At 43.4% G+C, this 71,722-nt stretch overlaps 3 protein-coding genes across 3 annotated transcripts; all 3 read left to right on the forward strand.

Moving 5' to 3' along the window:
* Positions 1-312: 312 nt before the first annotated feature.
* gtf2h4 (general transcription factor IIH, polypeptide 4) lies at positions 313-10,988 on the forward strand. The gene is made up of 14 exons (XM_085396177.1): positions 313-791; positions 988-1,176; positions 1,268-1,372; positions 2,250-2,381; positions 2,901-3,083; positions 4,743-4,851; positions 6,870-6,938; positions 7,086-7,169; positions 7,681-7,837; positions 8,076-8,206; positions 8,968-9,015; positions 9,114-9,192; positions 9,926-9,987; positions 10,404-10,988. The coding sequence occupies exons 2-14, from the start codon at positions 1,061-1,063 to the stop codon at positions 10,512-10,514; spliced, it is 1,386 nt and encodes a 461-aa protein (XP_085252303.1). The 5' UTR covers positions 313-791; positions 988-1,060; the 3' UTR covers positions 10,515-10,988.
* Positions 10,989-13,373: 2,385 nt separating this feature from the next.
* sh3bp5lb (SH3-binding domain protein 5-like, b) lies at positions 13,374-36,501 on the forward strand. The gene is made up of 6 exons (XM_085397027.1): positions 13,374-13,741; positions 13,959-14,021; positions 24,935-25,063; positions 31,281-31,442; positions 32,021-32,194; positions 34,525-36,501. The coding sequence occupies exons 1-6, from the start codon at positions 13,526-13,528 to the stop codon at positions 35,137-35,139; spliced, it is 1,359 nt and encodes a 452-aa protein (XP_085253153.1). The 5' UTR covers positions 13,374-13,525; the 3' UTR covers positions 35,140-36,501.
* A 7,012-nt stretch (positions 36,502-43,513) lies between these two features.
* LOC146644483 (uncharacterized) lies at positions 43,514-51,099 on the forward strand. Its single transcript, XM_085395432.1, has 11 exons — positions 43,514-44,879; positions 44,963-45,125; positions 45,239-45,431; positions 46,754-46,855; positions 47,838-47,909; positions 48,078-48,179; positions 49,215-49,286; positions 49,455-49,556; positions 49,769-49,874; positions 50,678-50,836; positions 50,915-51,099. Exons 1-11 carry the CDS (start codon positions 44,777-44,779, stop codon positions 51,097-51,099), a joined length of 1,359 nt encoding a protein of 452 aa, XP_085251558.1. The 5' UTR covers positions 43,514-44,776.
* The last annotated feature ends 20,623 nt before the right edge of the window (positions 51,100-71,722 follow it).

The raw sequence follows: 71,722 nt of genomic DNA on the forward strand, positions 1-71,722 counted from the left end.
AACCTATTCTCTCATGCTAGAGTACTAGCATACGCTAGTGCACTCACTTACTGGATATTTGAACACTTTGGTATAAGTTACTCACTAGTAACTTATATAAAAAAAGTTACTACTACTACTACTACTAATAATAATACATTTTATTTATAAAATGTCTTTCAAGATACTTAACAATAGAATAAAACACGTAATAGAACAAAGACAAAATAAAGAACAATAAAAACAAAAGCACAAGATAAAATAACAAACAGACAAACTAAGTCCACAAACAAACTAGTCCACAAGGATGGGCGTAATTAACAGTTCATATTCCAGATCCTTGTCTAACTGTACTTTAATATACAGAGAGTGGTTTTATTATACAGCCTGCCTTCATTTGTATAACTGGGTTGTGAAAAAGAAGAAGAAGAAAAAACCCAGCATAACACAACACTGTTGAACAGAACAGCAAACTGTAAAATGTCCAACATTTTGACTCAAGTCTTCCGTAAAATACAGGTTTTACCACAATACAAATCCACTTTGTAATTTTACAGCATCTTTTTAAAAAATTTCCCCGGATGTCAGCGTTTCCAAACTAAATGCAGCAGGCGGCGACATAGCACCCTTCTAATAGTACGATCTCAATTAAAAGCAACAGAAGAAGAAAACGACCAATGAGAACTTTCCTGTTCAGGTCACATGACCTGGAAACATGGCCGCTTCAGAAAGCTGAGAAAGCTATCGAGCAATAACAATTACTTTGAACAGCACAAGTACTTATCTATAGGAAGACGGCGGTTTACTTTACGGTAAAATAGCTTTTTATATTTGTATTCACGTGGTAGCTTTGTGTGGCTCAGCTGTCCTGGTTATAGTCCAGTTATACACGCAGAATACACATGTGCAGAAATAAAGCTGGATCCACAGAATACGGAGTCTTCCGTCAGATACTGTCAGTGTCTGACAAAACGGCTGAAGCAATTTTACATTTTTGTGTTTCTAAAGGAAATCTGGGAGCCTCGTGGGTATGAAGTAGCTTTACCGCGTTTGCTGAAGTTCCTCTTTGCTGCTGGAGACCATGAAGCTGCGTGTCCAGCTGCAATGCAAGAACCTGCATGAATACCTGAAGGAGCTGAGTCCGGAGATTTTGGACAGACTCTACAACCACCCAGCGACATGCCTGGCTGTGTACAGGTGCGTGCCTGTGACTGGTTCTTTTTTGTTATATAGAAAGTGTTGAGTGAATCTTCTTCCCTGTTTTTTTATGTGTTTTGATATTTTACAGGGAACTCCCCTCTCTAGCAAAGAATTATGTGATGCGCATGCTGTTCCTGGATCAGCCTCTCCCCCAGGCAGCTGTGGCATTGTGGGTAAAGAAAGACAGTCAGAAGTAAGTTGCCTCTGTTGTTCTGTTTGTCCGCTGTGTTGTCAGTCAAGTACAAAACTACTCTGCTGATTCTCATGAAAATAGAAGAGTTAGAGCATGGGCAAAATAACAACCTGCTAAACTTTGGTGCACATCACTGGTGGCTGATGCACGACAAACTCCAAAGTTTTGTTTTTTTCATTAAAATCACAGTAAATTTCTAAATAGCTCTGTAACACACTGGTCCTGTCAGCTGATGACCCCAGCCTGGTAGGTCTGAGCAGGAGAGCCCCTGTTTTTATGCCTCAAATATCAGCCTTGTGTCAGTGCCCTTGTTTTCTGCTTTTAAACTTTTTTCCTCATTGTTTAAAACTCATTTGAAACATTTGTCAGAGACTAAAATGAGAGCAGGAATTGTTGCCAAAGAGTCAGCAGCCTGTTTGGTTTGTGAAGCAATTAACAGCTTAGCAGAAGATATTAAAAACAAGATAATGGTAACTGCCATGAATTTATTAGAAGTTTGTTACACTTTTATGTTCCTCGTGTGTGGCTTAGAGGTGTTTCCTAAATGGTTGAATGTAGATTTAAATTTATTCTCTTCATTGTGCTCTTTGTCCCCTTTGTATGTTTGGTTCTGGAGCGGCAGGTGACCAGCATAACACATGGTGCAGATCATTTAACTGCATGACTCGCTGTTCAACCCTGTGTCTGCCTCATGAAGTGATTGATAACTGTCAGGTGTGCTCTGTCCTTGGATGGCGGAGCATCCCTGTGTCTCTGAAACAGGAAATAAGTTTTCTTCAGTGTTTGCAGTTTGTCTTTGACATCTTCAGGGGACTGCACATTTCAACGTGATAACCACTTCTGTTCATTGTTTTTTGTCTTTGCCTTCCTCCTGCAGGGACCACGATGAATGTGTCTCAGTGTTGGCTGGTCTCCGCCTCTGGCACAGTCAGCAGCTGCAGGGTGGTCTGCAGGGATACATTTTAAATCCGGTGTTTAAAGACAACCTGAGGACAGCTTTGCTCGGGGGGTACGTCTGCCACTGTGAAAATACCGATTAGTCATGGGGCTGCAGCATCTCTCTCTCTTTTAGGAACTGTTCTTTGAAAAGTGAAAACATGGTTACTATTGGCGACTGTCAAGCCTTTGAGTCGCCGAGCAGCTGAATAGGGGAATAATGTTGACGCGCCCGTTGTTCAAAACGTAAGTCAAAGTTCCAGATTAAAAACTTCTTTAGTTGTTATCAAATCCTTAAAATCCAGAAAAACACTGATCAAAAACATTCTAAGCTTGAGCGGTCAGCAAAAGTCGACTTCCCCCATCGCCCACTCATTCACAAAAATTCCCTCGGGACGTGAACAGATGATATAGCAATCACTATTACTGTTACCGACACCACGTGACCCAAAGCTACGCCTATCCACAACAGTTACTGGGCCCAAAACTAAGTCAGTGAAGTCACCTGTTACCTGCTCGGTTTCACTTTCTTTCATTCCTGCAGGACCAGTATTAACCAAGAGAGCCAAATCATTGTTGTTTCAACACACAGGGGGCGAGCTTGGGCTGATGAGGGCAGCACGCTGGGCCCTGACCGCCATGCACGAGACATTGAGAGTCTTGACCGCTATGCTATGGAGCGCTGGGAGATCATCCTGCAGTTTATGGTGGGTTCTCCCAGCGCTGTCAGCCAGGACCTGGCACAGCTTTTGGTTCAAGCAGGCCTCATGAAAAGGTATGCAGTAGTCTTTATGTCACATTCACATTTTACATGTAATGTATATGAAAGTAAGAAGATTCAAGATTGTTTATTTGCCACATGCATAGTCGTACAAGTACAAAACACAGTGAAATGTGACTGTGCAAACATTATAAACAATAAGTACATTTAAATTAAAAATCAGGAACTTTTTAATGAAAAATCTGCAAATGTACTTTGTGCCATATGAGCACTGCGGAGCAATGCAAGCAGAGTGGCCAGAGTAATGTAACAGTAAAAACTCTAAAACACTTTTAAATCTGCATTTACAGCTCATGTGATATAAATGAAATTCAGCATTATAATGTGCTCCAGTCAAAAACATCTGCATTCTTGCCAGTGATGGTTGTTACTGTGAGATGTTGTTGGTTTTCTCTATAAAGAAGTGCTCATGTTTTTATTTGTAGCCCTGGGGCGTTTGCTTTGGCTGCAGTCAATGAAACAGTCAGTGTTGAAAAACGAATGAAACGTGGCTTGAATCCTCTGGCTGTTGTCTGATGGTGATTGGACTATTTAATGCGGGGAAAAGAATTGGTACTCATATCCTTTAGAACAGGGGTGTCAAACTCAAATACACAGTGGGCCAAAATTCAAAACTGGAACAAAGTCGCGGGCTAACGCTAATATTTATTGAAAAAAAAAGTCTTCCTCCAGATATAAGAATGAATCTTTTCTTATGGACTCAAACACGTTTTGCTGAAAAACTGAATATGGAACAAGCAAAGCTTTATACTAAACAATATATATATATTAACTGTATAATACCAGTAGGCCAGCTCTGATAGTCATTTGGTGTGGCTTTGCGGGCCAAATGTAATTAGGCTGCGGGCCAGAGTTTGACACCTATGCTTTAGAAACTCCAAGGGATGGGGGAACGTAATAAAAAAGAGACATGAAGGCAAAATTGATAAATTAGGTTTTTATTAATTTTTGTTTCATACTAATTAAACTGAAAGAGACAACAAGCCACTGTCACCTTCAAAAGAAAGGAAACACTCAAAGTTGGTCACTAAACAGAAGGCCAGTCACACACTCGTCTTCACAGACCAGTCGTAAGCAGTCACCACACACAGCTCACTAGCTGAAAACCAGAAAGGCTCTCTGGCAGCTCTCCTTTCTCTGGCCTCAAGTACTCTAGCTCAATTGCTGGGTAGAGTCAGGCGGCACCTAAAGCTAGACACACCCATGCAGTGTAAATTCAATTAGTCTGTATTCAGTGACTTTGCCTGTACATGACGTATGAGTTTTCCAGCTGCCGAGCCTGATGGATTCTACGATTAGTAACCACTGACGCTGTAGATTGTTACTGTAACCGTACAAGACAAGGAAGCCCAGGTCAGACTTTTCCAGAAAACATCAAAGAAAGGCTTCAGACTGGGGGGGGATGATGTGTGCAGCCTGTGTGAGCTCAGGTCAAATGTAAATAACGTGTTGGGTGCGCCTGAGTAAGAGGAAATCCAAAGTGGACAGCTGTAACATTGTATGAAAGAAGTAACAGTAAAGAGTAGACTATGCTAAAATAAATTTTCTTTCATCTCCATGGCGTTAACAGAAACTCGCCATGGGGGAGGGTTTGTTGGCGAGTAATGTCGGCGCTGTATCTCATGTTGTCCTGATTTATTCTCCGACTGTCAGTGAAGCAGGAGAGGCGCCCTACATCACCTCAGCTGGCTTCCAGTTCCTCCTTCTGGACACAGCCTCTCAGCTATGGTACTTCACCTTGCAGTACCTCAAAACTGCTCAGGTATGCCTCTCTACTACTTCAACCTGATCAGGTTTAAACTGATTTGACGAGCAGGTCGTTGAGCCTCTAGAGTCTGTAGCCTGTCATTACTCTGACTAGCACGTGTTCAGGCAGACGGGGCTCTAGTCCTCGATGCGAGCTGCTGCAGACGCTGGCTGGACTGAAAACCCTACTTTGGGTCACAGAAATCTTTTCTAAGGATATCTGCTCTATATAGTGCACATACTGGCCTGAAGGGCTGAGCTCTGTGTGGGAATGGAAATCTATTTGTGAGACAAAGTGAAACTTGGCAGTTGTGAATAACAATGAAAACTGGGCAGCATCTTTACATCAGCGTGTAAATTCATTTTGTTCCCACTCTCAATCAGCCATCATTTCCCTGTGAAGTAAGAAAAACATCTTTAGCTGAACCAATCAGGCTCTTCGTGTCACCAGACCCATTTAATCATAATTAATCATTAATCATCCTGTCGCACTCCACGTTGATTAAAGTGAATAATGAATCCTGATGGCAGCACGGTGGCACGGTGGTTAGCACTGTTGCCGCACAGCAAGAAGGTCCTGAGTTCAATTCCAACATCAGGCCGGGGTCTTTCTGTGTGGAGTTTGCATGTTCTCCCCGTGTTTGCGTGGGTTCCCTCCGGGTACTCCGGCTTCCTCCCACCGTCCAAAGACATGCACTTAGTGGGGATAGGTTAATTGGATAATCCAAATTGTCACTAGGTGTGAATGTGCGAGTGAATGTGAGTGTGAATGGTTGTCTGTCCCTGTGTGTTAGCCCTGCGACAGACTGGCGACCTGTCCAGGGTGTACCCCGCCTCTCGCCCTATGACAGCTGGGATAGGCTCCAGCGCCCCCCGCGACCCTGAAAAGGATAAGCGGAAGCGGATGGATGAATCCTGATGTAACATAATTAAAAGTGTAATTATGGATAGAAATACATTTGTAAAGCTTGTTGAAAGACTGTCCTTGAGGTGTTTATTCACCAATGATTTTAGTTGTCAGTTGCCTAGCAACTAAAGCTCGACCTGAGGACATACTCGACCCGTGTCGATGAACAGTTAAGCAAACACTCAGAGAGCTGCAGAGTGTGCAGAGCTGTACTTGTTTCCTGTTATGTCCAACAAGAAACACCACTCTGCTGGTAAGTTTGCCGTAAAAGACAATAATTTATGGTTACATTAGACTAATATTAATGACTACAAATTGTCATTAATTAATTTTTTTTTTATTTAACCTTTATTTAAACAGGAAGATCCCACTGAGATTAAAAACCTTTTTTTAAGGGTGACCTGGACCAGACAGGCGTACAGAAATACAAATTATGTAAATTATAGAAAAACGCTATGAGCCACCTCTTAATTGTGGATCAATGTTGAATGCATCATTAATATAGATTTAAAAAGAGGACATCAAATCTGTGCCCATAGTTCAAGATCCCCCTCTTCTTTCAGCTGCTCCCTTTAGTGCTCTCCACAGTGGTTCATCCTCGTCTGTCACACCAGCCCTCTGCATGTCCTACATGCACGAACCTCCTCTCAGGCTTCCCCTTTTCTTGCCTGGCAGCTCCATCTTCATCATCCTTTGTCCACCATATCCACCCTCCATCCTCTCCTACTATGAGCTGTTCCTTATTTCTCATCCTGTCCATCCTGCTTACTCCCAAAGAAAACATCTTCTGCTTTCCATTTTTTGTCAGTGCTGCATCACACGTGTCTCGGTGTCCTCTGTGTTGAATTAAAATGTTAGAGCTGAAGCCCCAGCCTGAAACGGACCAAAAGTGTTGATCTCACAAAAAGAAACTGTCCATTCAGGATCGAGGAGGTTGTAGAAATGACTCCGTATCAGCGAATCTTTATCTCACTGCTGTTGTAAGACCTCAGCCCTGCTGTGTAAAGTGCCATGTGGTGCATGCAATGATCCAAGATGGAGTTTATTTGTTTTCCTTTGCTTGTTATTAAATGCTTAAATGTGTAATTGAACCGATCTACTCATATCTCATACTTTGTGTCTTGTAGTCCAGAGGGATGGACCTGGTGGAGATCTTGTCATTCTTATTCCAGCTCAGTTTCTCTAGTCTGGGCAGAGTGAGTGCACAGCAGTTAGCATCTGTTTGACTTATTTATTCATTTTTAATTGATTATTTTTACTGGGGTGTGTGCAAAAAGCAATATAACTTTGCTGTAATACGGTGGTCTCAGGTCTTCCTTTAACGTGCTGCCTGTGTGCCCTAGGATTACTCGGTGGAGGGTATGAGCGAGTCATTACTGACTTTTCTGCAGCACCTGCGAGAGTTTGGACTGGTGTTCCAAAGAAAGGTGAGCTACTTGAGAATCTTACTTTGTGTGCAAAAAAACAACCCAACTAGCTGTTTGAATGGGTCTAGCTTTAATGGTTGTGGCTTGATTTTACTTAACCAGTTGTTGTTCTCCTTCGGATTGGTTTTCTTTCTTGTGTAAATAAGAAAGTGTAGAATCATTCCTACTGTTTGACAAATTTGGGCAGTTAGAGGGAAAAGGTTAAGTACAGCTTACAATAAACACTTCAAACTGAAACCTGTGTGTCCTGGACTAGAGTACAACACTGACAGAGCCATTGCACGTGAGACCTGGTTTGCTAGCTGCTACTGCAGTGCAAGTTAGTGCAGTTACGTAGCAGGGTTGGACTGGTTTGATTACGCTGTCACCACAAAGAGCTGTGGAAGGCAAAATGACCTAAATGCTTAAAAATGGTTGAAATCTGTATAGAGTTAGTTACCAGAACACTATCAGTAGTTAGAAGTCTGGTTTTGGTTGTTGTTTTTTAATGCTTCCATCTTCTGCTATTTAGAGGAAGTCCAGGAGATATTATCCCACCAGGCTGGCAATCACTCTGGCTGCAGGAGTCGCCAGCAGCTCCTCCTCCTCTAACCTGGCTTCCAGTCCTGGTACTGGAGATGCAGGTTTCATTGTGGTGGAAACCAATTATCGTATCTATGCCTACACAAGTATGTGTGAACACCTCAAGACTTTTCACATCTAGTCACTATGTAACCATTGATTAAGAGGGTGTCAGGATGGCTGAAGCTCCATTGTAAACCGCATAGAATTTGACCCTGACTTCCTTTAACTGTTTTACAGTAGCATCTCTAATTGTTCGTGTAATTTTCCCCTTTGTTTCATTTGAAAGGATGCACAGCTATCATACAGAACCTGTCCAGACTTGTGTTTGTGTGACTCTCACAGATTCAGAACTTCAGATTGCTCTGGTGGCTCTCTTCAGTGAAATGCTCTACCGCTTCCCCAATGTAGTTGTGGCTCAGCTGACAAGGGAGTCTGTGCAACAGGCTATCGCCAACGGGATCACTGCACAGCAGGTACTGCTGCACTGGGCTCACTTACACACTAAAAATTCAGTTCTCATCTTTCCCATCCTCCAATCCCCTGTACTGATGGAGCCGCAGCAAAAACACAAACTGTGAACATTAGACAGATTGGAACAAACACAGAAAGTAATTATGATAGAACATTAGACTTGCACTCCCGTATGCATTGCCACCACAGAGCTGTAACCTTCGTCACATGGCCTGATGTTACAGTAGAAAGTGAACACTCAGTAAATGTATGAAAGAATTAGCTCACATAAACCTTTGATTTCCTCTTTGGAAACTTTTAGTAATACTTTTCAGCAACAACTTCAGGATCAAATGTTTTCCCTACTTGATTTTGTGTTAACGCACACCTGAATCCAGAGCAGCGAATTGTCGAACAGTATATTCATTTTTGTTAAATGAGTAATGGCACATAGTTTTGTGATTCATCTAATTGAAGCCCTATTAAGGAACATTTTATTTTTAGAACGTCCTGATGTGTAAAACCTTAAGAGGGTGCACTTGTTTTGACATTGATGCGTCGGGCACGAAGCGGCGCACACCCCGGACAGGCCACAGAGAAAACTTACATTTACAATCACGGGCAATTTATTTAAATCCAAAATGCCACAGCAAACCGGGCCGGTGCAAGTATACCCACCCGCTGTGGATAAGTCCAGACTGGGACAGAGTCTAGTCCCTCTGAAGGCGACTGGCTCCAGAGCTCCAGAGCTGAGTTTTTACATTTTGTGTTCTCTTCTGTTCAGATTATCCATTTTCTGAGGACCAGAGCTCACCCTGTCATGCTCACTCGGGTACAGCATTGATTCTTTTTGCAGTTCAGTCTAGTAAAATGAATAATGAACAGGTTAATCGCTCTGCAAAGTATCCTCATCCTCTGTTGTGCTTTTAGACCCCGGTGCTGCCTCCAACTATAACAGACCAGATCAGACTGTGGGAGCTGGAGAGAGATCGCCTGCAGTTCACAGAGGGTGAGCATGTTTATCAAGTGTGTGTGTTCAAAACAACACTTAACACTACTTGTTTATTTCTTGTCTTCATAAATTTGTTGTAATGTACATATCCACTGTGCTAATTACAGGCGTGCATCAGTAATCGTGCCATGCTAACAAGTAGTCTGCTGCTCTCACATATTGTTTTCAGTTTCACATTAAAACCTGTGGTAAAGGTGAAAAATACCCGCCCTCCCTGTTAGATGTGAAACATCTCCCTGCAAACTGTCGCTCACTCAATGTTTCCTCCTTTTTGGACTGCTCTTTGTAAATGAGATTGCTTGTGTAGGACAATCCCAACAGTCAGGCTATTTTAATCCACTGTTCTTTCTTCTTCTTCTTCTTTCTGATGATGCCCAGTTCACACTTCAGCAGGTCATCTTGATGATGCCTAGTTGCCTAAATGCATTGTGTCGCTGCCATGTGATTCAGTGATTAGTCATATGCCTTAACAAGTAACAGGTGTATCTAATGAAGTGGCAATAAACAGCAGACTGTGTACATGTACTTTTATCAGTGAGTGGTTCCTTGGCGCTCTATGTAATGTCTGTGAACCATCATTTGATTCTTCCTGGTGACGCTGGACTGACTGCTGACAGAGACCTTTCAAAATAGCTGAGCTGTAACTCTCATTGCATGAACTCTACACTATGATAGAGAGGAAGAGAACTGATTGTGTGTGTCTGTCTGTCTGTCTGTCTGTCTCCTTCAGGTGTGCTCTATAACCAGTTCCTCTCCCAGGCTGACTTTGAGGTTCTGCGAGACAGAGCTCAGGTTGGTTTGTTTTTATATTAATACCAGAATCATAACAGATTAATATACTGTGTAATGTTTTTAAGGATCCTTAGTCAGTTAGGATATGCTGCTTTGATTTTGAGGTCTCCAGCATTGCTTGTACCTGCTGCTCCAAGACGCTCATAATGTCTTCATAATGGAACGTCCTGGTGTACAACAAAACGTAACAAGTTGTAATAGTACACATTTTATTAAACATAACTCCTGTATTGGTGTTACAGCACAAGAGCCAGTGACGTTGTGCCATATTTTCACTGTATGTATTCATATAATTCCATGCGATCGACGTGTTGTAGTTACAGCAGATGGACATCTTTTTAATGACTTTTCTGTTCATCAAATGCCAAGACTGTCTTTGTAGCCTGCTGGTGTCTAACAAAGGTGTTCTGGTGCAGGGCCTGGGCTGTCTGGTGTGGCAGGATGTGGCCCACAGAGTGATGGTGGTGACACCACAGGGACACAGCGAGGTCAAGAGGTTCTGGAAACGTCAGCGATCTCACACGTAAACGGAGGAGGAGAAATGTGGCTTTTCTTGCTTTCCACTACCATCACCGTTGTTAGTACGATAGGAAAGTGAAGATGACTTTGTATTTTTTTACAACATGCTAGCATCTGAGTATTAAACTGAACAGTTTCTGCTCATGCTTTCCTTTTTGAGTAGCTGTGTGTATCCTATACTCAGAATCAGGTTTTGATTACTGAGTTCTCGAAGACACCCTTTGGACTCTAAGTACTACAAAGTACTGTGGAACAGCCACTGTAAATAATCGTATAACTGGTGGAGTTACAGTGAAAAAGCTGACAGCAATAATGGAACCAAACTCAGAAGATTAATTTGTAAGAAGCCAACTTTATTAATTGATCTGTTTGGTGTTGTGACCTGAAAACTAAGTGCATGGCTCAAAGACACCCTGTACACACTGGATAAGGATTGTGGCTTTTTATATTTTTGAGTTCAGAATAAAAGTTGTTGAATTATATTTTCACAATAATGTTTTGAATTAACTTCACATAATACCTGCTTGAAACAACAGACACTTATCTTTATGTTGGTATTGCCACTAGAGCAGCTTTTTTTCGTGGCTGTGGAAGTTTAACTGGGACAGTATGGTGTCTTGTAAGTAATTGCTGTTTGAAGTACTCATCCATATTCAGTAAAATATAGTAGATGACCTTAGTGGTAGCTCCCAGTTTGAAGTAGCAGATAGGATTAACTAGAATTTTGCTAGACCAGGCCATGGACCAGTTGGAAGGTTGATGGATCCCTCCAGCCTGCTTCCCTGAGGAGGATCGCAACTCCTGAGTTTCCTTCAGTGTGTTCACCATAGTGCCAGTTAGTGAGTGTGATTGAATGAAAATGTTAGAGGAGCCTAGGCATAGATAAAAACACTGTGTAGATATGTGTGTGTATGAGTAAATGAAATTGATGAGAAGTTAAAATGCACTCCTCATGAGCAAGAATATCATGGTAACGTTTGTCTTTTAATAGTTTCTTTTGCAGTGTGGGAATGACTGTACAGCATACATCTTCAGTGACTCAAAAACAAGAATGAGGTGCACAAGTTTGAATTTTCTCTCATCCACACAGTCAAAAGTATACACACAGGCACCTCTGGATATTGGACAACCCTTCTTGGCAGAATTGGTTGAGTTCTTTAAATCAGTTGGTTTTCTCTCTGCTTTTAAACTTAGCCCACAAATTTTCTATGGGGTCAAAGTCTGGGGTTTTGGGAAGGCTTTGTTCTTGATTGGTAGCCTCAGTCCATGTTGATGCAAAACTGACTTCACTATAGAAAGTGATGCTGGTGTTCAGCAGTTTCCAGTTCATGGCAGGATTGAGCCTTAGTGGTTCCTGAGTTGCTCTTGAGCATCCAAACTATTTTCTTCTCATCTGAAGATGACAATTTAGGTCTTCTTCCTGATTTTGGCAAAGTGGTGACATACCAGAATAAGCTGTACTTGTGTACAGCAAATTTCAAATCAAAAGCAAATTTCCATGTTCTGAGGTAAAGGTGATATTTGACAAAGAGGGCTGTGATTGCCCCAATCTGATCTAAAGGTTTAAGTTTGTTCAGGGAGAATCTGATGATTACGTGGCATATATAAGGGCCCATGAACTGTTTTCTTTCATGTATAATCTGATATTACATTAGATTGGTATTTTTTTCTTTATTTTTCGCCCTTTCCAGACACGCTTTGTCTTATTGGACCCCTGTATGTTTGAGCTACAATGGAAACCTAAAAAGATCTATAAAAGGATGTACAGTTAAATGACATCTGATTTAACTCCACATGAACACGTGAGTAATAAACATGTGTTATAAATATAATGCAGCCCACCATCTGCAGTATTCACTGCAGGTTCTGAACCCGCAAAAGATTGTTAGCCAAGTTACATTTAACCCAGTATTATATCTATGTATATTAAATATCATGATACAAATGTAATTTTTAAAAAATTACTGCGATTGTGAAAAGAATTAAACCAGCAGAAGGAAGAGTGGGCTGTAGTGGGGTGCCATAGTCGGTGCCATGTGACTGGCTGGCCTAGCGTTAGTCAGGCGCTGGTTTGTACTAGTAATGTGTCGGTCGCGAACGAAATGGCTCTTAGAGCCGACTCCTTATCGCGAGCCGTGGGTTTTTTTTTTGTTTGTTTTTTTCCCTTTCTCTCACCCTCTCTCTCGCACTTTTTTCCCCGCTTCACTCTGCACGCGAGCCTTGTGTGGAGTGAATAAATAAAAGTATATTTATGGTGACCCCTAGAGACAACGCACGTACAAACTTCAAAACACGTCCGAACTCTGAAGCACGTAAAAACCCCGAAGCACGTACAAACTCCAAAACACGTACAAAAGACAACAGAAGTGCTCCAGGATGCTAGGCACAGTGTTGAGCTTTTGTTACCTAGTGGCTACGCAAGCCAGCAAGTACCAGCGACCGGATTTGGTGTGTGGTAGTAACAGGTAAATGAACATTTTTTTTAAAATTATTTGAATATATATATATATATATATATATATATATATATATGAGTGCATGTGTATAAATACACAAACAATACACTTATGCTTTCAATTGTGTAATTTAAGTGATCTAGGTAGCTCTGTTTTGGAAGTTCAGTTAATGCTAGAAATGTGTTTTGGAGTTTGTACGTGCTTTGTCTCTTGGGGCCACCGCATATATTTATATATAAACATATATAAATAAAACCACTTTTTTTTACATTAGTAATTAATTTTGTGCATAATTTTATATTGTTGTTAATAATAAATTCATTGAAGCAACAAAACAACCTAAAGAGCCGGTTGGGAGCTGAAAGAGCCGGCTCTTTTTAGTGAGTCGAGCCGAGAGAGCCGGTACTCTAAAAAGAGCTGGAAATCCCATCACTAGTTTGTACACATACTCGTACTCAAAGTATGAGTACACGCGAGGCGACCTTCCACTGCCCTAAACACTGACACATTATTGTACCGGGAGGTTAAAGAAATATCACAGCAGCCGAACGACTGGGCCGCCCATGGAGCCTGGGACCTCGCGTGAAACTCTGAAGCGTGCAGGAAGCCCCAACCCGGCCGGTCTGCGGGAGGAGACGCCGGGAGAAGAGGCGAAAGGCGGAGACGGCAGAACCACGATGAGAAAGCAAGTGGGAGCAGACTGTGGGAATGATGGAGAGTCTAACAGCCAGATTAAAAACGGAGAGGAATACGAGGAGGAATTGGACCCAAGAATTCAGGTATGTTGCTAAAGGACCGTTTCCCTCCCCGCATTAGCAAATGCGTCATATTTCCCGAGCCAAACAAAACTACGATAAACGCCGACCGTACATGGCAACGATCTGCTCCTGACACAGACCGACGCCTGGGTCAAGCCCATCCCCTGTCTAACAATATTTCTAGCTGTCTGGTTGTATTCTGCTTTTAAAACACGTCGTCTTTCCCGTGTGTTTCCAGGAGGAGCTGGAGCACCTCAACCAAGCTAGCGAAGAGATCAACAAGCTGGAGCTGCAGCTGGATGTGAGGAGGTCACAGTAAACCTGCGGACACCCCAGCCCCCACGTAGTTTTGCGTTTTGTTCGTACATTAGGGTAACAAAACCCGAGACCCCATTGCAAAGTAAAAGCGATCTTAAGGTGAATGTAATTTCAACATTACCCAACACTAAAGATATAATATGTCATGAAATAAATGATAAATATGAAGAATACATTTTACTTGAAATCAGCAGTATCCATGCTCAAAGAGTCACTCAGTCTGTGGAAACAGGTTTCCATATATTAACACTGTGAAGCACAAGGAAAACATTTCATTAGGCTTTTACTCACTAATGTTCCCCCGTCTGTTTCTCTCTGTTTTTCTTCATTCTGTACTTACCCAGTCATCTGTTAACTCTTCCCTGAAATCTCTGCAACGTTCATCTGATGCTTCCTAGGTACATTCTCCATCTAGCAATCTTCTCTTTCAGATTGCACCTTCTCCATAGGATGTAGTCCAGGGGTCCTCAATCCCAGTCCACGAGGGCCGGTGTCCCTGCAGGTTTTAGATCTCACCCTGGGTCAACACACCTGAATCACATGATTAGTTCATTACCAGGCTTCTGCAGAACTCCAAGACATGTTGAGAAGGTAATTTATCCATTTAAATCAGCTGTGATGGATCAAGGACACATCTAAAACCTGCAGGGACACTGGCCCTCGTGGACTGGGATTGGGGACCCCTGATGTAGTCCAACGTATAGTATCCTCCTCCTTATAGATCATCCCGTGTTCCCCCCCTCTTCTTGAATCATGTGTTCACCGCAGCCATTATTTCCATCCTTTTGGCAAAATCCACTGCCATCTGTCCTTCTGCATCACTCTCCAATCCAACACCTTCTCATCAGTTGTGTTACCTTCATCTACCAGTCCACTCAAGTCAGCTTCAATCACAAATCTCTCAGTCTTGAAGACACACTCCACCCATTCATCCATCTCACTTCCAAATTCCTTTCTCTTCTAACTGAAATCCAACCTGTTGGGCATACGCACTGAAAACATTCAACATCACCCCTTTGATGTCCCGCTTCACACTCATGATGCTGTCTGACACTCTCTTCATATCCACAGCACTGTTTTCATGCACTTCTTCCAGACTGACCCTATCCATATCCACCATAAGAGAGCTGTTTAATCTCTTGTCCTTGCTTCCATCCCATCTGGTCTCCTGCACACACACAATATGTGGTGAATGGACTGGTTATAGTGCTTTTCTAACCTACTCAAGCACTCAAAGTGCTTTATGCAACATGTCATATTCACACCCATTTATACAGGCACTGAAGATCGCTTTTAGAGGACTTTGGTCTCAGTTTCTGTTACTGTAATGCCTCGTATATAGTGAGGGCTGGCTTTACTGTGTTTCTTGAAGTGGGGAACATTTTGGTTCCCTTGGCCAGGACACCCACTCCAGGATGTTGGATCTTCAGGAGTACTGAGATCCAAAAGTGGCCAGTGGTATGCTGCTCCCATAGTAATGGCAGCAGCCTGCTGCTGTTCTCAGAACGTTGCCTGCTGCTTTTGACTGGCCGGTAAGCCAGTGCTGGCCCGAGGTTTGGTTTTTGACCGTGTCCACAGCTAAACCCATCACCAACCACCCACCTCAGCATGTGTTAACCAGGTCTGAACTACGGTGTTACAGACCGCTGGTCCCCCAACCTTTGTTATGTAGTCATTATTATATATTATATGTAGTAATTATTTCTACATCTGTGTAGGCCAAATAAAAAAACATTAAAATTAAATATCCAGTTTTATGTATTCAAATTTGTGTAAGGAAATAGAGGGCATGTACTGTACACACTTCATCATGAAGAGTGCACTATGCCTCGCTCTAAAATAAAAAGTCAGAACAGCGTAACAATTATAATACTGCTTGAAATGGCTAATGATAAATGGAAAATATAAAAACCCAAAACAGCTCTGTTTTTGCTTTCACTGGGGCATATTCTGACTGTCCTCACACAAACACACACCTGCTGCTGCCTCTGTTGTGACTGTCTTCTGTTTTCCTCCACTGCTCTTTGAGCATTGTCTGTCTGTCAGTCAAGGCCGAGCAGCTGCTGTGTACTGGTTGGACCTGAAAGTTGACGTTTCATTTTTTTAAAAACTTTATTTAACACAGGGATCACTAAGGTCAAAGTGAGCGAGAGCTACTGCAACAGAGAGAGCGATGTGTTATTCACAGAGCGTGAAGGTGACTAAAGAAGGTTGGCTTACTGGTTTGCAGGACGAAGCAAGGAAAGAGGGCAGGGTGGTTCTCAGTGATGCAATGAGTGGAATAGGATGTCCGACCTGTCTGCTCTTTTTCCAGAGTGGTGGTACGTGGTAGCGAATAGGAGGCCAGGCAGGTGAGATCCATAGTACTCCAGGAGGCCAAAAGGTAAGGGCAGCAGCAACTGACAGGTAAGTTGCAGGCAAGCAGAGAGTGAGTGAGGATGACCAGCATCAGAGGAAGTTGGTTCCTAATAGAGCTTAGCCAATGATGATCCAAGTGTGCAAAACTGGAAACACAGAGAGCGCAATGTGCTGGACTGCACCGGCTTGATATGTGAGACACGAAAAGTGGGTTGACTGCATAGCATTGGGAGTGGCCTGAGTCTGACAGCTGATCACTGAGTCCATCTCGTATGGACCTATGTAACGAGCAGCCAGTTTTCTGGTTACCTGAGTGAGAATCAGAACACTTTATTAATGCCTGCGGAAATGATGTGGTCACAGTTGCTCCAAAACAGTAAGAAAAGTAACTGAATTAAACAATAACATGTATTAAAAAGTGAAAAAAACAAACAAAATAAATGTAATGTATACAAATAGCACAATTAGAAATAACCTAGTATATTATACAAATTAAATGTATATGGCTTCCGCTGCACTCAGCCGGAAGCCAGTGCAAGAACTTTAACAATGGACTGATACGAGAGAATTTATGACTGTGGGTTAAAAGCCTTGGTGCAGCATTTTGGACCACTTGAAGGTGATTTAAAGAAAACTTTGACAGACAGGAGAAGAAAACATTACAATAATCTAATCAGGAGGCGATGGAGGCACGAACAAGCATCTCCATTTCACCTCTGGAGACAATAGTCCTGAGTTTAACAATATTTCTTAAATGAAAAAAACAGGAGCGGGTCACAGACTTGATATAAGCATCAAAAAACAGAAAATGATCAAAAATTAATTTGATCATTTTAAAATTAATTTTACCGTGGATGAGAAAGGACCCAGATGTTGTCTAATATGGGGCCTAATACTCTCTGGAGCAAGAATTGATTTCCTCCGTCTTTAAAGGTTATGTCTCACTGATGCTGATGTGCTCCTGTGACTACCCAGCACGCCATCACCGTCTTAGAGTCCAACTCCATCCCCAGGATATTACTGGCCTTGTCCATCCCTTTATTGAGATTTTTGGCTGACGCTCGTCGAGTGCTACGTTTGCTTCAGGCTTAGGTGGCACATGTTGCAACAGACTGCCTGATGTCCTTCTCCAACATGCCCCTCCAGAAACGGCGTCTGAGGAGACTTATGGTTCTGCTCACCCCGAGGTGGAATTCAAAGCTTGAAGAAAAACAGCTTAGATGTACAGGCAGGCGAGGTGGGCGGTCTGAGCCAAGTAAATCACAGCAGAACAAACAGCTGTGGGGACATAGCGGTGGCCAGGGGACCTGAGCCAAGATCAATGGTCAATTTGCAGGCCTTTTCGGATTGTCTCCTCCAAATCCAACATGTACGCCCAAAACTACAGGTGGGCAGGCTCTTTTGGCTGCGCAGGACAGGAAGTGAGAAAGTGTCCCGAGTGACCATACTAAAGATACTTGCACACTGGTTAGCCTCTCAAGCCTACAATGCCTGATCTGAATGTGTTCAGGCTGGGGCTCTGAAGGAGAGGGCAAGGAATTAGGAGCTGAGCGAAGGAGAATATACACTCAACAAAAATATAAACGCAACACCTTTGTTACTGCTCCCATTCCCCATGGGATGGACGTAGAGACCTAAAATTCATTCCAGATACACAATATAACCATCCCTCCCAAACAGTGGTCACAAATCAGTCCAAATGTGTGGTAGTGGGCACATCTGCTATATTGAGATAATCCATCCCACCTCACAGGTGTGCCACATCAGGATGCTGATCTGACATCATGAGTAGTGCACAGGTGTACCTCAGACTGCCCACAACAAAAGGCCACCCTGGAATGTGCAGTTTTGTCTCACAGCAAAATGCCACAGATGCCACAAGCAATGAGGGAGCGTGCAATTGGCATGCTGACAGCAGGAATGTCAACCAGATCTGTCGCCCGTGCACTGAATGTTCATTTCTCAACCATAAGCCGTCTCCACAGGCGTTTCAGAGAATATGGCAGCACATCCAACCGGCCTCACAACCGCAGACCTCGTGTAACCACACCAGCCCAGGACCTCCACATCCAGCAGGTTCACCTCCAAGATCGTCTGAGACCAGCCACCCAGACAGCTGCTGGAACAATTGGTTTGCACAACCAAACAATTTCTGCACAAACTGTCAGAAACCGTCTCAGGGACGCTCAACTGCATGCCCGTCGTCCTCATCGGGGTCTTGACCTGACTCCAGCTCGTCGCCGTAACAGACTTGTGTGGGCAAATGCTCACATTCGATGGCGTCTGGCACGTTGGAGAGGTGTGCGCTTCACGGATGAATCATGGTTCACATTGTTCAGGGCAGATGGCAGCTGAGAATGTCCCAGTTCTTGCATGGCCAGCATACTCACCGGACATGTCACCCATTGAGCATGTTCGGGATGTGCTTGACCGGCGTATACGACAGCGTGTACCAGTTCCCACGAATATCCAACAACCTCGCACAGCCATTGAAGTGGAGTGGACCAACATTCCACAGGCCACAATTGACAATCTGATAGACTCCATGCGACGATGTGTTGCACTGCATGAGGCAAATGGTGGTCACACCAGATACTGACCGGTTCTGGGTCCCCAGACCCCCAATAGTGCAAAAAACTGCACATTCCAGGGTGGCCTTTTGTTGTGGGCAGTCTGAGGTACACCTGTGCACTACTCATGATGTCAGATCAGCATCCTGATGTGGCACACCTGTGAGGTGGGATGGATTATCTCAATATAGCAGATGTGCCCACTACCACACATTTGGACTGATTTGTGACCACTGTTTGGGAGGGATGGTTATATTGTGTATCTGGAATGAATTTTAGGTCTCTACGTCCATCCCATGGGGAATGGGAGCAGTAACAAAGGTGTTGCGTTTATATTTTTGTTGAGTGTATTACCATGGGCTCAAAGCTGGCCTTGGCGGATGCTCTGGGGGTCGTGTAATTTTTTTGGCTTCCCTCTGATATGTTTTTTTATCCCCTGTAAACACTTTGTAACAGATTTCTGTCTTAAAAAGTGCTATATAAATACATTTTACTTACTCTCTTTTAAAAGATTGTAAATTCTGAGAGAGAAGGACACCACGGTTTGTCACCGGACATTAACTGATCAATCATCCGGTCATTCAAAGCTTGAAATAAAACAGCTGAGACATTTATTTGGGCCAACCTGGTTTGGCTGCCACAGTCCGGAACTCGACCACAAATTGTGCTGCGTTACCTTGGCGGAGATTTAATAATTTCCTTGTGGAAGTTTGCTCAGACATGGAGTCAGTGAAAGTCCTCTTCAACTCATTCTAAAAAACATCATTTGGGTCAGAACGTAAAAAAGACTTCAGTCCACGCCAGCGCTGTTCCCCCCAGTAAGCTAACCACAGGAGGGAAGGAGGGCGACGAGCGACCGAAAGCTAACAAGCATCGTAGCAGCAAGCCCCTACACTGTGCCAGCTCACCGGTGAATGGTTCCAAAACACGGCTGTGACCCCACGACTGTCAGCATTACATCCCTCTTTGCCCTCTTTTTCTCTTCTGGACACCTCTTTCTTTCTTTCTTTCTTTCTTTCTGGATATGAAAAGAAGTTACAAGTAGCCTAGGTCAGCCAAACTAGAACTAGAAAAACGTCATTTCATAATTCAGTGTGTGTGCTAGGGGTGGGTTTTGATTATCGATTTTCCGATTCTAGCTTGAATAATGTGATATCAATTCATTAAAACCCTGAATTGATTTTTAAATATAAATTCATTTTGCCAGAAATACCAGAATCTCGGGTTAAACTAGCAAACAGTTAAAACAGTAAATGAGAGCAGTACACAGATTCTGCACAAAGACGTAAACACAAAGCGCGGACAGGCTAACGCATCAGAATCAGTGAGCTGTCGGCTTTCTCACGACGGCACGTACATGGACACGCCATCGGGGCTGAAAGCCGACAGCTCACAGATTCTGAAGCTGCAGTTTTGTCTCTCCAAACAAAGTTGACTGAACCAGCAGCAAAAGAAGATCCAAACTACGCTTCACGTCTCGTTTCACATAAACATCGTCATGAATTCCCTCTGACTTTTGCTGTTTTGCTTCCAGCATGATAAAATCACACTTCATGCACAGCTCTCTCTCTCCCTGTGTACTTCAAGAGCAGTTTCCCATCTCAAATCTCTGTTTTCTGCATTATTCGCGTGCTTATTATGCACAAGTCTACTGTTATGCACAGCGCTGTCGGCTGCTGTTTTTTTTCTTTTTAAATTTAACTTCCGACAAGAAAGCCTCATTTCTGCTGTTCTGTTTTTAAAATGATGCAAAATTGCATCTGTGCAGCTGTGTCTCTAATAAAACCTCTGTAACTTTGCTCTGCGTCACTTCAGCAGCATCAGGTAATGTTCAAATGTTGATTCATGGTTTTCTTCTGTTTTTGTTCTACTGCAGAGTATTATTAAGGTTATCTGCTATAAGAAGACAGGACACGAAAATCACCTTCATGTTTTTCTGTGTTTTATCCTCAGTTACTTTGACACAAAGGCCTCTGCTGTGATGCTCACACCTTTGATAAAGTCTCACAAGTGTCAGCTTTCTTTTTATAGATATAAAAATATGGATATGAACTGATAAGTGATCAGAATTATAATATTTCTGACTGTCTGAGGCAAAGTTTCCCTGATTCAAATGGAGTCGATCGAATTGTGGATCGAATCGAATCGATTCTAGAAGTCAGTTACGATACCCAGCCCTAGTGTGTGCGTTTGCGTGACGGTGTGTGTTAGGGTTGTAAAGACTTTTCTCTCAGGCTTTCTTTTTTTTTTGCAGACTCTGTCACAGCAAGTCGGGTTGGACGCCATCAGTGAGAGTGCACTGCTGTTTTTGCATTCTACTTAGCCTACGTCCACACGTACACGGGTATTTTTGAAAACGGAGATTTTCCGTTTCCGTTTTAAAAATAATCCCGTCCACATGTAAAGGCAGAAATGAAGGAAAACGCTGCTAGGAACATGCCAAAGCAGCAGGTGGCGATATATTCCTAACAGTGTAGAAATGTTGGCCAATCAGAAGTCTAGAAGCCTCGGTGGGAAAAAGTAAACAAAGCTGGGGCATAGAAGCAGAACCGAGTAGTGATGGTAAATTTGATTCTTTTTACTGAATCGAGTGTTAATGAGTCACTCACCAAAGTGAATCGGGTGTTTTGAGTCATTTGATTCACTGAGTCAGTTGACCAGAGAGTGCGAAAATTTTACATTTTCACTCAAACTTAATTTGTTTCCCTTTTCATGTAAATCCCACTGCTAAGATGAATGATAAAAAAAACAAAAAAACAACAACTATTTTATAGAGAACAAAGAGCAAAAACATTTCTAAAATTAAGCAATTTCTTATCAAAATTGCTTAATAAACATTTATTTTGTTTATTTGTATTTTATTAGTATTTTCCTTAAGTGTGTCAAATATATATTTTCTCATCTAAATGTCCACTGCGCTGTGAGCCAGGGGGCGGTAATGCGCCTTAACATTGGTTGCCAACCAAGAAGAAGAAGAAGCTGTGAGCCAGGAGGGAGGGGGTGAGTGAGTGATTCGTTCGCTCGCTCTATGATTCAGCACAGGAGGGAGGGGGTTAGTGAGTCCTGAGTGATTCGTTCGCTCGCTCTTTGACTCAGCACAGGAGGGAGGGGGTTAGTGAGTCCTGAGTGATTTGCTTATGCTTACGATTCAGCACAGGAGGGAGGGGGTTAGTGAGTCCTGAGTGATTCGTTCGCTCGCTCTTTGATTCAGCACAGGAGGGAGGGGGTTAGTGAGTCCTGAGTGATTCGTTCGCTCTTTGATTCAGCACAGGAGGGAGGGGGTTAGTGAGTCCTGAGTGATTCGTTCGCTCTTTGATTCAGCACAGGAGGGAGGGGGTTAGTGAGTCCTGAGTGATTCGTTCGCTCTTTGATTCAGCACAGGAGGGAGGGGGTGAGTGAGTCCTGAGTGATTCGTTCGCTCGCTCTTTGATTCAGCACAGGAGGGAGGGGGTGAGTGAGTCCTGAGTGATTCGTTCGCTCGCTCTTTGATTCAGCACAGGAGGGAGGGGGTGAGTGAGTCCTGAGTGATTCGTTCGCTCGCTCTTTGATTCAGCACAGGAGGGAGGGGGTTAGTGAGTCCTGAGTGATTCGCTTATGCTTACGATTCAGCACAGGAGGGAGGGGGTTAGTGAGTCCTGAGTGATTCGTTCGCTCTTTGATTCAGCACAGGAGGGAGGGGGTGAGCGAGTCCTGAGTGATTCGCTTATGCTTACGATTCAGCACAGGAAGGGAGGGGGTGAGTAGCTCAAATGTGCTGTTAGCATGTTAGCAGCGCGATGCTACTGTGAACCGAGGAGCTATTTTCTTGATGTGAGCTTCTACTCAGGGGTTTTTCTTCCAGTTCAGAGCAGAAATGCTTTTGTTACGAAACTGGCTGTTGTTTTTCCCCCCCACAATTTTAATTATAAGCTAGATATATTTCTACTAATGGAATTAGTTTGCTAACAGCAACAGGGATGAGTCAGTGAGTCAGTTGGGCTTGTGAATCGTGATTCACGAGTCAGTAAAGTGATTCTCGAGTATTGAACGATTCGTTCACGAATCGAACATCACTAGAACCGAGTCGTATGTGTGGAGGGACAGTAACTGTGTGTGTATGTAAGCATTTACACTGCAGAGAGTACAAGTAACAGTATTGTAGAAATTCATTTCACCGAAACAATAACGCGGTGCACAGTGTGACGTCAAAAAAGGCGCACACCTTTGACGCTGCGTTTTCTGCGTTTTTTTTCCGTTTTTCTCGTCCACACGTAAATGCAAAAACGGAGTTTTCAAAAATATCCACCCTGGCTGGAGTTTTTAAAAATCTCAGTTTTCAGTGACCGAAAACGCCATTTACGTGTGGACGAAAGGTGCAAACGCATAGAAAAATCTGCGTTTTCAAAAATACCCGGGTACGTGTGGACGTAGCCTCAGTTCATTTTAAATTCTTGGCATCTTTAAAAGCATTATTTGCACACCGTGTTTCATCCAAATGAGACTTGTCTTATTTGCTGTGAAGAAAGCATCAAACTGGGTTATCTCAGTTCACATGGGTAGTATTGCATTAGCAGGTTTATGAACAGTGTTCACAACCCAAGATTTTATGTTCAATAAGTTTCTAAACTTTTCATGATTGCTGTGCAGCCAGTCTGTGGTCTAAGCAGCCAAGTGACTTTGTGCTCTGTCTTTATCTGCAAACACTTTGTGCCTCTTGGTATCCTGTAGTTGATCTTTCTATGACGAGCGCACATTCACTGCAGATTTTTCAAAGTGCTCAAATTGCTCTCAGAGTGTCGAAGAAATTAATATCAATCTGTAGATCCATGCAGGCCTTTTGCAATGATTCAGTGTAAAAACAGATCATTGAATGTGCAGTGTGACAGCTTACATAAACTCGTTTCCTAAGTTGTTCACAGATCAGTAGTAATGAGACTGACCCTCTAACAGCACTGCCTTAAGATCTGAGAACAGTGCTGACCAGCCTGAAGCAGGTGGTTGACCGTCTCGAGAACAGTGGTCAGCTGGCTGAACAGCTTCCTGTCAAAGCCCCTATATAAATCAGCTGACTACTGAGGCATCGCAGTACACCACAACAACAGGAATAGCATATCACTGGCCACTTATGGATCTTCTATTTGTCTCATATTTTGCATATTTGTCACATTTACTTAGATGGTTGTTGCAAGGGTGAAGAAAAGATTAAAGATCGGGGGACAGAAGTCTTGCATGGTTGAGTGGCTGAAACTCCACATACCCTTTGCACACCATAGCAATTGTAACATTCATTTGAAACTGTTTTTCCTTGCCAAGTAATTTTGTACGTTTTTTGTCCCGTAGGCATAATTTTAATCTCCAGCTGCGTTCCATTTATGAAGCTGTGATCACTGCTTGATTAAACACTAATTAGAAACATTTAGAGAAGTGCTAAAATGAAGCCTGCTATGATTACTGCTGGATCTTGTTTTTTCATAAGAAACTAGAAATTCTCTTATTTTAAGGTAGGAAAAGCTCTACTACAGAACCTTTCAGACCACATATTTCTTTTTTGCTTCCACAGTGTCTTAATCTGAATTCTGTGAGTGCAGATGCTGAAATATTTCAGTAACCTATCCAAAGAAAATCTATGAGCATAGCAGAAGTACATTTAAAATGCTCATGGTTCAAAAGCAAGTGCATCTCTGACCATTATCTGTGAGGTGTTATGTGTACGCTAGCAGCTATGTTATGTTTCTAAACTGAGGTGAAGGTTTTAGTAAAGTGGTGTTTGTTTAAGCGATATGTTGAATGTCAATCACAGAACTTAGAATGTAGGTCACGGATATAACAATAAACCCCTTTTTCCCTTCTCTGGTGCCTGCTTAACCTACTCAAAGTGTTTGTACACTTGACTCCTGTCTTCCTGTCACAGCTCCAGATGCCACAGTGAGTCGTGTCAAGACTCACGGTGTGTAATGTAATGTGCAATCTTATGCATGTGCTCCCTCAGGACGCCAGGTCGAGCTACAGGAGGATCCTGACTGATTCTGCCAGGAAGCTCAATGCCCAGGGCTCCCAGCTCGGTGCGTGCATTGACAAAGCAAGGCCTTATTATGAAGCTCGCAGACTTGCCAAAGAGGTATGTGTTTCTACTGCTCACAAGTCAACAGAGTGAGATATATGCAATCAGTTAGCAGTTTATTAGAGCTGCTAAGCACAAAGTATGGTAAATGGACTGCTTCTTATATAGCGCTGTTCTACTCTATCTGAGCACTCAAAGCGCTTTATACAACTAATTCATTCACCCAATCACACAAGCACTTTTTCTAAACTGTTTAGTGCTTACTGTCTAACATTCATGCACATTCACACTCCGATGAATGCATCAGAGAGCAGCACGGGGTTAGTATCTCTCCCAAGGATATTTGGCATGCAGACTGGTGGAGCCTGGGATTGAACCGCCAACCTTCCGGTTAGTAGCTTACCTGCTCTACCACCTGAGCTGGGCAAGATATTCAAAAGGTGGGTACAGGTTACCCAATCTGGGACAGGGTTGCTGAGGCTTGGAGTTCAAGAGGTGGTTGGGCTGGTTAGGCTTTAGGCCATGGGGCTGGGCTCAGTCAAGAAGAGCTACAACGACCTACCCACAGGATGGTGAAGGACACTGCCAGTCCAGGTCCCAGTTGAAAAACAGGCTGTAGGAACAGGTTGGGAAAAATGCAGCTGTGCCCTGGAGGCAGCTAGAGTTCGATGCAGTGCTTTATTTCTTCAAAGAGATAATTGTGCATCAGTGTATGAAACATTTTCGACTGCTAGAGAAGCTCACCTCCTTTTACTGGGGTCATATCTTTAGCTATTGTATGTTGGCAATTAGCAGCTGACGTTCTTAGGTGAGGTACCCAGCAGCATGTCAGTGTGGTGAAGGGCCATGGAGGTCCCAAGTTGTGTCAGTTTCAGTCCCAGTCATGGCTGAAGGCATAGCTATCTGAGACAAGGCAATGTGTGAGAAGGACCTTCCTTCCATCCACAGCTATATGCAGTGTAATGTGCTTTCTACAGCTTAACACAAGAACAAATGACTGTGGCAGAATATATCACATGAAGTCACATGAAGTCCTGTAAATGGTGATTCTTGATTAGTATGTATGTGACAGGGAATGGGAAGGTTGAGCCTTCTAAATCTTAATAGAGAGTATAACAGTTTATTTCAATGTGAATTTCATGGTGTGGAATGTGGCCATCAGTGGATGGTGTGTTTGGCTGTATTTGATGAATGAAATATCAATTTTTATACACAGAATTAACAACAGTAACACGAGCACATCTGTTTTATTTGGTTGCTCAGAAGACATGCTGAAGTGTGGACCTCTTCAACACAGTCTGACAGCTTAAATCTTACACTCCACTCTCTTCCCTTATCCTTATCAGGGTCATGGGGGGCCACGAGCAAGAGGCAGGGTACAGCCTGACAGGTTATCAGGCTGTTGCAGGGCTAACACAGAGACACAGACATTCACACCTATGGGTAATTAAGAATTATCAACCAACCTAACTACCCTAATTGCATGTCTCTGGCCTGTGGGAGGAAGCCGGAGTACACAGAGAAAACCCATGCGAACTCCACACAGAAAGGCCACAGGGAGATGGTGGATTCCAACCAGGACCTTCTTGCTGTGAGGCACACACCACTGTACTGCTCTTTTGTATGCAAACCCAGATGATCAGCTGTAAGTTTGGTTAAAAAAAAGCTGTCACAGTGACAGCAACAGATGGCAGTGCTAGGTGAAGAGAAATGATGGCGACAGACCATGGACTGTCTCCATCATTGAAAAAGCCACTGTCAGGGACTTGGCACACCTTACAAGGCTAACACATGACAATAACATTCATCAGGAACTTAGGGAGACCTTAGAAGACAACAAGCTGATGCACTGTCCTCACTGCTGTTCTGTATAGACTTTAAACCCCTAAGCCAGCTGTTTGAAGCTGAGTGACCATCAGCCACCTCCTGTAAATGGATGACATCAGGCTGTATGCCACGAGTGAACTCACTGATCCACCTCACCAGGATCTACAGCAAGGACATGGGAAAGTCATTTGGACTGGATGTCTAAAACTGACTGGTTGAGTTCTAAAGGGGCAGCATTCCCATAAAGCAGAACAGCTGCAGGTACCTGTGTGTTGCACAGGCCATCATGAAAAAGATGCATGAATGTCAGTAACAGACAAATATCTGCATAAGACACGAGCTGAGACAAAGCAGATCGGTAGCAATATGATGCAAGTCATCAATGCATGTGACTTTGCAAGAAACAAAGCACGAATACTTTGTTACTGTACTCAAGTAGAATTCTGTACCTGAGTACAGTTTTTTTCTGAAACTTTTTACTTTTACTCCCTTTTTTAAACAAATACCTGTACTTTTTACTCCTTTTGGTTCATCATTTACAGTAGAATGTAGCTAGTGCTATGGAAGAGGAGGAAGCTTGAAAGGAGTGATGTCTCTGAAGTGTCAGGTAATTTCAGACTCAATGTTTTGGTCAGTTCAACAAACATCAGCAAACATACAAACTGTTTGTGCGCAGTGTGTTGATAGCTGCTGTATTTCCAAGGAGAGAAAAGAGTGTGAGAACTTTGAGATGGAGAAAGATGTAAGAAAAGACAGGAGGGGACGCAGAGAGGTTAGATTTAAAGGCAGGCCAGCTCAGTAAAGCCTGGAAATCTGATTTGCAAATTTAAAACGTACATGTATAATCTCATATTGAACATTACTTCAAAACAAACCAGGTTATACTAACTTTGTGTTAATCAAATGTTGCATGAAAATACTCTGTACTCTGTATGGGTTAAAGACGTTAGCTTGTCACACTGCAGTGAAGTTATTGTAAAGCTGGAGTGGTGCACAGTGTCAGTGGTCAGTCTTGGTTTTACATCAAGTGTAGCAGACTGATTTACAATTAAGATGATGATGGTTGGATTAACTCACTGAATTCTGACGTTATACCAACTGTATCCAGTCTAATATAAAGACATTGTACAGCATAATGTCAGTGTAGGAAATGGAAATCAGTGAAGATAGCTGTAAAAGATCTGCTTACATCGTTGTGTACATCCACAATCCTGTACACTAAATCTGCTGAAGCTCATGTTAGAAATGATTTTGAGTTGTGATTTTTGTCCCCATGCTGAGACACGACACAGATGTTAGGGTTCCCCCACCTGCCCACTGTAACCCCTGACTGTGCTAATTTTACTGTTTAGCTCAGGAGGTGAAGTCACCCTCTACAGTGTAGGCAACTAGGGCTGCCACAAACCATTATTCTGATAGTCGACTAGTCACCAATTATTTTTGCGATTAGTCGACTAATCAGATCATCATCCATTGGACGTACAGGTACAGCTTATTGCACCAGCAGCATCTGCTCTTATATAACTATCATTAGCTTACAGCTTTAAGTGTTTCAGGTGCTAACTAAAAATAAAGACAAGATGATAGTTTATTAAATTTTAATGAAATCTGCAGATTGTTTCGGTGAAGTTTAATAAACTCCTTGCTATCTAAACTATAACAGGACACCGGAGTAAATTCTCCAGCATCTCACACTTCTGATAATCAGCTGTCTGCTTGACGTTTACTCAGCTGTGTAAAAACTATAACTTTAATCTCAGACAAACCGATTTACTCAGGAACAAATAAAATACTGAAAAAAGCCAAACAACAACATTTTTAAGTTATCTAAGTGACTTATATATCATGTTTAACCTGAGTAGCGAAAGACGGCGGTGGGTTTGAAAACGATTTGCCGGGAGTCCGGTGTTCTCACGGCGCTAGTGAGCCTAGCCCCCGGCTCGCTAACGAGCTAGTGGGTAACAGACATCTCCGAAAACGTCGGAGCGCTTTTGAAAGTATGTGGTGTCTTGATAAACTGAGCAGATATTTGAGGTTTACACAGCTACATTCTCGCCTGAAAATATGTTAAACGTTTATTTTGTGACCCAGAAAGAATAATAAGAGTAATATTAAAACTAAGTAGCTGCCGCCATTGTTGGAAACTGCGCTGGGCCGCGCTATGAATTCTGGGACAGAGCTTCTTCTTCTTCTTCGGGGTTTAACGGCAGCTGGCATCCTTGTACATGCAGTGCTGCCATCTTCTGTTTCAGTCCGTTATTACACTCTTAAATCCTGCTACTTATTCCTGCGTCTTTTGTGATCTTACAAAGCTTCAAACGACGCGTCGACTATTAAATCAGTCGTCGACGATTTTGATAGTCGACGTAATCGTGACTAGTTGACTTATCGTGGCAGCCCTACAGGCAACACAATGTTTTTTCAAATGATCCTACACCGCATGTGTCCTACGGCAGATTAAAACTCAGGACTTTAGAATTTCTATTCAAAAATTTGTATTCTCGTGTACTAATATTATTTTATTGTCATATTAATGTAGCACAAGGTTCAGGTACCTTTGTGTAAAACCAGTTTTCAACAAGCTACTTTTTACTTACTTACTTTGAGTACATTTCAGAGCCTGTTCTTTCTCAGTTTTACTTGAGTAAAAAAGTTGCTTCAGTACTTTTATTGGAGTATTTTTCAACACAGGCATCTGTACTTGTACTTAAGAAAAGAAGTCTGTACTTTTGCCACCTCTGCTTAAAAGTAATCAGATACCCAGCTGGAAAAATACACACAGGAGGAGACAGATGGAGGGCGGGTACCAAGAACGACTCACTGAGGTCTCCACTGAAGTCCAGCATCCTGAGATCTGTGAGCTATGGAGGACAAGGATTAGTGAGTGTCAGAGACACAATTCAGCATTAAACTCAGAACATCTATAAATAAAACAGGAAAATGGCCCCAGAGATGAGCTGCTCCAGAGTTCCTTGTGCAGCTGAAGACAGATGGTGAGGAAGTATCACAGACCAGGCCCCTACATTGGATTTACCATCGACACATGGAGGAAGTGGCTGAAATCAAAAAATCCAGTTTTGTGTACAGTGGTCCCTCGTCTATCGTGGGAGTTACATTCTAAAAATAACCCGCGAGGTAGCCAACTTTATTTTTTACAATTATTATAGATGTTTTAAGGGTGTAAAACCCCTCAATACACACTTTATACATTTATTTTCACACTTTTCATTCTTTTGTTTAAACTCTTTCAAAGTTCAAACCTTCGTAGAAGAATAAGTTCAGTATTACAGAATGAGACCAAAGGCACCCGCAGGTGACGACGTCTCGTCGACATTGTTGTGTTTGTTGGGGAGAAAACTTACAAACATACAGTGCAGCACTTCAGAGTCACACAGCTAGCGATGGAAGATTTATGTCAATTTGACAAGCTGAACGCATCCTGTACTGTACAGGAGACACGGCATGAGATTTATTGACAATGGTCTACAGCCAATCAGGATGCAGAACACAATGCGCTGTATTAAAAAAAAAAAAAAAAAAAAAAAAAAGGAGAGAGAGAGAGAAAAATTGCACATGAAGAATCCACGAAAGAGCGAGGCCGCGAAAGGTGAACCGCGTTATAGCGAGGGACCAAATCTCACACTAAGAAAATAATCAGCTTTCCCACATGATAAAAATTAGATCTTAGGCCTGAGGAATATTTGGACGTTTCATTTCAACCAGAAATCTGTTATTTGAAGTTAATCGTCAGATTGAGCTCTCAATGGTTCTGTGACATGTTTTAAAGTAAAGATTTCTCTTTTCACCCCAAAGTCCACTAAAACAGAAGAAACTTTGTTTACAGTGGTAGCTACAAATAGGGAAGGATGCGATGCTGACTGTGTCTTTTTCAGCGTTAATTTGTGGATTCAGCTGTGGGGCTCTGCGCGTCTATTGGGAATCTATGGATGGAAGTTAGGTTTATGTCCAGCGCTCCACATCAAGTTGCAGAGTGGAAACCACAACACAGAGTTACAGAGCGGGGTCACTGAGCGCAGAGTTGCATTTTACTGCACACTGTGGACCCTGCACAGTACTTTTGAGTTTTCAATTGTTACTTTTTTTAACTTTTACTTTTTAGTTTTCAAAAACAGAAATAAAAAAAAGGATCATTATGGATGTTGCCAAAATATGTGCAGCAAGGTAGGCAGAGAGTACATAATAGTAAAAATAAGTTATTTGAGAATATTTTTTTAACCCTACGGAGTAAAGCTATTTAAACTGTTGTGGTATCTGTCTACATTAATGAAATTATATCAATTATCAATTTATGTAACCAGAGTCTCTGAGTTAATAGTATGGAAAAAATCAAATCATAGCTCTAATGCTGAAAAGACTATCTCTATGCATGTATGTTCGAACATGCATCTCTTTCCTGTGTTTTAATAGCTGCTATCTATTCCTTTAGGCCCAACAGGAGACCCAGAAGGCAGCTCTGAGATATGAGAGGGCTGTGTCCATGCACACTGCTGCCAGAGAGATGGTGTATGTGGCAGAGCAAGGCCTTTTGGCTGACAAGAACACCATGGACCCAACCTGGCAGGAGATGCTTAACCATGCCACCGCCAAGGTACACACTTCTGCCTCTTGCTGATGGTAGTGTTGTTGTGCTGTTTATACAATTAAAATCAGTGCGCTATAGATAATTCTTTCTGAACAAAAGGTCACCAAAAATAAATCTCCAACACAGGAACCTTCCCAAGGGACTAGAAACCTTACTACATTACTACAGACCAAAACAGCTACAACAGTTCATGGAGCTGAGACTGTGGCTGCATCACTATTTCCACTTATATGAAAAAGTTCAGGTGGTTGTTTGTCTGTTCTTCTTTATAACAAACAAATACACAATCATTAATAGTAATGGTTACAAATATATCTGTGTTTTGTCTCATTTCCGATTAAATAAAGGCTTCCAGATTATTTACATCCCAACTTTTTCTGACTAAAGTTTTAATTTAATGGTGGCTGAATATTTAAATACAAACCATTTTAATGTTATTAGTCAAATCTTTAATAACTGTGACAACTGAAAATGAAGCATGTCTGCTTATATCAGTGCCAACCTGGGATCTGGGCAGAAGTTAAAGTGTGATCTAAGTGTCCATCCAGCGTTCCTACTCTTAGTCATGGTTTTTGTCCTGTCAGGTGAATGAGGCAGAGGAGGAGCGCCTTCGCAGTGAGCGAGAGCACCAGCGAGTCACCCAACTGTGCCAGGATGCTGAAGCTCGAGTCCAGACTCTCCAGAAAGCCCTGAAGAAAGTCATTCTTAAGTCCAAGCCTTACTTTGAACTCAAGGCTCAGTTCAATCACATTTTGGAGGTATGTACCATCATTAATTTAAAAATATCTTTTGAGTTATTCATTAGTCATGAATTAGCCTTTCAGCTGTAAAACACTTTATCAAGGCAGACAAGAAATGTTATTCCAGTTACTCCAAAAAGCTCTGTGACAGTCACTGAGAATGCATTGCATGATTTTGCATTGCAAATTTCCCTTTTCAGTTAAACACAAACAGATAATACTCGCTGTTGTAGAAGCAGCAAATCCTTTATCTGAACGTGGTTGCCGTACATATTGAAAATTGAAGAAAAACAAATTTCATTAGAAGAGTTAGCGGTTCCTCACCCCCAGTCCTTGCAGTTAAAAATCAGAACTTTTTAAAATCAAGATAGTGCCCACAACAGTATCAGAATGCAGTTTGCAGTTATTTATGTATTGTCTGTAAAAGTTGTCTGTGTGAGGCATACTAACCCCATGTTGCTCTCTGACGCGTCCATCGGAGTATGAATGTGTGTGAACATTAGATAGGAAGCACTTAGCGTGGGAAAAAGTGCTTGTGCAAATGGGTGAATGTACAAGTTGTGTAAAGCATTTGAGTGCTCAAAGTAGAAAAGCGCTGTATAAGAACCACTTGATTTACCATGTGTGCTATACTTTTCACATCTTAAGCCAGTTCTACTTCAAATACAAAAGATCAAACATTGTGTACCTGTTTAGGTGTAAAACCCTCAAAGTAGTAAATTCGTGTAACGACGTCTTTTCTGTTTGGTCCACTGCACCCAGGCGCTCACAAAATTAATTACTGTGTAAAATATCACTGACAAAAGTGAAGAGTGAATTTCTTTATGCTGGACAATAAAATTACTAACTAATGATAAGGCTTGCATTCATGGTATAAGAAGCTGCATTTACACTCAACAAAAATATAAACGCAACACCTTTGTTACTGCTCCCATTCCCCATGGGATGGACGTAGAGACCTAAAATTCATTCCAGATACACAATATAACCATCCCTCCCAAACAGTGGTCACAAATCAGTCCAAATGTGTGGTAGTGGGCACATCTGCTATATTGAGATAATCCATCCCACCTCACAGGTGTGCCACATCAGGATGCTGATCTGACATCATGAGTAGTGCACAGGTGTACCTCAGACTGCCCACAACAAAAGGCCACCCTGGAATGTGCAGTTTTGTCTCACAGCAAAATGCCACAGATGCCACAAGCAATGAGGGAGCGTGCAATTGGCATGCTGACAGCAGGAATGTCAACCAGATCTGTCGCCCGTGCATTGAATGCTCATTTCTCAACCATAAGCCGTCTCCACAGGCGTTTCAGAGAATATGGCAGCACATCCAACCGGCCTCACAACCGCAGACCTCGTGTAACCACACCAGCCCAGGACCTCCACATCCAGCAGGTTCACCTCCAAGATCGTCTGAGACCAGCCACCCAGACAGCTGCTGGAACAATTGGTTTGCACAACCAAACAATTTCTGCACAAACTGTCAGAAACCGTCTCAGGAACGCTCAACTGCATGCCCGTCGTCCTCATCGGGGTCTTGACCTGACTCCAGCTCGTCGCCGTAACAGACTTGTGTGGGCAAATGCTCACATTCGATGGCGTCTGGCACGTTGGAGAGGTGTGCGCTTCACGGATGAATCATGGTTCACATTGTTCAGGGCAGATGGCAGCTGAGAATGTCCCAGTTCTTGCATGGCCAGCATACTCACCGGACATGTCACCCATTGAGCATGTTCGGGATGTGCTTGACCGGCGTATACGACAGCGTGTACCAGTTCCCACGAATATCCAACAACCTCGCACAGCCATTGAAGTGGAGTGGACCAACATTCCACAGGCCACAATTGACAATCTGATAGACTCCATGCGACGATGTGTTGCACTGCATGAGGCAAATGGTGGTCACACCAGATACTGACCGGTTCTGGGTCCCCAGACCCCCAATAGCGCAAAAAAACTGCACATTCCAGGGTGGCCTTTTGTTGTGGGCAGTCTGAGGTACACCTGTGCACTACTCATGATGTCAGATCAGCATCCTGATGTGGCACACCTGTGAGGTGGGATGGATTATCTCAATATAGCAGATGTGCCCACTACCACACATTTGGACTGATTTGTGACCACTGTTTGGGAGGGATGGTTATATTGTGTATCTGGAATGAATTTTAGGTCTCTACGTCCATCCCATGGGGAATGGGAGCAGTAACAAAGGTGTTGCGTTTATATTTTTGTTGAGTGTATGTAATATTCATTGTTTTAACCAAGGTGTAATTAATTGGAGTGTAGAGATGTTTAAATGTGTCAGCGTGAGCCTTCCTAACTTGCTGTAACCTTTTTTGCAGGAGCATAAGGCTAAAGTCGTACAGCTAGAGGAGCAAGTGGCAAAAGTAAAAATGCGTTACTCCGTGGCCCTGCGGAACCTGGAGCAGATCAGTGAGCAGATCCATGCACAGAGGGGGCGGGCCAGAGCTAGCAGGGGGCATCCTGCCATCTGTGGGGGTCGGAGCTCCCCTGTAGGTGCTGAAGCTGAGGTCAGAACTGCCGCTGGAATTCATGACAGTAGCTGTGTGGGAGTCGACACTATTGAGAGCGATTGGGCAGATGGTGAGAAAACCAGACTGTGGGTAGAGCGGCACCGAGAGAGTGGCTGGGGCCAGAGGGAGCAACTGGAGGCAGAGCAGGTCGGCTCAGACTGCATGTCGGTTATCAGCCTTCAAACCATCGCCTCCGACCTGGAAAAGTGTGACTCGGTGGAGCATTTGGGCGACCTGAGTGATGCTGGGAGTGTGCTGGGTGAAGAGTGGGACCACTACAGCAAGTCTAATGACAAGCCAGTCAGCAGGGAGATGGTGACTGAAGGGCCTCAGCAGGAGCTTGTTCACCAGGAGAAAGGAGCTGCTAATAAAGAGAAACAGGAGAGTTTTGTTAAGCAGCACCACAGAAGTGTTAGTCTATGATATCAAGCAGGAGGAGGAATGTTGTGATGGTGATGATCGTGGTGATTAGGCTGAGGGATCATAGAAGAACTTGAGAGAATCTGAAATATCTCTGACTGAGAGGTGCCAAACAAGCTGACAAGAAGGCGCTGACAGTGATTGACAAAGTTAGGAATAGGTGGGTGGATTAACAGGTACATCAGCTGCACACTAATGAATCTTTGTGTGACAACATTAATCCAGTGGAGCAGCCCCGCACAGCGCACTGAGTCTGATCCAATCTGTTGCTCAACAGCTGAGGAAAAAAAGTAATTGTAAAGTACAAAAAGGCTTTTAACAACAGTTTAAACACATAGTTGTGTTTCATTTGTGCACCTGGTTTTGGCATTCCCTGTGTTAGCATGCTATCAGCTTGTATTTGCTTTAAGGATGGTCTGAAGCACCTGTTATACTTTCTGCATTTACAAGTTTGCAAGGGTGCCTTTGGGTCTGGGTAACATAAATTTGTGCCATCACAGGATGAATGTAAGGCTTTGTAAAGACATACGCATATGTACCCTCCAATTTGACCACTCTACAATGATTATGCTGCAAGGGGAAAAAGCTGTACATGCATCTTCCAAGTGCACTCCAAGCAGACCAGGAAATAATCATAACAACTTGCCTGTGGTGTCCACCAGCTGCTGTGCCTGCTTCTGCAAGTGAGTATGGTCTTTAGGAGCAATAAGAGTGAATTCACTCTGCAAACTTTCCTGATGTAGGAACATGCAGAGTGTGACAAGAAACATGAGCAGTCACACTTGGGTTGGACACAAACTGGCAGCATGACCTGAACCAACCCATCTGGAAAACTGTGCTAATCCTCAATTCTGAAGAAAGAATGTGGACACAAAACTGCATTGTCTGTGGAGGATAAAATAAGTCTGTAAACTGTGGGTCTTTTTTATGCCACATGCTCGGATATGGCATTTGTATGGACGTATGTAATCGGTCTTGAAACTGATTTCAGCTACTCCCTTATTCACAATGGTCACCATAGCAGGCAGTGCTACATATTTGAGTTTACAGATTTGTATCTTCTCACGAGACTCAACGGGAATCTTTCACTTCTGTTTTTGAAGCGCTGCCAAAATAAGAGCAACATCAACCACACTGAAGCAAGCAGTGGTTTCAGGGTAAAGAGGCACACTGTAGGGTGCAGTTAGGCTCAGCTTTCCATAAAAATATTTATAAAATATATTATAGCATAATTTCATAGAGTGGAACATTTTCCACTATTGTACATGGATGTGCCGTGAACTTTGTGAATTGTACATTAACCAATCCCGTATCCTAACCCTAACCCAGTGCTGCTAAAATAAACGTCTAATTTCAAAAAGATAATGAGCTTCATTCTGTCCTTGAGTTCAGCAACTGCCAGAGGTGGGAAGTACAAATACTTTGTTACTGTACTTAAGAACATTTTTGGGAGTGTTAGGTCGGACAGGTTGTGGAGCTACCGATGGGTGAAGTCTTGAGTTCCTGCTTTTCAGCTAGCTCACCTGTTGCTCATCAGCCTCTTCAGCAGCCATTTTAAGGACCAGCTCCAGCACCCAGTTGCCACCAGATTGTCTGCCTCACCTGAATAAGGCTCTTTCATGCCTCTCCCATCTTACCATACTCGTACCGTAATCTAGACTCTCAACTCTAGATTCTTTGTTTTTCAGATATACTGTATCTTGACTCCATCTGTGTATCCAGCGTATAGCCATGAAATATCTGAAAATTTTATCTCTTATAAACAAACAATGTATGCTTCCAAGTGAGATTCACACAAAGTCAACTAAGCCTGGGCTTTTTGGGAGATCTAAGTGTCAAATTTTGCATATTTGCCCACATTTCTCTTTACCATATATAAACTTTTGTTTTTAAAAGAATTTGTTAACAAGAGTGCAGGAGTGCTTTTTTGCCACATCTCTGCTAGTATCCAACAGTTGAATAGTCAGCCAATCTTTGCTTCCCTTAAATTAAACAGATGGTGACCTGCTGCATCTGCCCAATGTAGCACTCTGCCTTGATTGAGATTTCTCATAAATGTTATTTTTGTGAAGTTGGAGGTTTTGCAGAGCTGTTTGAACACCAACAAGCCTTGGGTTTCTTCTAACATGGGTGTTACTTCTGTGTAGAACTATTTTCCTTCCCTCAAGCAGATCTGTATACTTATTCTGCTAGCACATGCTAGTCTTGTGTTCAGAAATTTTTGGAAGGAATCTCAGGAGAAAGGTCTGTCTTTTTAAAAAGATTTTATTTGCTTTGGCAGTTGTAAACTTGTAAGTTTACACAGCGCTGTGGATCTCTATGTGAACCAGCAGCATGTTTTACAAAAAGGATGACCCTCAAGCGGGCTGCACAACATTATATGGGGACAGAGGCAGTGCTCCAGGACAGATTTAAAAACACAGACTGGAATATGTTCACCCACACAGACCTGGACCAGTACGCCTCATCTGTACTGGATTACATCTCCGAAACCACAGACAGTGTCACCACCCAGAAACGGATCACCATGTACCCCAACCAGAAGCCTTGGATGAACCGGGATGTTCGTCTCCTCCTGAAGGCCCGCAACACCGCCTTTAGGTCAGGAGATGCACACGCCTACAGCACAGCCAGGGCTAATCTAAAGAAGGGCATCAAAAAAGCCAAACACCATTACAAAAAGAAGGTAGAAGAACACTTCTCCAACTCCAACCCCCGACGCATGTGGCAAGGACTCCAGACCATCACAGACTACAGGACCACCAAACCCTCCCCCGCATCCTCTGATGTCTCCTTCCTCAACGAGCTCAACAACTTTTATGCTCGTTTTGAGCGAGGGAACCCCACAACCACAACCAAAGCAGACATGACGCCAGACCACCAACCTCTGACTCTCTCCCCCACCGATGTAGGAGCGGTGCTGAGCAGGATCAATGTCCACAAGGCTGCAGGTCCCGATGGCATCCCCGGGCGTGTTCTCAGAGCGTGTTCTGAGGAGCTTGCAGGAGTGCTGACAGACATATTCAATCTGTCCTTGGCCCACGCTGTGGTACCGGCCTGCTTCAAATCCACCTCCATCGTCCCGATACCCAAAAACTCCAACCCATCTTGCCTCAATGACTACCGCCCAGTAGCACTCACCCCCATCATCACTAAGTGCTTAGAGCAGCTGGTCCTAGCACACTTCAAATCCTGTCTCCCCCCCACCCTGGACCCCCACCAATTCGCATACCGCCAGAACAGGAGCACAGAGGATGCAGTCTCCATCGCAATGCACTCTGTCCTCTCACACCTGGACAACAACAACACCTACGCCAGAATGCTGTTTATAGACTTCAGTTCAGCATTCAATACAATCCACCCCTCACAACTCATCAGGAAACTGACAGACCTGGGCATCAGTTCCCTCATCTGCAAATGGTTACTGGACTTCCTGACCAACCGCCCCCAACATGTCCGGCTGGATAACCACTGCTCATCTACAATCACAATGAACACCGGTGTACCACAAGGCTGTGTGATGAGCCCTTTCCTCTACTCCCTCTTCACCCACGACTGCAGACCTGCTGATGGTTCCAACACCATCATTAAGTTTGCAGATGACACCACGGTGATTGGCCTCATCAGTGACAACGATGAGGCCGCCTACAGGGAGGAGGTGGATCGTCTGGCTGAGTGGTGCGACACAAACAACCTGCTGCTTAACACCGAGAAGACCAAGGAGCTCATCGTGGACTACAGGAGGAATGCTGACCCACATCCACCCATCCACATTAAGGGGACGGCTGTGGAGCGTGTGAGCAGCTTCAAGTTCCTGGGAGTCCACATCTCCGAGGATCTCACCTGGACGACCAACTGCTCCAAGCTGGTCAAGAAGGCTCACCAGCGCCTCTTCTTCTTGAGGACTGTGAGGAAGAACCACCTGTCCTCAGACATCCTGGTGAACTTCTATCGTTGCACCATCGAGAGCATCCTGACCAACTGTATAACAGTCTGGTACGGGAACTGCTCTGCCTCGGACCGGAAGGCGTTGCAGAGGGTCATGAAAACTGCCCAGCGCATCGCCGGAGCACCACTTCCTGCCATAAAAGACATCTACAGGAAGCGGTGTCTGAAAAGGGCTGGGAAAATCATCAAAGACCCCAGTCACCCATCACATGGACTCTTCACCCTCCTGCCCTCTGGGAGGCACCACAGGAGCCTCCGGACGAAGACCACCAGGTACCGGAACAGCTTCTTCCCCACAGCTGTCAGACTCCTGAACTCTGCCTCCTGACATCTGACCCACGTTAAAACATGGACTGAACATACACACACCCACAATGGACAACTGTACCCTCAAACACAATAATAACATGGACTGAACCACCACTCACAACCACTAGCACTTTATATAGCCTCTGTAGAAACTATCTACACCCTCACTTATCTTAACTGCACTACTGTATAGCTCCGTGTAAATAATCATTCTGTACATTCAATAATCTTTAATCCTACAACTGTTTACAACTTGCATAGTTCCCATTTCTGTATAGCTGTATATCTCAGATTTCTGTAAAGTTATTTATTTCATATTCTGTATAGTTTTTCATATTTATATCCTGTTCATAGCCTGCACATAGCTTGTACTCACTACAGCCTGTACATACTTAGTTATAGAATATTCACAACATACTTCATACCGTGTACATTATAACATACCATAATAGACCCATTTCTGTAATATACTTACATATCTATACTATTGCTAATATATATTGTAATATATCTATATCACTAAAGCACTTCTGGATGGATGCAAACTGCATTTCGTTGCCCTGTACCTGTGCATGTGCAATGACAATAAAGTTGAATTCTATTCTATTCTATTCTATATAGTGAGACAAAAGCATAGATTATAACAGCTATCTTCCTCCTGCACGGACGTGGCAGTTGTTGGGTCTGTGCTTCCACAGGCCCCGCTGGTTTAGAAACTTATTCCCGTTAACGACAAGGAAGCAAGACAATCAGCGATCAATTGATTTTAATTCCGCAAGGGAGGCCCTGGTCGGTGTCTCAGAAAAGCACTCTGAATCCAACCGCAGAATGACCCAGACTTAGGCCTTCGCTTGCCGCCTTTTATTGAAAACAGTTACAGTACACACAAGCACCTCCCATTGTAAAACCCCCCTATGGTTCTAAAACATAAGGCACTATGTGTGTATGTGTGTGTATGCATGTGCGAGAATGTATGTGTGTGTTTGTGTTTGTGACCTCCTGCCCACAAAAGGGTCATAAAGGCAGGAAGCTTATTAAACAAGAAAACAGAACCCTCACATAGATGTCCCTATAATAAAACACTATAGCCTCCCCCACCGTCCAACAGGCTGGAGAGGTCAACAGAAACAAAGGAATGTCTTTGATCATGCTGTTTGAACTAAGCCTTACAAATTTAAGTAACACAATGACAACATTTAACAATTTGACTCCAACAGCAGTCTTGGTGAGAAGCATCCTCGTCTCTGTGACTTCGTCTGGTATCTGCTCCATCCCCTGTAAGAGACAGAAAAGGAAAACACTTCTCTGCCTAGCCTTGATAATCTAATGTTATCATCCATTGTTCTTCTAGTGATTCAAATTTGGTTTAGAATATCATGTTCAGAACTCTCCAGAGACTTATTCTAATCATTATTCGTGTGTGTAAGCGTGTTTGCGATTACCCGTCTGCAGTCTAAGTCATTTCCTACAATATATCAGCCCGGACAGTCATGACGAACGAAGCTTCTGACCTTCAAAAGACTGAGTGCTAACTCACATGAGCACATTTGCAGTAAATGTGTGAAAATGATTATAACTGCTTATTTTAGTAAGAGAAATCAAACATTTTCAATCCTAACAGTAGCCACCTAGTAACTACTAAATCAGTCAGTTTGTGTGTTTCTCCATTTAAAGTGTATGTAAATCTCTATAAGTTCCTGAAGTCTCAACTTTCATCTCAACTTTCACCCGAGTGTCCAGAACATACGGCTGCAGATCTCATGATGCGAGTACAAAATCAATCATGGATCTGCGGCCTAGAGTGTCCTGGTGCCACCTGCACTTATGGACACCCTTATGTTCGAACATTATTTTCCTTATGGAAAAACGGTGGTTTGCACACAAGTAACATAACACCACATGGGCTCAGATCTGGCAGGCCATTCCTCCCAATCAGGCCCCTCCAGGGTAGAGTGCGTAGAGCTGTACAGCCTGTCGACAAAACATTGCACAAAGCATTGCACAGATGCACAGAAAAGAAATGGGATCTGAACCACATAGGATATAAGGGGACCATGACATGCAGATGCTTTAACATTATCTTAAGATACTTAAAAAAAAAAAGAAGTATTTAAGCCTTTGACATACAATACCAAGAATGCAATTTTCCTCCAAAGAAAAGGGTCCAAAACGTCTTGATTATTACACACTGGTAAATGTTATTATATTCATGGAGCTTCAGCTGAGATGGTTGGATATTTTAGAGGTACAATATGCTGACATTTTATTTCAGCATTTAGCTCTCTCCATGCTGTTGCATTTTGCTGTTTATGAATTTTTTTTTGTTAAATCCTTTAACAACAAAGTAACTGTTAAACACAAACCTTAAAGCAGATAACTTGTAATCTGAAGAAGAAATAGTGTGCCACTAATTTACAGTGCCTTGAAAAAGTATTTATACCCCTTGAACGTTTACAGATTTTGTCACCTTACAACCAGAAACGTAAATGTTTTTTATTGAGCTTTTCTGTGATAGGCCAACACAAAGTAGCGAATAATTGTGGCGTGGAATAAAAATGATACATAGTTTTCAAAAAATTTTAAGCAAATAAAAATCTGTGTGGCTTGCATTTCTATTCAGTCCCCTCTGCTCTGATACCCTAAATAAAATCCAGTGCAATCAATTGCTTCAGAAGTCACCTAATTGTGTGGATGCTTTAAGGCATCCACACTATTGTTTTCCTGTTTCTCTTTATTGTGTGGATGCTTTAAGCATCCACACTATTGAGTTCCTCTTGGGACTTCCGTACACTTTTTGGCACTTAACTACTTCCACAATTTTCAGCCGATTTTCACCGTTCAAATTTTAAACTATTCTGCTATTTCTGCTAATGACGGCTATGTCTTTGGTATTTTTCACTATTATACTTTTTAAAATAGTAAGCTTTTTTCCTTTAATTTGAAATGAATGGGAAACTTCTGCAATTCTGCTAAAATTTGCTTGTTTTTGAAACTTAACTACTTCCTCATATTTTCACCTAGAACAACCATTCAAACTTTAAAATGTTCTCAAATTATTGGGCTATTCAGGTATAAATCAGCTTTTTCAAATCTTTTACCGTTTTACTTTTATGCCTCTTAAAGTTTTCAGTTGCAAAATTGTGATTTTTCACAAAATACATGCGTCGTTATGGTTGCTATGCTCTTGGCTTCCAGTGTGCCACTGAAGGTTTTGCAGTCTTCTCTTCATGTCCGAACAACTTTTTGCTACTTGCTCAATCTTTACTCAACTTCCACAAATTATACATCAAAACGTAGGTATTTTTGCTGGCTTTCAGGAAATGTCACCATCATTGTTGTGGGACTTATAGAATTTTTGCAAATCTCCTCAGACCAACACAAAGTCGGAAAACTCTCCATAGAAAGTCAATGGAGAGTTTGTTCAAAATCACCGCTTGATTTCTGTAAGGAGAGGCATATTCGAATCGTCATATCTCCTTAACGAAACAAAGTTAAGACATGAGGCTTGTCCCAGTATATCTTCAGACACTCCTGACGCTCACAATTCAAGAATTTCTTTCTCACCTCTTACCGTTCTGAAATGAGTTAGACTTGTTTGAGGGTATGAAATTTGTCCTTCGCTCAGATTTCTTCAGATTTCAAACTCGGGAAATGAACCACTTTTTTCTCTCGTCATAACTTTTTGTTGGATTTCCACAGAGACTGTTCACCAAATCATGCTGTCTCTTACGGTGAAAGAATGATATCAATGCTCCAAATAGATTTAGAGTTACAAAGCGTTGTTTGAGGGCAGGTCAAGGCAGTTTTTGCTTCGCTCTACTCAGTTATGGTGCATTACAAGTCAAATATCTTTAATAAATCATATTTTAATGATAAATTGTTAACACTTTAACATTCCCCCATGTCTTCTGAACAAAACGGTGTAAGAATGACCGTTCTAGCCCCTACGGTTAGGAAATTATGGTCATTTGTTTGAGGGGAGTCGTCACTATGAGAAATAGACTACAAAAATCCTGTGTCTCTCTGTGCTGCGTGCACCTGTTTTGGTGGGAAAAAATACACAGCCTCTCTGATTGGTGGATTCAAATTCAGCAGCTCCCAGGCTGCTTGACTGAGCTAGAAACTTGCTTCTCTCTCCGTGTGTGTGTGTGTGTGTGTGTGTGTGAGTGCGTCTATGTGGTATGGATTGACATTTGACCTGCGCTGTACCTGGGATCCGGGGACATTTCGACTTTTTGCTGTGTATTCATGTGTCCCCCTAAAACATGACTTGTAAATGCATTTTTAAGTGTCTAAATAATAATTTTTTCTACTTCTTATGAGGTCATTATTTATCTTTTGACCTGTATTTGCTTAAACTGTAGTGTAAATTCATTTATTAAACTATAATTAAAAGATTTTCTGATTTTCTTAAAAGTCCACCTATACCCCTCACCTGATTTTTGTGTATTCCAGTGTATTGCACAGCGACGTTTCGAGTTAGAGTGGATGTGTGTAGGTACTGCAATTTAATACACATTTTCAATACACACGGCCGGAAGTCATTGTGATTGGTAGGCTATATATATAGGCGGTACCTACAGGAAACGGCGCCACAACTTTCGCGCGCGTGCCCTTTAACAAGTGTATGTCGACGGCAATACGAAGACGGATTAAAAACACAAAGGTAAGCCTTTTTTAATGTAAAATGCACCATGACTTTAATACTATATGAAATTATAGGTGCACAGGCCTATATTAAACTGGTTTAATTTATGCTTTATGGACTGTTAGTGAGTCTTTGAAGAAGTAAAACGGCCCCAGCGTTTGTCATTGAGTAAATAAAATAGGGCTGACGACTAACCGCGTCAACGCGATAAAGCGGGCTAACCCGTGTTAGGATTTACTCGGTGTTAAAGCATTATTGTGGCTTAAACGTGTTAATGCCGACATCGCGACTAACGCGATTAACAATTAAACCAGCGCAGTCTGAGTCAAAATCCCTGATGTCGCTGTTAGCTAATTTCGGGCAGTTTGTCCAATGTCTGTCCATTCTGCTGACAGCCCTAAAATAAAAGCAAGGGTATAAGTGTATTTAGTCGTGTATTTATTTATATGCCTGAAGAAAAAACTTCTTACAGTTTTGATGCCTAAGCTTTCTCAGTACTTGTATCACTCTCTGCAGTCGCCATTACAGAAATGTCACATGTCGCCATTTTGAGTACTAGGCCTTTAACATTTTAAAAGAAGGCATAAATTAGCACTATGAATAAGTCAGCTGTGTTTATGCTGTAAACTACACTACTGCTAGTTCTGCTACTACTGATGATGATGACAATGATGACGATAATCGTAATACTTTATATGCTTTGGTAATACAGCCAATCAAAACGTACAGGAGAACATGCGAAGGAGACGCATTCCTCCACGGGAGGATGCAGTCTGTCATGTTTCTGCTGGAAGGGACAAACTGGGACTTGATATCCACTACATAAATGCCTTCAAAGGTAAGTTGGTCTTTAGTTTGGATTAGATTTGGAGTTTGTCACTTTGTCTTTTGTCACTCACTTGGTATGCCTCTGCAATTCAGGTCGGGGCATTTTCACGACTGTTCCATTCCAAAAAGGAGACTTTCTTTTGGAATACAGAGGTAAACTCATAATAAAAGAAGAATGTGAGCGGAGACACAGAGTTTATCATGACAGCCTGAAGGTGTTCATGTTTGAATTCAAGTTTGATGGAAAACTCTGGTGGTGCGTATTATATCAGTGTAGTTTGATTAAGATTAAATTACACATTGCTTTTGATTTATGAAAAAAAAGCTTCCTAACTAGTTAAGCTAATACTTTTTTGCCTAACCCCACAGTGTGGATGCATCTCAAGAAGATGGGTCATTAGGCAGACTTGTCAACGACAACCACATCAGTCAAAGTGCTAAGATGAAAATATTAAATATCAATGGAAAGCCCCATCTATGCTTATTTGCAAGCAGAGACATAAGTCCAGGTGAAGAAATAGACTATAATTATGGTGACTCGGATTGGCTCTGGAGATGCAAGGTATTTCTACAATTGTACTTTTTGGAACTGATAAATTGCATACCCTAAGCCATTTTTACATTTGTACCTACTCAAATTGGCTTAACGTGACTTAGGGCATCTAGTTTTTCACTGAAATTGAGTATCACCTACTGTGCCTGGGGTAACTATAGCAATGCAGCCAAGCATCCAGTGATATAAATGCCACAGCAAGCATGGACGTCAAGGTGACAAAATGCCTGCTGCTCAGTCTATACTTTAGTGTTCAATTCAGGGATCACGCTGTTAATTTTGGTCGCTATTTCAAACATTTCAGAGTTTCAAAAATGATGGCTTGGATTTTCACGAAGGAGGCGCACTCATAACTTATCGAGTGACACCATTGACCAGCCACCTGGTGGCATTCAGTCTATGTCAAATTTTCTGATCACTTTGGATCACTTGGAACCTTGGTGCAGTAGTTACTGAAAAACTACATGGTACTATAACCTACTGGAAAAACAGGGGTAGGTACTAATGGAAAACAGGCAATTGTGATGGCTGCCACATCAAAGCCCTCTAAAAGCACTAAAAAAAATATCAGCAGGTATGCAGAAATAAAAAATGGCTTTCGGTTTCTAAATTTTAACAGTGATTGATGTTTAATGTGATTCTACACAGAAAAATCTCCAGTGTTAAATTAACACTAGAGAGTGTCTATAAGGGTCCACACCTCTGAGTGTTAAATACAACACTGTTGAGTGTTAAATTAACACTTTTGACAGTGTTATATGTTTAAAAGTAACCTAGTCAGTTTTGAAGATTAACAATGGCTAACACTGAGCAGTGCTGATTTTCTAACACTGGAAAATAACTCAAAATGTTAGAAATATTCCAGTGTTAGAAAATCAGCACTGCTCAGTGTTAGTCTTTGTTAATCTTCAAAACTGACTAGGTTACTTGTAAACATATAACACTGTCAAAAGTGTTAATTCAACACTCAACAGTGTTGTGTGGACCCATATAGACACTCTCTAGTGTTAATTTAACACTGGAGATTTTGCTGTGTAGCCTCTTTAGTTAGATTCATTTTAAATTTTGTCCCTCGAAGATAAATGGGCCCTAGTGACAGTTCGTTGCTGCTACAGGTGATTGTTTTACTCCTTTAGCAATGGCTTAAAAAATAAAGAAATCACACTGACTATTTGTCTCTTAATCATAGGGCCTTAAATTCTCTATACATGACAGTGAATATTTTAAAGACAATAGCTTGAAACTTATCTTTCTCATACAGTTTATTTAATGTTTCAAAAGCCTCTTCAAAAATGCACTGTATATTCATTTTCTATCTGTTACACACGAAGACGGAGACCAGCCAGATTCAGAAGACTGTGAGCTGCCTAAAGCCGCAACCAAACAGCTTTCCAAACAATGATCTGGACCTGAAACATCCAGAGCCTGAAAGGGTAAATATAATCCAGTGTACCACTTAATGAACTAATAATTTAATCTATCATCATTCTTTATGGATGCTGTGTGTGTGTGTGTGTGTGTGTGTGTGTGTGTGTGTGTGTGTGTGTGTGTGTGTGTGTGTGTGTGTGTGTGTGTGTGTGTTTGGCAGTCACCTGGGTGTGATGTGATTTACATGGACCGTGGCTTGTAGGTCCTTTTCATTGTTTCAAAGTGCAAGTCTGGATAACATTTGAGTGTGTGTGTGTGTGTGTGTGTGTGTGTGTGTGTGTGTGTGTGTGTGTGTGTGTTAACCACCCAAATGTGACTTAGGAGGACCACACTGTTATTGGGGGACTCCGTCAAAGTTTGCTTCATGGTGACATCACTCTGGTTTTAGGAGGGGTCTTCTCGTATGTCTTGACAGTTTGACCTACAGCATGCAGAACTGACTGCATGTGCTTTGTTTCTATGTTGAAATTTTTTGAAACTCAGGCTTGAACATTGAGATAGATAGTACTATACAACTTCTTAACTTGTTTTAGGCACTTTTTACTGCTTTAGTGCATGGGCTCTCTCTGGCTGTGTACTCTGGCTTCTTCCCACAGTCCAAAGATGTAGCTTATGGGGTTAGGTTAACTGGTGATTCAAAACTGCCCTTTGGTGTGAATGCAAATGCTTGTCCTTCCATGTTAGACTGGTGATCTGTCCAGGTTGTACTGCCCTATGGTAGCTGGTATAGGCCCCAAAACTGCTACCCCACAATCCTGATAAGGATAAGTGGAAGAGGATGGATGATTGCAAAGGAATCAGTTGTTAATTATTGTAGCCAGTATTTTTTTCAGAAGAAAACATTTCTTGAGTGGAAAGGCCCCCCCCCCACACACACACACACACACACACACACATGCAAATTAAAAACAGAAGCACAGGCCTGCCCAGTACAGTTGCAAGAAGAGCACTTGGTCTAATCTTTGTGCCATCTTTTCTTTGTTGCAGGATCTTGATGAAGAAATGCCTCAGCAAGGCTCAGAAGCCATGCATTCTTCTTCAGTGCAAGATTTTGAAGAGGTAACATTGACCTAGGACAGATTTTAATGAATGTTTCTCATGCACGATGTGTACCTTACGCTATTTGCCGATAGTGAAATGGTCTATTCATCCTCTTGAGTGATGCATTTTTAGTAACTGTCAGATTACTGTTCTTTTGTCTTCATTCTCTATCTGTTACACACGAAGACTGAGACCAGCCAGATTCAGAAGACTGTGAGCTGCCTAAAGCCGCAACCAAACAGCTTTCCAAACAATGATCTGGACCTGAAACATCCAGAGCCTGAAAGGGTAAATATAATCCAGTGTACCACTTAATGAACTAATAATTTAATCTATCATCATTCTTTATGGATGCTGTGTGTGTGTGTGTTTGGCAGTCACCTGGGTGTGATGTGATTTACATGGACCGTGGCTTGTAGGTCCTTTTCATTGTTTCAAAGTGCAAGTCTGGATAACATCTGAGTGTGTGTGTGTGTGTGTGTGTGTGTGTGTGTGTGTGTGTGTGTGTGTGTGTGTGTGTGTGTGTTTGGCAGTCACCTGGGTGTGATGTGATTTACATGGACCGTGGCTTGTAGGTCCTTTTCATTGTTTCAAAGTGCAAGTCTGGATAACATCTGAGTGTGTGTGTGTGTGTGTGTTAACCACCCAAATGTGACTTAGGAGGACCACACTGTTATTGGGGGACTCCGTCAAAGTTTGCTTCATGGTGACATCACTCTGGTTTTAGGAGGGGTCTTCTCGTATGTCTTGACAGTTTGACCTACAGCATGCAGAACTGACTGCATGTGCTTTGTTTCTATGTTGAAATTTTTTGAAACTCAGGCTTGAACATTAAGATAGATAGTACTATACAACTTCTTAACTTGTTTTAGGCACTTTTTACTGCTGGTAGTGCATGGGCTCTCTCTGGCTGTGTACTCTGGCTTCTTCCCACAGTCCAAAGATGTAGCTTATGGGGTTAGGTTAACTGGTGATTCAAAACTGCCCTTTGGTGTGAATGCAAATGCTTGTCCTTCCATGTTAGACTGGTGATCTGTCCAGGTTGTACTGCCCTATGGTAGCTGGTATAGGCCCCAAAACTGCTACCCCACAATCCTGATAAGGATAAGTGGAAGAGGATGGATGATTGCAAAGGAATCAGTTGTTAATTATTGTAGCCAGTATTTTTTTCAGAAGAAAACATTTCTTGAGTGGAAAGGCCCCCCCCCCACACACACACACACACACACACATGCAAATTAAAAACAGAAGCACAGGCCTGCCCAGTACAGTTGCAAGAAGAGCACTTGGTCTAATCTTTGTGCCATCTTTTCTTTGTTGCAGGATCTTGATGAAGAAATGCCTCAGCAAGGCTCAGAAGCCATGCATTCTTCTTCAGTGCAAGATTTTGAAGAGGTAACATTGACCTAGGACAGATTTTAATGAATGTTTCTCATGCACGATGTGTACCTTACGCTATTTGCCGATAGTGAAATGGTCTATTCATCCTCTTGAGTGATGCATTTTTAGTAACTGTCAGATTACTGTTCTTTTGTCTTCATTCTCTATCTGTTACACACGAAGACTGAGACCAGCCAGATTCAGAAGACTGTGAGCTGCCTAAAGCCGCAACCAAACAGCTTTCCAAACAATGATCTGGACCTGAAACATCCAGAGCCTGAAAGGGTAAATATAATCCAGTGTACCACTTAATGAACTAATAATTTAATCTATCATCATTCTTTATGGATGCTGTGTGTGTGTGTGTTTGGCAGTCACCTGGGTGTGATGTGATTTACATGGACGAAGTTTATTAGTTGATATCTGCAACTGAATTGAAAACACCTCACCTTTCCAACTGTCCAAAACAAATAAATGTTGCAATATTTTGCTAACAGTGTCACAATCATCGTCTGGTGTGCACAACAATATCATCTTTGGACAAGTGCATTCAGTGTGTGGGACTGGTTTCCTCCCTCAAGTGGCTTGGCTATAAGTGCAAAGGTGAGACATTTAGTGAATAGGTACATTATATAGTAAAAAGCATTAATGGAGTTCAACAAGTTAAGACTAGCTGAAATGAACACTGCTCCCTTTTTAATTAATGGGTGGTCACGTCTAATTAAAGAAATGTAGTATTACCTCATTGGTGCAGGACCTTGTAAAAATGGTATACTTGGGATTGTCCTCAATTCCCCATTCCATAACATAAACTGCTCAAAATAATAAAGGGAACACTTAAACAATGCGATGTTACTCCAAGTCAGTCACACTTCTGTTATATCAAACTGTTCACTTAGGAAGTAACACTGACAACCAGTTTCACATGCTGTTTTGCAAATAGAGTAGACAACAAGTGGAAATTATAGTCAATTCACCATAATAAAGGACTGGTTCTGCAGGTGGTGACCACAGACCACTTCTCAGCACTTATTCTTTCTGGCTGATGTTATGGTCACTTTTGAATGCTGGCGGTGATTTCATTTTAGTGGTAGCATGAGACAGTCTACAACCCACACAAGTGGCTCAGGTAGTGCAGCTCATCTAGCGTAGCACATCAATGTGAGCTGTGGCAAGAAGGTTTGCTGTGTCTGTTAGTGTAGTGTCCAGAGCATGGAGGTGCTACCTGGATGTGGAGTAGGCCATAGGAGGGCAACAACCCAGCAGCAGGCCTTAAATAGTAAAACTATGTACTATAATTTCCAGTATTTGCTCTGTTTTTTGTCATATCTCGTTGTTAATGTGAGGTTTTTGGGGGGGTTGTATGTGTTTGGTTTTTTTGGTTTTTTTCCCCCACAATTTCTCAGATGAAATTGCATTAAGTGATGCTGAAACAAAGGACAGTGAGAGTGAATCAGATGATGATGACACATCACTCACAATGTCGGCGTGTGGCACCAGTGAGCCTGTACATGCAGTAGCTGATTCCACAAACACAGCGCAGCCCCAAGACACTGTAGATTGTGGTAAGTTACCACTAGCTTGGTTTCTGTGGATAAAATGTTTGTTACAAATATTAAAACTTAATCAAATTGTGTAATCAGCAGATGAAGGACTACTCACAATGCCTGCAGCAAGTGAGACTGCTGCTCCCTCTGAAGGTAAGGGGTGCAGTTGGTTCTCGAAGCTTATTATTGTTTCATCACTTTGTGTTAGGGGTTCCGAAAGAGACTCAGGCGCAGGCCAGGGTTTTCCTTTAAGCGAAGGACAGTGCGTTTATTTACAGTGAACAAATATACCAAGTGGCTATATACAACGTGCAGGGGAAACGGGTCCGGGTCGCCAGGGTCCGTGGGAAACAGGGTTGGGAGAAGGGTGTTCCACACTTCCTGTACAAAAAGTTCCCCCTTCAATCACTCCTCTCCGCATCGGGTTCCAAAAACGACCTACACAAAAAACGTCGGGTTAGCAGGATAATAATAAGAAATTCTCAAGGTGAAGGTTAGCCGAAACACAAGTCTAACTGACACTGATAGCTCAACGATCCAGCGAAGACTAGTGCAGACTCGCCATCTAAGTAGTGCAGTAATCAGCTGGGATCAGCGGCCGGTGTGGTGATGAGCAGGTGTGTGGGCCAGCAGCGGGAGCCCGCAGTGAGCATCGCCGTGGCGAGAGAGAGAGTGAGAGAGAGAGGGCGAGAGAGCAAACAAACCACAAACATATTGCCCAATAGAGGATTGACCAGCAGGGCACAGGGACCATGACAGTACCCCCCCCTCAACGGGAGCCCCCCGGCGACCCACCAGGCTTACCAGGATGAGACAGATGGAAGGCCCGCAGCATACGCTTGTCCAGGACAGCGGCCCGCGGAACCCAGGACCGCTCCTCAATGCCATAGCCCTCCCAGTCCACAAGGTACTGGAAGCCACGCCCGCGGCGGCGAGAGTCCATAATCCGCGTGATGGAATAGGCGGGCAAGCCGTCCACAAGCCGGGCGGGCGGAGGGGGCCCGGAAGGAGGGCACAGAGGGCTATTCCGGACAGGTTTGATTTGGGAGACGTGGAACACATTGTGAATCCTCATGTTGCGCGGCAGCCGGAGTTTCACAGAGACGGGGTTGATCAGCGCCGAAACCTCAAAAGGACCAATGAAGTTTGGGTTGAGCTTCTTGGACTCAGTCCTGAGAGGAACAAAGCGCGTGGACAGCCATACCTTTTGTCCCACGCTGTATGCTGGAGCTGGTGTGCGGCGGCGATCTGCGGTCTGTTTGGTTCGGTCCTTTGTGCGCAGCAACGCCGTCCGTGCGGCCCGCCAAGCTCGTCGGCACCTACGTAGATGGGCCTGGACAGATGGTACAGAATACTCACCCTCGACAGAGGGGAAGAGAGGTGGCTGGAAACCCAGTGAGACCTCGAAGGGAGACAGACCAGTGGCGGAGGAAGTCAGACTGTTATGGGCGTACTCAATCCAGGGTAGTTCATCACTCCAGATGGACTGGTTGGAGGACGCTGTGCACCGCAACATTGCCTCGAGCTCTTGGTTAGCTCGCTCACACTGACCGTTGCTTTGGGGATGGTAACCGGAGGTCAGACTGACCTTTGCTCCTAATGAGGAGCAGAATTCCTTCCAGACGCCAGACGTGAACTGGGGGCCTCTGTCAGACACAATGTCTTCCGGGATCCCATGCAAACGAAACACATGACGGGTAAGCAGTCGTGCGGTCTCCATGGCCGTGGGAAGCTTGGGTAGAGCTATGAAGTGGGCAGCTTTAGAAAAACGGTCTACGATGGTAAGTATGACAGTGTTGCCTGCTGATTGCGGCAGTCCGGTTACAAAGTCCAAAGCTATATGGGACCACGGCCTGGACGGAGTCGGCAGGGGATTGAGCTGTCCAGCGGGCGGCTGATGAGATGGTTTATTCCGGGCACAGGTCGCGCAGGCGGAGACGTACTCCCGAGCGTCTTTAGTCAGAGAGGGCCACCAGAAGTAGCGCTGGAGGAAGTTGATAGTGCGGTGGACCCCTGGGTGGCACGTAAAGCGGGCAGTGTGGGCCCATTGAAGTACTTGAGAACGTACTGATTGAGGGACGTAGAGCCGTTGGGCTGGCCCACCTCCCGGATCCGGTTCCGACACCTGAGCCTCCCGAATGGCTGCTTCGATCCCCCAGGAGATGGCGCCCACGACACAGGTGGCGGGGAGAACGGGAGCGTGCTCAGTGGTGTCCTCCGAGACTGAGAACTGACGGGACAGGGCATCGGGTTTGACATTCCGGGAACCGGGTCTGTAAGAGATGGAGAAGTGGAAACGGGTGAAAAACAGGGCCCACCTGGCCTGTCGAGCGTTGAGCCTCTTAGCTGATTGTAGGTATGCCAGGTTCTTGTGGTCTGTCCAGACGAGGAAAGGCTGAGCCGTGCCCTCCAACCAGTGCCGCCACTCCTCCAGGGCTAGTTTTATCGCCAGCAGTTCCCGATCCCCGACATCATAGTTTCTCTCTGCAGGGGACAGACGGCGGGAGAAGAAGGCACAAGGGTGGAGCTTACCGTCCTTCCGTTGCGACAGAACCGCTCCAACCCCTGAGTCGGACGCGTCGACCTCGACCACAAACGGCTGCGTGAGGTCGGGTTGGATCAGGATGGGGGCTGAGGCGAATCGTTTCTTCAGTTCTTGGAAAGCTGCCTGAGCTTCTTTGTTCAACTGAAAAGGAAGCTTGGGAGAGGTTAGCTTGGTCAGCGGCAAGGCAACTCGGCTGAAGTCCCGAATGAACCGCCGGTAAAAGTTGGCAAACCCAAGGAAACGTTGCAGTTGGTGCCTATTAGGAGGTTCCGGCCACTCAACAACGGCTTTTACCTTCACAGGGTCCGGGCGGAGGTTTCCTTGGTCGATTATGTACCCCAGGAATGCAACGGTGGAGACGTGGAACTCACACTTTTCTCCTTTGACGAACAATCGGTTTTCGAGGAGTCGTTGCAGGACCTGTCTGACATGGGTCTCGTGCTCGGATTGGTTTCTGGAAAAGATCAGGATGTCATCTAGATAGACAAAAACAAAACGGTTAATGAAGTCTCTGAGCACGTCGTTCACCAGGGCTTGGAACACCGCAGGGGCGTTAGTGAGACCAAAGGGCATGACAAGGTACTCGAAGTGGCCGAGGTGGGTGTTGAAGGCGGTCTTCCACTCATCGCCCTCACGGATGCGAACCAGATGGTATGCGTTTCGCAAATCCAGTTTGGTGAAAACAGTAACCCCCTGGAGGAGCTCGAAGGCCGAACTGAGGAGCGGCAGAGGGTATTTATTTTTTACTGTGATGTTGTTTAATCCGCGATAGTCAATGCATGGCCGGAGGGTTTTATCCTTCTTTTCGACAAAGAAGAAGCCTGCCGCGACTGGAGAGGTGGAGGCCCGAATGAGGCCGGCAGCCAGGGATTCCGTGATGTACTTGTCCATAGCGTCTCGTTCTGGAAGTGAGATGCTATATAGCCGACTGGTGGGTAAAGGAGCTCCCGGGAGCAGTTCGATAGCACAGTCATAGGGTCTATGCGGAGGGAGTGACTGGGCGCGGGCCTTTTGAAACACCTCAGCTAGGTCGTGATAAACAGAGGGCACATTAGTTAAATCAGCTGATTTCAATACCCCAGAAGAGGGCGTTTCAATGCTTGGAGGCGAGGCTGCTTTAAGGCAGGTCATGTGGCAGTCCTCCCCCCACCCAGTGACACGCCCCTTTAGCCAATCTATGTGAGGGTTGTGCTGTTGTAGCCAAGGATGGCCGAGAACTAGTGGAGTGCGAGTTGCTTTAAACACCAAAAAACAGATTTCTTCAGAATGATTGCCAGAGAGGGTGAGCTCGACAGGCTCCGTCACCAGAGTGATGTCTGGAAGGCGTTGACCTGACAATGCCGTAACGTGTAATGCATGAGGCAGGGGCTCCAATAGTAACCCAAGTTGCCGGGCTAACTGACAGTCAATAAAGTTTTGTTCCGCCCCAGAGTCGATTAACACCGATAGGGAGCGGCTCTTAGAGTGAATGGAAAGCGTGGCCGGTAGTGTTAAACGGGGAGGAGCTTCTTCCTGGCTCAGCTCGCCCACCAGTACTCCTACCATCACTGGCGGGCGCGCCCTTTTGCCCGTGAAGGGCAGGTAGCCACAACATGTCCCCTGTGACCACAATAGAGGCACTCACCGGCGGTAATCCGGCGCTGACGCTCCGCCGCGGTGAGATGGGAGCCGCCCAGCTGCATGGGTTCCTCTCCGTCCCCGCTCTCGTGAGTCCGGGAGGGGCCGGCATCCGCCATGGCGCCGGTGCCAGAGACTCCCGCAGCCTCATGGAGGTTGTAGTTCCGCTGCGACCGGCGAGCCCGTAACCGCTCATCCACCTTAATGCACAGGGACATTAGCTCATTAAAGGAGGCAGGGAGATCTCGCATGATTAGCTCGTCCCTTAATTCTTCTCTGATATTGTTCAGCAACGTGCTCCGTAGCGCCTCCTGATTCCACCCTGCCTCTTCTGCCAGAATCCAGAAGTCGATAGCGTATTCAGACATGCTTCTCCTACCTTGTTTGAAGTTGAGGAGACGGAGAGCAGCGGCCTCTGCCCCGGTGCCTGGGTTAAACACATTCTTAAATTTGGAGAGAAAGTCAGCGTAGGTGATGACAGGATCAGAGTTTAACACAACCTGGGCCCACTTTAGTGCACGGCCCCTCAGAAGTTGAACTAAATAAGTGATCTTCGCCCCATCGTTGCTATGAAAACGCTGCAGCTCGCGAAACGTCAGAGACACCTGAGCCAAAAATCCGGCGCATTTGTCAGACTCACCCGAGAATGGTTCCGGTGTGGGTAAAGGTCCGTCAGACGGCGTACCGACCCGCGGTGAGCTACCTGACGCTACGGCGGGCGGTGCCGCCTGGGGAGCCGGGCTGGGCGGCTGGGGATTCCCTGGTTGCGCATTTCCCCCCAGCGGTACTAACTGCGCCACCGCCAGGGTCAATGCGGCGACATCCTGCCGTAGCTGCCCGAGCATTTGTTCATGGCGGACCAGCGCGGCTTCCTGGGCGGCCAGAGCCCGGCCCACGGGGTCCTGTCCTGCTGAGTCCATAATGGCTGGATCGTTCTGTTAGGGGTTCCGAAAGAGACTCAGGCGCAGGCCAGGGTTTTCCTTTAAGCGAAGGACAGTGCGTTTATTTACAGTGAACAAATATACCAAGTGGCTATATACAACGTGCAGGGGAAACGGGTCCGGGTCGCCAGGGTCCGTGGGAAACAGGGTTGGGAGAAGGGTGTTCCACACTTCCTGTACAAAAAGTTCCCCCTTCAATCACTCCTCTCCGCATCGGGTTCCAAAAACGACCTACACAAAAAACGTCGGGTTAGCAGGATAATAATAAGAAATTCTCAAGGTGAAGGTTAGCCGAAACACAAGTCTAACTGACACTGATAGCTCAACGATCCAGCGAAGACTAGTGCAGACTCGCCATCTAAGTAGTGCAGTAATCAGCTGGGATCAGCGGCCGGTGTGGTGATGAGCAGGTGTGTGGGCCAGCAGCGGGAGCCCGCAGTGAGCATCGCCGTGGCGAGAGAGAGAGTGAGAGAGAGAGAGGGCGAGAGAGCAAACAAACCACAAACATATTGCCCAATAGAGGATTGACCAGCAGGGCACAGGGACCATGACACTTTGCAACATATGGCAAACTGCAGAGTGGTGGCAAAAAGTCACTTGGATGAGTGACAAAATGTTTCTCCCACTGAAAACGCTACGTCCAGATTAACAGAATCAACGTTTTGGGATTTACTTACCTGGATGATTGAGCATGCATCAAGAGACTTTTATTCAACTTTTTATTCAGTCTTTTATTCACAGCGGAACACTAAATGTTGTCTCATTTTAGAAATTTGATAAATTTTCAAACAGAATTTTAGCTCGTTTTGATATTGATGGTAGCAACACATTTCAGAAGTTAGTACAGGGTAGCATCCATTCTTTTAACAAGCAAATGTTTTTTGTTTTTTTTGTTTGGTTTTTTGTTTGTTTTAACTACTACTACTTTATATATCTTCCAGAGAAAAATGCTGCTCAATCCCACAATTCCCGAAGAGCTCCCAAAAACATGTGGTCCAAGGCTGAGGTTGCTGCAGTGATGAGGCATTTGAAAGACCACATAAACGAAGGGAAACTAGCCACCAAAAATGAATGCAGTCATTGCAAATTGGTAGAAGATCCGGTGTTGGCAGGAAGAACAGTTCAAAACATAAGAGATTTTGTAAGAAACAGAGGATTAACTGCAAAAAGGCAGAAAAAAATGAACTAAAATAACTGTTTAGAGAGCTGTGGTTTTACATCTTGGTCAGATTGCCAATTGTTGTTAACACTGATGTTCTGTTTAAAGAAAAAAAAGTTCTTGTTAAATACAGAAGTAGTTTGTATTTCATAATTTTTACATTTAATTTATTTAGGGTTTTTTTTTGACGGGTTATATTTAAAATAAAAAATTATAAATGCATATTTTCTCCCCTTAATATTTACCTTTAAACTATTAAAATTCATTTTAAATGTTTTTAATTTTTCTGTTTTCTATATTTTTATATTTCTGTGGGAAGCGTGGGCATTTTTGTCCATAGATTTCTTTTTTTATTTATGGTTAAAATTAATGTTCAGATCCAAGAACACTAATAAAATGATGTTCCAGTAATCCTGTGTCCTGTCAGATGTGTATTCATGGTAATGATGAGCTATTTACATATTACATCATTGTCCCTTTAAAGACCCAATATTGTTTTTTTTGGACCTCATAAAACACATTGTTGTCAAGTGGACAATGTCTCCAGAAAACACAATAGAGTCTGGTTGGTGTGTATCAGTGTATCTAGACTTCTATAGGGAGTGTATGAGGTCTGAAGTGACCCAAATTTTTTTCAGATTTTTTCGAACACTTTAACCTCGCTCCCTTGGCTCTAAGTCCTTTCAAAAGGGTAGTCCACTTAAACCACCACCGGGCGGATTGACGTAGTATAGTCCCGCCATACCACATAGACCCGTGTGTGTGTGTGTGTGTGTGTGTGCATGAGAGAGAGAGAGAGAGAGACCCACTTTAGGGAAGCATCTCATTATTGGAAAAACATATCATATATTCAGACTGGTTGACTGGCATAGACCCTCTGTGTGTCTCTCTCTCTGTGCATTTGTGTATACATATTTGATTTTATGTGTATCTGTTGGCTGTTCCTTCTTGTTTTTTTAATTTATTTTTATTTCTTTATTTTTTTTTCCACAGGTGAACAACAATTAGTTTTGAGGGAACTTAACCATGTTCTGTTTTTTTTTTTCATCTTGTCATTTTACTTTTCCAATATTTATACTTCAGTTATTGCTATTCTGCTCAATCATAGTATTTGTTCTAAATCATTGTTATTATGCTATATTGTAGTATTTCTGCTAAATCATAGTATTTCTACTATATTATATTTTTCTTTCTAAATATAGCATTTCTGCTATATAATTGTATTTCTGCCATGTTATAATATTTGTGCTAAACCAGAGTATTTGTGCTGAAACATAGTCTTAATTTAAAATTACAATATTCATAGTTCATCACAGTGTCTCTGGTAAATCACAGTATTTCTGCTATGTTGTACTATTTTTCTAAATCATAGTGTTTCTGTAATGTTTAAGTATTTTTGGCTAAATATATTCTTTCTGTTATCTTATACTATTTCTCCTAAATTCTTGTATTTTTGAGAAGTTATCCTGTTTCTGGTAAGTTACAATATTTCTGCTAAGTTCTGCTATGCTATTGTATTTCTGCCAAGAATTATGTTTCCTCTAAGATATTGCAGTTCTGCTAAGTTATTCCATTTTAGCAAAGTTCCTTTGCTTCTGCAATATTTTTACAATTTCTGCAACTTTTCAGCTTTTTCAGCTAGTTTTTGCATACAGCTTCAGCTTTAAAGCATCCACACTGCATTTTCGCAGGATATGCAAATCTTTCTAGTTAGATAATAGAGGTTACCTGTGTGTAATTTGGTCTCATTATAAATACACCTGCTCTGTGAAGGCCTCAGTTGTTTGTTAGAAAACATTAATTCAGTAAAATCATAATTCACGTTGGCAGTAATGACACTCGGTTACGCCAATCGGAGGTCACTAAAATCAATATTGAATCGGTGTGTAACTTTGCCAAAACACTGTTGGACTCTGTAGTTTTCTCTAGTCCCCTCCCCAATCAGACCAGGAGTGACATGTTTAGCCGCATGTTCTCCTTAAATTGCTGGCTGTCTGAGTGGTGTCCCAGAAACGATGTGGGCTTCATAGATAATTGGCAAACCTTCTGGAGGAAACCTGGTCTTGTTAGGAGAGACGGCATCCATCCCACTTTGGATGGAGCAGCTCTCATTTCTAGAAATATGGACAAATTTATTAAACCCCCCAAAATGTGACTATCCAGAGTTGGGACCAGTGTAAATATCAACACGTCACCGAGTTCTTTTAATTCCTCAGAGGCATCCGATGGAAGACAAAACACTGCTCAGTAGACCATTTAACACTTTATTTCTCTTTCACAATACTTCTAGAAGGGAGATGCGTCCTGCACGACACGTTGCCGCGGATCCCAAAATGCTGGTGTGCCCCTTTATTACAGAAGCTCTCTCATTCTAGTCTAAACAACAGTGTCGCAGTAACTTTCCACTAGAGATGGTCCCCTGTTATCTACTTTTTCCCAGGCAAGCGTGAGCGAGAGTCTACAGCTTTCTACTCCCCAAGGACACATGGTCTCATGCCTTTATTTTCAGGGCTGTGTCCACTACTACACTATATAACTTATTAATAAAAAAGTATAGCATTATTGAGGCACTGCAAAAACCAGCAAAAAGCAACTTACACATATCACAAAAAAAGAACAAAATAGTATCCACTTCTGAACCAAAGAGTAAAACAGTGAAATGTGGATTATTAAACATTAGGTCTCTCTTCCAAGTCTCTGTTAGTACATGACTTAATAGTTGATCAACAAATCGATTTACTCTGCCTCACAGAAACCTGGTTGCAGCAGGATGATTATGTTAAATGAATCAACACCCCCGAGTTATTCTAACCACAGAAGAACCAATCCAATTTACAGTATCGATATCGGTCCAATACTGACCTAAATTACTGGATTGGATATGGGGAAAAATTAAAAAAATGTAATCCATCCATCCTAAAAGCACATCACAAAACTTGCGACATGGTATAACCCAGGTGAAGACCTTAGCACATCAGAGCAGTATGCGCCATGTAATAGAGTAGTTATCATGTGCGAGTTCTGTGAGCGGTCATGTCAGCAGTGTGGACATACTTCACACTAAAAGACGAAAAAAGCAAGACTGCCAAATGCAAGTGTTTTGCAAGGTGGTACAGTTTTGGCAACTTTAACACCACAAACATGATTAAACACTTACGGAAACACCACGTAAAGGAGTACACGGAATTTATCCAGGCCTCCAATGCTAAGAAGAAAAGTGTACCATTGGAAAATATTCAGAGACTTGAGAAATTCCAGCCCCTTTCTGTTGTGGAAAATGACGGTTTTCAAAGCTTAAATGAGTATTTGGAGTCTCGCTACATGCTGTCCTCTCAGTGGAAGCTATCCCAGAAAATTACACACAATTGTGCAAGTTCATCTCCGAATGTTTGGAAGCATGACAACTGATATCTAGAACTCTGACGTTTGTCAGTTATCACTGCTAAGTCTGACTGTACAGTAGATAGACTCAAGTTTTACTATGTAAAAAGCAGTGTGGCAGGCTAACGAGTGTCATGGTTCACACGAAGGAGAGTCCATCACTACAGCTATGGAGGACATGTTAAATGCGTGGAGAATTCTGAAGAACAAAATCCATGTTGTTTTGCGAGACAACGCCAGCAATATAACAAAGGCAATGGACCTGCTAGGTGTTGCAAGTTTGGAATGCTTTGCTCACACTTTGCAACTTGTGGTGAATGAGGGACTGCTAGCACAACATATGTGATGGGTCACTTCAAACACTCACCACAGGCGTATTTGCGTTTGGAGGACATTCAAATGGAGCTGAATATGTCACCCAAACGTCTGATACAAGATGTGTGAAAAAGATGCAATAGCACATATTATATGATCAAGATCCACACCAAACAGAAGCGAGCCTTGTGTGCATATTCTGCAGAGTATGATCTGCCAGCCACTCTCAGTGCACAGCAGTGGGGGTTACTGGAAAAGGCTCTGACAGCTCTAGCTTCCTTTGAGGAGTTAACAAAGGAGGTAAGCTCCTCATCTGTATCTGATGTCATCCCTTTTGTCTGCGTCCTTAAGCTCTGCTCTCCCGAGAAAACGAGGCTGATAAAGGAATAAATAAAACGAAAGGCACTCTTCTAGAAGCGGTTAACAGATGCTTCAGAGATGTGGAATCAGAGCCACTATACACAGTTGCAACACTGCTGCATCCAAGATATAAAGACAGGTATGTAAGGCTTCACTCATATTATTTTAACAGATCAAATTGTGTGTGTGTCAGAAAATGGTGAGGACATTCTAGATTAGTTGTGATAGACTTGTCATTCAGTCCAGACTCCACCAGTGCACATTAGAACATACATCGTTTGATTCAGAATTAGGGCTGCCACAAACGATTATTTTGATAGTCGACTGGTCAGATCATACGTACAGCTTATTGAACCAGCATGCATCTTCTCTTATATAACTATCATTACCTACAGCTTAAAGTGTTTAAGCTGTGTGTTAACTAAAAATAAAGACAAGATGATAGTTTATTAAAATTTTTATGAAATTTGCAGATTGTCTTGGTGGAGTTTCTGCTCCTTGCTCGCTAATATATAACTGGACATTGGAGTAAACTCTCAATCATCTCACAAGTCTGTTTAATCAGTTTTCTGTTTGACGTTTATTCATCTGTGTGAAAACTGTAACTTTAATCTCAGCCAAACCGATTTACTCAGGAACAAATAAAACACTGAAAAAAGCCAAACAAAAATTTTAAGTTATCTAAGTGACTTATATATCATGTTTAACCTGAGTAGCGAAAGACTGCAGGGGGTTTGAAAACGATGTGCCGCGACTTCGGCGTTCTTGCCAGCTCTAGTGCCTTGAACCCCCGGCTAGCTATCGAACTGGCAGATAACAGACGTCTCCGAAAACATTGGAGTACTTTTGCAAATATGTGATGTCTTGATAAACCAAGCAGGTATTTGAAGTTTACACAGCTACATTCTCACTGGAAAATATGTTAAAAGTTTATTTGGGACCCAGAAGACTAATATTAAAACTAAGTAGCTGCCGCCATTGTTGGAAACTGGAATTGGCTTGGCCGCACTATGAATTCTCGGATAGGTTGGGCCACGAAGGACACACCCGACCCATCCTTCAAATCTGCGGAAATGAAGGATGCATTTGTCGGCAGCATTTGGAGCAGCCTTCGAATTTGGACAGCCTTCGTCGCGTCGCTGTAACGTAATCAGCCTACAAATGCGGCCCCCGAAGGATGCAGCCTCTGAGTTTGGACACAGCTACGATACTGGAGACTGCTTCTTCGGGGTTTAACGGCAGCTGGCATCCTTGTACATGCGGTACTGCCATCTTCTGTTTCCGTCCGTTATTACACTCTTAAATCCTACTACTTATTCCTGCGTCTTTCAGGATCTTACAAAGCTTCAAACGACGCGTCGACTATTAAATTAGTCGCCGACGATTTTGATTGCCGACGTAATTGTGACTAGTTGACTAATCATGGCAGCCCTGTTCAGAATAGTACAGAAAAGTATGTTGAAGTCTATATAATGGACATGGAATAAATAACAAGAATGAGGGATGATAGTTTAGTCACACTACTGGATGATACTAATGATAAATTTAATGATTCATTTAATATTATAGTTTGGACACTTCAAAAGTGTAGAAACCTCAAAACCAGCAAAAGATGCTTTGATGGCAGAGGTGGGGAAGAAGGAGGAGTTTTTGAGGAGAACCACATTAGATACCTCAGAGCCAGCAGAGGGGACATCATGTTCAGCAGTCTTGGAGCCAGCAAAGAAGACTCCACAGGTGGAATCTTCCAGCCACAGCAGACTTGAAAGTGTTTTTGATGAAATCCTGAAGGAAAAAACTCTAGATCCTGTTCCTGAGTTAGCCACGACAAGTGCACGCATTGAAGTGCAAACTTACCTCAGTAAGCCAACCATTCAATGCTCAGACAATGTCAGACAAGCAAGAGAGTCTTCAATACAGCCTCCATTATTATTAATTAAAGGAGAAGCAGGCTGACACCTGAGAAGGGTGAAATGTTGATCATTCTGAAGAACCTACCTCTAATGTTAAAGTGAAAAAAATGTTACAAATGTGTTACTACAAGAATGTTGTGTGTTTAAGTATGAACGTATACAAAAACAGTTAAAAAAATAGACTATATTGGATTCATATCGGTATCGGCAGATATCCCAATGTATGATATCGATATCGGACATTAAAAAGTGGTATTGTGCCATCTCTAATTTTAGCCGTCAGAAACCTCGAAGCACAGGCCGAGGAGGTAGTGTGGAGGCAATTTTCCACACCAGCCTATCAACCAACCAAAGACTCAGACAGACTTTTAATTCATTTGAAAGCCTGATGCTTAGCCTTGTCCACCCAGGCTTTAAAACTCAGAAACCAGTCTTACTTGTTATCATCTATCGTCTACCTGGGCCTTACACAGAGTTTCTCTCTGATTTCTCAGACTTTTTATCGGATTTAGTTCTCAGCTCAGATAAAATAATTATTGTTGGGGATTTTAACATCCATGTAGATGCTAAAAATGACAGCCTCAACATGGCATTTAATCTGTTATTAGACTCAATTGGCTAATAGACCCACCCACCACTTTAATCACACTTTAGATCTTGTTTTAACATATGACATAGAAACTGAACATTTAACAGTGTTTCCTGAAAACCCTCTCCTGTCTGATCATTTCCTGATAACATTTACAATAATTGATTACACAGCAGTGGGGAGTAGACTTTATCACAGTAGATGTCTTTCTGAAAGTGTGTTTCTGGGACACCACTCAGACAGCCAGCAATTTAAGGAGAACATGCGGCTAAACATGTCACTCCTTGTCTGATTGGGGAGCGGACCAGAGAAAACTACAGAGTCCCACATTGTTTTGGCAAAGTTGCACACCGATTCAATATTGATTTTAGTGACCTCCGATTGGCGTAACCAGGTGTCATTACTGCCGACGTGAATTATGATTTTACTGAATTTACGTTTACCCTTAGCCAGCAGTTTTAAATTTCCTTCAATGTCGCCTGCTCTGGCCCCTGGTAGACAATTGACTATGGTTGCCGGTGTCTCTAGCTTCACGTGTCTGAGAACAGAATCACCAATTACCAGAGTTTGACCCCTGGCGGGTGTGTCGCCGAGTGGGGAAAAACGGTTAGACACATGAACAGGTTGGTGGTGTACCCGGGGCTTCTGTTTAGGACTATGTTTCCTCCTCACCGTCACCCAGCCGCCGTCTTTCCCCAGCTGCTTGGGGTCTGCCGGGGAACAGCTAGCGGGGCCTACACTATCTTCGGCTGCACCAGCTACAGGGGCCTGGCTATCTACGGGTGAATGAAGGGTGATCCTGGTAATCCTGGCCTCCAGAGCTGCAAATATGCTACATTTGTTACAGATATCATTACTGCTAAAGGAGGCCGAGGAGTAACTAAAGATCTGACACAATGAGCAGGAAAGTGCAGGAGGGACAGGTGAAGTAGCCATGGTGCTAATGAGTCGGCTACGAGCTAAGCTAAGCTAGCGAAACAGTACAGAGACAGTGAGTGAATACTTTGGCTATAAATTAGGTAGTGAGTACACAGAAAGTGTGCTTCGGATGAAGCACGTGAAGATTATACTATGAAAAAAGAATGTATTTAAAAGTTGTTAAATTGCTAAGCAGATAAGCTACTCTGAAACACCACTGTGATTGAGCAGGAACAGGAAGTGATACTCTACCACAGAGCGAGCGAACACCAAGTGACAACTTTGCGAAATACTCCCCGTGCATATGGTACGACAACTTTTCTCCATGCCCCTGGTACACTGTGCAGAAGCACTTTGCGAAATACTCCCCGTGTGTATGGTGCGACAACTTTTCTCCATGACCCTGGTACACTGCTCAGCAGCACTTTGCCACACACACTCCTCGTGCATATGGTATGGCAGCTTTTCCACATGCCCCTGGTACACTGACCAGAAACACTTAGTCCGCTGTACGCACCCTCCTCACTAGCTAATTGGTGATCTCCCCCACCTCCAGGGTGCCCCAAGGACCACCATGACAACTCCCTGACTCCCTTACGGCTGAACAAGATGCATGCTGTTCCACTGGCCCTGCTACTGTTGTGTCTCCATTTGGCCGAGGGGGTGAGTCGGCCTCCTCTCTCCTTTACGGTCGAAAAAGATGTGCTGCTGGTGCACTGGCCCTGCTGCTACTCAAATCGAGCATGGACCTTGACCTCCAGCAGGCCCCAGGGACCCACATGCTCCCCTTCTCTAGTGCCCCACTAGCTTCTTCTTCTGCAGTTAAGCTCCACCGCATATCCAGCATTAGGGATGGGTATCGAAAACCGGTTCTTGTTGAGAACCGGTTCCCACTGTTTCAATTCCTTGGAATTGTTTGCCATTTTTGCAAACGATTCCTTTATCGATTCCAGTCGCCCCGAATGACGTCACCACGTTGCGTCATTTACCTGGCAAGAAACACGGCGCGTAAGCGGCTCAAACGCTCAAAAGTTTGGTTATACTTTATGAGAACGGATGACAACAGGGCAACTTGCAATACTTGCAAAGTAGATATTTCATTTAAGGGAGGAAACACTACGAATATGTATAAGCATTTGCTCACAAAACACGAGATAACCTTAAATGAATGTCGTGTTTTTAATTCCGCTCTGGACTCGTGAATCTCAACCCAGCAGCAGTGGTAGCGTTTGCACGTCCTCTCCCGTTAATGCAGCAGGTAAATAATCAACTAACAGTGCATATTATGTTAGCGCGATCTGCCTTATTACAAAACCTGCCATTACTGTGCATTTAGGTGACCATGATGAGACAGACAGAGTCTGACTCAGATGCTGGCAGTTCTCGCTGCAGTCTACCGGTAGCGTCTCCTTTCAGGCCAGGATAGACGAATGTCACCAAGCAGTGACTAAGTTTGTGGTAAAAGGCTTGCACCCATTTGCCGCAGCAGATGCCCCCAATTTTCAGTAAGTGAATGTGTTTAATTGTAGGCAGGGACATTACTGGATATTCTTGTGTAATTGCTACTGAATAATTTATGTTATACTTTGTTATTGCTACAGAAGAATATTTATTTTATTATTTTACATTTACAATGTTTTTCCTGGGGACCCTGTGACACCCCATTGAAGAGCCGTAGGCTGTAGATCTCACTGTTGGGTTTGTAAGGTCATGTTACTCCTAAATTTCTATCTTATTCAAAGAGAAGATATAAAACAAAGTTCTAAGCTAATCGACCTTAGTGTTCTCCTTTTTTAAAAAGAATCGATAAAGAATCGAATTGTTAAACAGAATCGAAAATGGAATCGGAATCGTGAAAATCTTATCAATACCCATCCCTATCCAGCATGGACCTTGACCTCCAGCAGGCACCGGGGACCTACATTCTCCCCTGCTCTAGTCCCCCCACTAGCTTTCCTTTCTTGCAGTTACGCTCCACCACATATCCAGCATGGACCTTGCCCTCCAGTAGGCCTCGGGGACCCACATTCTCCCCTGCTCTAGTCCCCCGATAGCTTTCCTTTCTTGCAGTTACGCTCCACCACATATCCAGCATGGACCTTGCCCTCCAGTAGGCCTCGGGGACCCACATTCTCCCCTGCTCTAGTCCCCCGATAGCTTTCCTTTCTTGCAGTTACGCTCCACCACATATCCAGCATGGACCTTGCCCTCCAGTAGGCCTCGGGGACGCACATCCTCCCCTGCTCTACTCCCCCACTAGCTTTCCTTTCTTGCAGTTACGCTCCACCACATATCCAGCATGGACCTTGCCCTCCAGTAGGCCTCGGGGACCCACATTCTCCCCTGCTCTAGTCCCCCACTAGCTTTCCTTTCTTGCAGTTACGCTCCACCACATATCCAGCATGGACCTTGACCTCCAGCAGGCCCCGGGGAACGACATGCTCCCCTGCTCTAGTCCCCCAGTAGCTTTCCTTTCTTGCAGTTGCCCTCCACCACATATCCAGCATGGACCTTGACCACCAGCAGGCCCCGGAGACCCAAACTTAAGCCCCCTCCCACTAACAAAGCAGAACAACACTGGCAAAATCCTCGTGCCCCTGGTACTCCAGAAAGCAAATTCAAGGGTGACGCCTCGTCTGGGGATCCTCAGCCCTTCCCATGAGGGTGGCACGGATGCCCCCCGGTGGTCCTCCTTGGGCTCTCGCACTCTGGGGCCTCTGGATATCTGGGGCCTGGATCTCCTCCATGCCTGCTTCATGCCCTGGGGGACGGGGCTATGGCTCGCTATATCCTGTTGCAGACCATTACATGTGGAAACCATTTGAATACAAGCGCGCTGATCCACACAGGTATGCACACGGGTGTTCACTGCTCGTAGACTTAAATTACACCTCTCTTGGCTGCTACTTCGAAGCACATTGTGCGCTGTCTGTCCTGCGTGCTGCACAACAACATTGAATATTTAGTATTTACTGCTGTTTACACTTAGCTAGATTAATGCGATGGTGTTGTGTTTAGTATGTTGCTTTGGTTTTTTTTTTTTTTTTGCTTGTTTTCTATTCATCTCTCAACAGGTGATCCAGGAGATTTTTTTTTCTCCCCCCTTTCTCACTGTCCCTCTCCCCTTCTGTTTTTCCTTTACTTCCTCTTTCTTTCTCCCTTTCCTATCCCTCACTCATGTCTGTCCCGTCTGTAACATCTGAAAATAAAATATAATAAATAATAAAAACAAAGATCGATCAAATGGACCAATACGGCAATGCCACGATGATCCATTTGGCAAAGTAAATCCATTGGGTATCCTTGTTGGTCTTCAGACAACAATTCTGATGGCTAAAGAACCAAATGGGACAGGCCAAAAAACAAAAAAACAAAACAAAAAAACAACAACAAAAAACTATAAAGTAATTAAAAACATTTAAAAAACAGTATACCAGTTAGAGAGCATCAGCTGGACGTCAGTGGTTGGACTGGTAGACGACGCCTGGCTCCAGTGTGACACAGATACACACAGTTCAAACAACAGGAAACGTGATTACAAGCCATTCAAACTTTAATGCACAGGAACCACCTCAGCTTCAAATCACAGATTTTATAATCCACACACTCTCTCTGCTTCTTCATCCATTGTCCATGAAACCTCTACCTTTATGTCTGTGAGCTTATTAACGGCATTAGATTACATTAGAAACTAAACATTTGCTGCCTCCAGACAAACTGAGAAGTGACACTTAAAATCATTGCATCTTGATTTGTTTTGACTGAGTTATTACTGACAATTGCATGTACAGTGGGGCAAAAAAGTATTTAGTCAGCCACCGATTGTGCAAGTTCCCCCACCTAAAATAATGACAGAGGTCAGTAATTTGCACCAGAGGTACACGTCAACTGTGAGAGACAGAATGTGAAAAAAAAAAATCCATGAATTCACATGGTAGGATTTGTAAAGAATTTATTCGTAAATCAGGGTGGCAAATAAGTATTTGGTCAATAACAAAAATACAACTCAATACTTTGTAACATAACCTTTGTTGGCAATAACAGAGGTCAAACGTTTACTATAGGTCTTTACCAGGTTTGCACACACAGTAGCTGGTATTTTGGCCCATTCCTCCATGCAGATCTTCTCGAGAGCAGTGATGTTTTGGGGCTGTCACCGAGCAACACGGACTTTCAACTCCCGCCACAGATTTTCTATGGGGTTGAGGTCTGGAGACTGGCTAGGCCACTCCAGGACTTTCAAATGCTTCTTACGGAGCCACTCCTTTGTTGCCCGGGCGGTGTGTTTTGGATCATTGTCATGTTGGAAGACCCAGCCACATTTCATCTTCAAAGTTCTCACTGATGGAAGGAGGTTTTGGCTCAAAATCTCACGATACATGGCCCCATTCATTCTGTCCTTAACACGGATCAGCCGTCCTGTCCCCTTGGCAGAAAAACAGCCCCATAGCATGATGTTTCCACCCCCATGCTTCACAGTAGGTATGGTGTTCTTGGGATGCAACTCGGTATTCTTCGTCCTCCAAACACGACGAGTTGAGTTTATACCAAAAAGTTCTACTTTGGTTTCATCTGACCACATGACATTCTCCCAATCCTCTGCTGTATCATCCATGTGCTCTCTGGCAAACTTCAGACGGGCCTGGACATGCACTGGCTTCAGCAGCGGAACACGTCTGGCACTGCGGGATTTGATTCCCTGCCGTTGTAGTGTGTTACTGATGGTGACCTTTGTTACTTTGGTCCCAGCTCTCTGCAGGTCATTCACCAGGTCCCCCCGTGTGGTTCTGGGATCTTTGCTCACCGTTCTCATGATCATTTTGACCCCACGGGATGAGATCTTGCGTGGAGCCCCAGATCGTGAGAGATTATCAGTGGTCTTGTATGTCTTCCATTTTCTGATGATTGCTCCCACAGTTGATTTCTTCACACCAAGCTGCTTGCCTATTGTAGATTCACTCTTCCCAGTCTGGTGCAGGTCTACAATACTTTTCCTGGTGTCCTTCGAGAGCTCTTTGGTCTTGGCCATGGCGGAGTTTGGAGTCTGACTGTTTGAGGCTGTGGACAGGTGTCTTTTATACAGATGATGAGTTCAAACAGGTGCCATTCATACAGGTAACGAGTGGGGGACAGAAAAGCGTCTTACAGAAGACGTTACAGGTCTGTGATAGCCAGAGATTTTCCATGTTTGAGGTGACCAAATACTTATTTGCCACCCTGATTTACCAATAAATTCTTTACAAATCCTACCATGTGGATTCATGGATTTTTTTTTCACATTCTGTCTCTCACAGTTGAAGTGTACCTCTGGTGCAAATTACTGACCTCTGTCATCATTTTAAGTGGGGGAACTTGCACAATCGGTGGCTGACTAAATACTTTTTTGCCGCACTGTATGCGCACAAATATTCTTTGTGTTGCATTAAAACCTTATCTGCATCAAACTATGGGGAATGACAGGGTGTGCATTCAACCAATGCACACTTTGCATTTATCACCAAAGCCTCATTTCCGTTAATAATAATGGATTGGATTTATATAGCGCTTTTCAAGGCACCCAAAGCGCTTTACAATACCACTATTCATTCACACACTGGTGGAGGTAAGCTACGGTTGTAGCCACAGCTGCCCTGGGGCAGACTGACAGAAGCGAGGCTGCCATATCGCGCCATCGGCCCCTCTGGCCAACACCAGTAGGCGGAAGGGTAAAGTGTCTTGCCCAAGGACACAACGACCAGGACAGAGAGCCCAGGGATCGAACCGGCGACCTTCCGGTTACAGATACACTTCCCAACCCCCTGAGCCACGGTCGCCCCGTTAGTACCCACTGAGGCCATCTGGCATCAGTTTTCAGAGTTAGCTGTTAGTACCTGGTACCAGCTACTTTTTTAGTGCCTACTCTGCCGGGGTTTGAAGCAACCAAAGGTGATCCAAAAATCTGAGATCAACAGACTGCAAAAGGGCTCATGTTTATCAATGTGTTACCTTTCCGTGCCCCTTTCCATTATTACCTACTCAGATCAGCTTGCTGTGACTTGAGGTGGTGCAACTCAGCTTGCCTCGTTTTCCATTACAATTGAGTTCAAGTGAATGTCTGTGGGGTCGTTATATGAAGCGTGCTGTGATGTTATTAGTATATGACACAAACACCCCAACAAAATAGGTCGAGGTGACGACTGCTGCTCGGTCTGTGTGTTTCTGTCAGTCGGGGATCATGACTTTGTTTTTTGTAGTCATTTCCCTCATTGCTAGTTGGTGGTTTTGATTTTTGTGAAGGAGATGACTAATCAAGTGAAGCCACTGAGCAGCCAATCGGTGACATGCAGTCTGCTGACGTCACTTTTCCATTTGGCTTGGATCGCTACTTTTTTTTAATACCGAGTAGGTACTAAAAAAGTAGCTGGTATCAGGTACTATGACCTAATAGAAAAACCTGACATCCAAAGCGAGCTGAGACAATGAGTGCTAATGGAAAAAGATCTTTGGTGTAAAGCCTTCACCAAAGATCTTTTTTGTTTCTCATAGTGAGATCAGGAGCTTGATGTCCTGTGGTGTTGTGTCGGTCGCTAACGAAACGGCTCTTAGGGCCAAATCTTTGAAGTGAATGGCGCGAGCCGGCTCCTTATTGGGAGCCATGCGTTTTTTTTTTTTCTTTCTCTCTCCCTCTCTCTCTCTCTCCGTTTTTTTTTCGCTTCACTCTGCATGTGAGCCTTGTGCTTTGCGCTGGGCAGAGGGGGGAGGGGCAGTAGTTCCAAAGCAGTAGCACAGGAACAGAGCGGGAGGGAGAGAGAGAGAGAGAAAGAGAGCCAGGGACAACAACAAGAGACAACATCAGTAAATCCGCAATTATTTTCTGTTGCGGATAATAAAGGATTCAAAAAGTTTCATGCAGTGAATCCTATGTATGCAACTCCAAGCAGTAAAACACTCTCCCAAAAAATCATCCCAGGCCTATATGACAGAGAATGTACACCTTCTTTTTGTTTTGCATATTTTATTTTATATTTAATTGTGTTGTGGTTTGCAGAGTTTTGTGCTGTTTCACTTTAAATTTGTTTAAAAGGAAAAAGCTGAAAATTTAAATAGTTAAAAGTTGAAATGTGAATAGTTGGTTTTTTGTATTATATAATTTATTTATTACATTTTACGTGGAGTGAATAAATAAA

The sequence above is a fragment of the Rhamphochromis longiceps genome, linkage group LG22 (genome assembly GCF_057381845.1).
Source record: "Rhamphochromis longiceps isolate RC_006_pf linkage group LG22, R_longiceps_female_GT1.1, whole genome shotgun sequence".
Lineage (NCBI taxonomy): Eukaryota > Metazoa > Chordata > Actinopteri > Cichliformes > Cichlidae > Rhamphochromis > Rhamphochromis longiceps.

What these genes read in the sequence shown, in the direction of transcription:
- gtf2h4 (XM_085396177.1), top strand. Translation starts at nt 1,061, where the DNA reads ATGAAGCTGCGTGTCCAGCTGCAATGCAAGAACCTGCATGAATACCTG. An exon ending in CAAGCAGGCCTCATGAAAAG is followed by an intron (nt 3,084 to 4,742) that starts GTATGCAGTAGT and finishes TCCGACTGTCAG; the next exon opens with TGAAGCAGGAGAGGCGCCCT. An exon ending in AGTACCTCAAAACTGCTCAG is followed by an intron (nt 4,852 to 6,869) that starts GTATGCCTCTCT and finishes TGTGTCTTGTAG; the next exon opens with TCCAGAGGGATGGACCTGGT.
- sh3bp5lb (XM_085397027.1), top strand. Translation starts at nt 13,526, where the DNA reads ATGGAGCCTGGGACCTCGCGTGAAACTCTGAAGCGTGCAGGAAGCCCC. An exon ending in TTAACCATGCCACCGCCAAG is followed by an intron (nt 31,443 to 32,020) that starts GTACACACTTCT and finishes TTGTCCTGTCAG; the next exon opens with GTGAATGAGGCAGAGGAGGA. An exon ending in AGTTCAATCACATTTTGGAG is followed by an intron (nt 32,195 to 34,524) that starts GTATGTACCATC and finishes CCTTTTTTGCAG; the next exon opens with GAGCATAAGGCTAAAGTCGT.
- LOC146644483 (XM_085395432.1), top strand. Translation starts at nt 44,777, where the DNA reads ATGCGAAGGAGACGCATTCCTCCACGGGAGGATGCAGTCTGTCATGTT. An exon ending in ATTGGCTCTGGAGATGCAAG is followed by an intron (nt 45,432 to 46,753) that starts GTATTTCTACAA and finishes TTACACACGAAG; the next exon opens with ACGGAGACCAGCCAGATTCA. An exon ending in AACATCCAGAGCCTGAAAGG is followed by an intron (nt 49,557 to 49,768) that starts GTAAATATAATC and finishes TTTTGCTAACAG; the next exon opens with TGTCACAATCATCGTCTGGT.